This window comes from Quercus robur, chromosome 7, assembly GCF_932294415.1.
Source record: "Quercus robur chromosome 7, dhQueRobu3.1, whole genome shotgun sequence".
NCBI lineage: Eukaryota > Viridiplantae > Streptophyta > Magnoliopsida > Fagales > Fagaceae > Quercus > Quercus robur.
In genome coordinates this window covers 4,947,410-5,018,458 of record NC_065540.1, presented here as the reverse complement: position 1 = coordinate 5,018,458, position 71,049 = coordinate 4,947,410, and the positions used below count along the sequence as shown (strand labels likewise).

Genomic DNA, 71,049 nt, shown 5'->3' with positions numbered 1-71,049 from the left:
CTTCTTTTTTTCCTCTTTTCTGATAAAAAAAAGTTCCACGGTAGAACTGATTGGAATGATTTTGCATATCCTTAGTCTCTAAAATTTTTAAATCAGGTACTACAGACAATAGGGCCTTTCATTTTCCAATCATCATAAGAGAAGATTAGCATGTGATCTAAAAGGGAAGGGGGGGCGTTCATGATGTTTTTGCCCATTACCAACTACAACAGATCAGGCTAACAAGTCAACAAGACCGGCAGCCTTCACCCATAGAGCACTGCAGCTCTGGAATTTAATGCAGAGTGCATATGTTTCCTCAATTTAAAGAAATGTTGAAGCTCACCCACAAATGCTATATGATAACATAGACTAGAGTTACCATCTGAACAAATTCTAACTGAAGAGGTGCACCATTTCAATCATTTTCACACAGATTCTAGTGGTACTTGTACAAAGCCAGAGATTACATTATGAACTGTTGCTGAACATATAAACAAGAAGAAATATGGAAAACAGATAAAATATCTCACCTGATCATACAGAACTTCTATCTGTTGGGCTTGTTGCAGAACATGGGTGGACATGAGGTGATTCAATGCTGACATTTCCACCATCTTAGTTTCAGTTTCTTGAACTGCATCCAAAAGACTAGTCAACTCTACCTGCATAATGAGCACCCGAAAGAAGCTTTAACTGTAGAACAACCTCAAAAGCCTAGAAGAATAAGAAAAGAAACACAAGAATAGGAGTATTAAACAAAAGTCATCAGAGAGCCACTAATTTGGTTACCTGAAGGGCACGTGTTTCATCATCCAAAAGCTGCTGTTGGACTCTTAGACGATCAGGTTGAAATTCATCAGGCTCCTTGAGCTCTGATGTACTTGATTTAGAGGTATCTACAGAATTGGAATTGGTCTTGCGCTGAAGTTTTCTTCTAGGCATTGCTTTATTAATGGCATCTTGGAAGCGTATGGCTCTTAGCTGATCAAATTGTGTTGTGACCGAATGAAGTCTCTCACTTAAAATCAAAACCTGCAGTTCAAGAAAGCAGAATAAAAGTAAATTAATCTAATAATCATGTCGGGCAAAAAACATTACCAATCAGTATTCAAAAATTCCAGACAACTGTGGAAAAAAATCAGCCACCCAATAAATTCAGATGAGGCAAGGTTACCTCAGGAAATAATGAAAACAAGACAAGTGGTCCTATGATTACCACATCAGGCAGTTAGAAGTAGGGTTTCCATATCAGAGCAGATAAGCCAATTGAGATAGACAAAGGCATAAATCAAAACATGAAACAAGCCTCATAAAGTGGTTAAAATATACTAGCTGGCCATTTCCAGAGCAGGTGTGACCAGACTTTTTAAAAAGAAATATGCCGCCCAAACCCAGCGTATATCCAATAAAAGATAAATAGTTTTTGTAAAAATTAGAAAAGAATCATACCACGCCATGTTTGTGTGCTATAGTATCGGCATTAGTAGCATCTGCCTTTACACCAAGCCACCCCTTGGAGTTTGCTTCTTCATTGTTTATGCTGTTTTTTAAAATATCAATTTGTTCTTGGCATGCTTTAATGAAAGTACTAACCTGCAAAGAATTAATTAGAAAATGTAAGTGAAGTCTAATAATAACCATTCAGCTTCATCTTTCAAGAATGTAAAAGGGGATTTACCTAATAAAAAGAGAGATATAATATATATTGTCTAAAGTTACTCTGTTCTGGAGAATGGAAACAAGTAAAACTAGGCAATTAAGCACTTGCTCCAAAACTTAAAACAGGGCCAACCTGGAAGGAACTACAATATTTGTTACATATCCATATAACAGACTTACAAAGCCACATTGAATGCCTGACACATGTAATCTCTAATCATCCATGCAGGACAAAAACATGTTAAGATCCATCACAAAAACAAAAGCTTATGATTCTATTATTAAAGATACTTTAGGTAATAGAGTGATTTTCCATATCTTTATTATGTTGACGAAGATATTAAAATGTCTTAAACAAAGGCTTCTGAGAATAAGTTTGAGAACTTACTTCATGTTCAATGCTATCTCTCTCCTGTTCAGTGGTGCGATGAAGATCCACATAATCCTTTCGATGTTTCAACATAAACTGCTCCAAAGCTTCGATGCTTTCGAGCTTATAGATGAAAAGGAGAAGAGTTAACAAGAAACTATATGTAAATGTTCAAATGCACCCTTTCCATCAGAAAGAAAGAAAGAAGAAGAAAAACCCAGAATCCTTCCATCTGTATCAAATTTCTAGTGAACCAATTCCCATAATCAAAGTAAAGGTGAACAGAAAAGTTAAATACTCAGACAATAGCAAATGTACCGTCTTCAGTGCAGCTTTGGTGAAAGCTGACCTTTGCCGAGGTTTATGAATAATGAAAGATGCCAAAACAGCTGCCAATTTCGACTGCCAAAAGCAACAATACCTCATTCAGAAAAGGGAGGTAAAAAAAAAACATAGTTTATTAATTTATCAAGGTAACAATATTATGTATTATATGCAAAAGCAAAGTCACTTATCAAGATATATGATTTCACAATATATAAAGATACAAGTAGATTTTGACTGGTTTCTAGTTAATAAACATGAAAAATAGCAAAGCAACAAATTCTAGAGAATACAGAAAAAGCAAAAGAAAATTACAACTTGTAGATTTAAACAAACTTTATAACCAAACCCCTTTCCCCAGAACTCCATCATGCCAAATATTTCCATCGGAAGGAACACATCATAAACATAATTAGGGACAAAATGAATACTAATGATAAACTAACCTCATTATATCCTAAAGAAAGAGCAGTCTGTCGCACAGCATCCTTCAGATCCTCAGTCCTGTCTCTGATTCTCGACATTCTTCACCATCAACCAACTCAGAAAAAGACTCTAAAAGCTTGAGCAGCACCCAAAGCACACTGCACAATGACCAAAAACAGAAAGTACAGGGAAAAATTACATCAATCCCTCATAAAATTAACCAGTTTCAAATTAAACCCAGATTTCTAATAATTGCCCCTAAAACCCCATATGACCTACAAAGGTTAGCTATTGGATTTTAGAAGAAAAAGGGAGTTCCTCTAAAGTATATTAAGCCAATAAAGGATATGTATGACGACATGAATTTCTTTTTTTCATAACTTAAGTAACCTTCTAAATAAGAGCCCTTTGGACTCTCCTCTTGACCCCCTACCAGAACTAATTGCCGGGTAATCCAAGGGCATTCACCCCTAACAGGCTAAGCAATTACACACGTGAGTTTCTTGTCATGATAGATTTGCATAAAGGATCAACTTTTAAGTCCATATGTCTTTGCATTGGTTACAGATGAACTTGCTAGATCGATTCAAGATAAGTGAAAATGCAGTAATGTATTTAGCTAAGGCATCCTAACAATAGAGCACAGATCAAACAAATGCAAGGAAGGCATTAAATTTTCTTAAATGTAAATGCACAATACCCAAGTGGGATTTTATGATTTTTTGAATCCACAGCACAATCAGCCAACTAGTGTGAGAACAAGTGGAGGCATCACATGTGAATTTCTTATCAAAATGGGTTTGCAAAAAAGATTAAATTTTAAGTCCATATATCATTGCATTGGTTACAGATGAACTTACTAGACCAATTCAAGATAATTGGAAATGCAGTGATGTATTTAGCTAAAGCATCCTATCAATAGTGCACAAATCAAACAAATGCAAGGAAGGATTCTATCTTAAATGTAGATGCCCAATACCCAAGTGGGGTTTTAAGATTTTTTTCGAATCCACAGCATAATCAGCCGGCCAAACCCTGTAACTAGTGTGAGAACAAGTGGAGACATCACATGTGAACTTCTTATCACAATGGGGTTTGCACAAAAGATTAACTTTTTTAAGTCCATGTCTCATTGCATGCAGTGATGTATGTAGCTAAAGCATCCTATCAATAGAGCACAAATCAAACAAATGCAAGGAAGAAATTGTATTCTTACATGTAAATGCTCAATACCCAAGTATGATTTTGGAATCCACAGCAAAATCAAGCCGACCCTTTCATTTTTAAAGTACAATTCGTCACCAAAATATAGCATTACATATATACATAGAAAGAAATTTATATATATATATATATATATATATAGAGAGAGAGAGAGAGATGTGAAATTGAATTACCTTTAATTTTGAAAAGCTAAGGCTTGCAGTGGAGAGGGGAGCTCTGATCTCTGATCTCTTTCACGCTCTTTTCCTCAGTTCAATTAGGACTGCTCCCTTTGTGAAGAGGTTGGATGTAACGGAGTCGTTTTTCTTTAAAACTCAGAGGCACAGAGACCAATCCTTTTTCTCTAAAAAAAACCTCAGTCAGAGAAAGGATTTTAGCCTTCTTTTTAATTTGGAGAATTATGAAAATGGGTTTTGGTGGGTTTGGGTTTTGAAGGGAGAGAGGAGAGTTGAAAGCCGAAAGGAAAGTTGGGTTTTGGTGGGTTTGGGTTTCGCTCTTAAAACTGAAACCCAGTTCTCTAACTCTCTCTCCTCAATCAGCTATTAATTGGTTTTTGATTTCCTTTCACATTCTAGGTATCGGGCAGAACTAATCACAGGGTTGGTTGGTTTAGTGGTTTCTAATCGTGGTTTTAAAAACCAAAAACTAGACACAAATTCGGTTTGGTTCTTGTTAAAACCAAAAATTGTATAAAAAGTAAGTTTAACCGGAACTGGCCAATTAAACTAGGCGAATCGAGAACTGGTATGGTTGAACCGGTTATGAGCGGTTCTAAAGGAAATTTAAAACAATGGGGTTTTGGGGAAAAAAATGGTAAAAAGTAAAAACTAGGGGGCCGTTTGGATTGAGTTTTTTGATAACTCAATTCTCTGTTTCCATAACTCATAACTCAAAAATGGTGGGACCCATAGTAAAAAGGTTGTTTGGCCAAACGATAACTCTGTTTCCATAACTCTGTTTCCATCACTCAATTCTCTGATTTTTGAGTTATGAGTTATGGAAACTGAAAACAACAAAAGGCTGTTTTCAGTTTCCATAACTCATAACTCAATGGCATTTCCGTAAATAAACACACATGAGGGACCCACAGCCGCAACTTTTGACCACCTTTTGACTTTTTTTTTTTTTTTCTTTTTCTTTTTCTTTTTCTTTTCCTGGGTTGGCCGTTCAGGTTTTTTTTTTTTTTTTTTTTTTTTTTTTTTTTTCTTCTTCTGGGTTTGCGGGTTTGCGTTGTTCTTTTTTTTTTCTTTTCTTTTTCTTTTCCTTTTTTTTTTTTTTCTTTTCTGGGTTGGCGACTTGGCGTTGTTCTTTTTTTTTTTTTTTTTTCTTTTTCTTTTTCTTTTCCTGGGTTGGCTGTTCGGTTTTTTTTTTTTTTTTTTTTTTTTTTTTAAGCTTCGGTGAGTTGGGTATTAAAAAAAAAAAAAAAAAAAAAAAAAAAAACTACTGTACTGGCTGACAGGTGTGGGACCCATGAATAGTGTGAAAAAATTGAGTGATGAAAATAAAAGTGATGTTGCCAAATGAGTGTGAAAAAATGAGTGATGAGTGATGAGTGATGAGTTATGAGTTATGAGTGATGAGTGATGAGTGATGAGTGATGGAAATTGAGTGACGGAAATTGAGTGATGAAAACTTGTTACCCAAACAGGCCCGTTCTCTTCTCTCTACTTTGATTTCGACTTTAACAATACCAAAACCCCAAACAAATCTTTCACTTCTTTCTTTAATTCTCAACCAGACCCGACCAAATTTGTGATTGTGATTGAGGGGTGAAGCTACGTGAGCATTGGTGGCAATTGTTGTGGCTTGTGGTTAGGGGAGGCATGCTAGCTGTAAGTGGCAGCAAAAGCGCCACTTATGCCTGGCAATCTCCATAGATTATTAGATTTACTAGGTGTAGCAAAATTGGGCATGACCTACGAACTCGACATGAAATTAACAGGTTATGGGTTGAGGCTTAATAGGTTCTTGCCATATTGTGATTTGTTATTTGTGATATTAGGATATGCTTTAGTTTTGAATGATTATTTGTGATGCAATTACTCGTTAGTTTTGAATTTTATATTAAAAATATTTATTTGTTTGTTTTTTCATAATTTTTTTTTTCATTTTGATAAATCTGATAAACAAGTCGACACAACTAACCCATTTAATAAATGAGTCGTGTTAAGGTTGAGGAATTTTGACTCGTTTAATAAAAATGTCGGGTTAGTGTTAACCTATATAGTCGAATACTCATTAATTGACACAATACAAACTCAATACGTGAACTCGAATTTCCACCCCTAAGATTTACAAGTAGGGATGGCAATTTTGCCCCTTCCCGCTTAACCTGCCCCTTCCTGCTTAACCCGCCCCTCCCCGCTTTGCCCCGCGTGGGTTTTCCGTGCCCCGCAAAGGTGGTGGGGCGGGGATGGGGCAAGATTTTAGCCTCGCACCATGAGGCGGGGATGAGTTTAGACTTTTTAGACCCACCCCACCTCGTGTTGCTAAGGGGTTATAATTGTAAATTTTTCATACTCTAAAACCGTACTATTTAAACAAATATATCAATATTAACTTATTTTATTCTACCTAATGTGGTTCTTGCCTTTATTTCGTTGTGTTTTACTATGAGTTTTTTTTTTCTTTTTCTTTTTTTCTTTTTTTTTTTGTTTGTGATTGTCTTGTTAATTGTTAAACACTTGGATATATTATTCAAAAAAATTTTTTTCTAAAAATTGAATTGATTTGATGAGATAAATTTAGTTGTAATTTCAAGTATATTTTTATTAATGAAATAGGTTTTGATTAAAAAAATTGTACTAGTTGTAAGGCAAATTAACCAAAAAAAAAGTTTTATGGGATAGGGCGGGGTTTCGCGGGGCCCTAAGGGGTGGGGATGGGGTGAGAAAGTTTTCCCTATCATGCAGGCGGGGACGAATACCCCATCCTTCGGTCCCGCCCTGCCCCATTGTCATCCCTATTTACAAGAGATAGAGATAGAAACTCTTAAACTGGGTAAAGAGTAAAGAGTAGTTTTTGTTTTTGACGTTTAGTTTTTCTTTAATTAAAGGGTAAATTACAACTTATTCACCTATGGTTTGGCCGAAATTTAAGTTGTCTACCTGTGGTTTGAAATTTGACACTTTACCTACCTATAAGGTTAACTCAGTTAGAGTTCTATAACTCACTTCTGTTAAAAATATGGTTAAATATGTCATTTTGCTCCACTTTTATGTCTCCCTCCTCCATAAACACAAAAAACATAAAAAAATAAAAAAATACAAGATCAAATAAGATAAAAAACAATCAAACAAAACACTTGCATCATGGGATTTCAAATCACAGGTAGGCAACTTAAATTTCAGTCAAAACTCAGGTGGGTAAAGTATTAAATTTCTAACCACAGTTTGGTAACTTAAATTTCAGCAAAATCACATATAAATAAGTTGTGATTTGCCCTTAATTAAAAAATTCCTTCCCAAATGCTGATGCTTGCCAGTTGGGTAACTTTCAAATTTGGGTAACAACTCATCTCAAGACATGATTTGAGGGATTTGGACTTAATGTATTATCTGCATGATGTATTTATCACTCTATGGACTATTTGGAACTATCGGAACAAAGTGGTGCATCAAGGAATTATCCCTAACCCAATGGACGTTATCCTAACTGCTCAAAATTTCTCTCGCAAGTATAAGGACTCCCTCTCAAGCAATCAGACCCCGAGAAGAAGAGAAGGCAGATGCTCCAGCACAAGGTAGTAGCCTGCATCAAGGGACTGGCACTTAATCATCAAAATTGCAGTAGCTAGAAACATGAGACATTGTAGATATGGTATTGTATATGAAGCTCTAACTTTGCAGGGAGATAAGGTGTTTTTTGGAGTTGCAAGAACCACTGTTAGAACTTCCATTGGAGCACTTTTGGAGGCTGTGATTGAAGCTGGATTGGTATTCAAAGAGTAAGGTTTTCAGAATATTTTGTTTATCAGTAATAGCAAAGGGCTTACGTAGACCATCAAGAAGGAATGTGCCACGGATTGGATGGACAACACTGGGCTTACAGACTACTGCTTCCTAAACTAGAATGGCTTGCATTGTGATGTTTTTTGGGTTCCTCATGTAATAGTAAAAGATGTTTGGTCTGTAGCTAAAGTGGCAACACACTTGCCACTTCACTCTTGCTATCGTTTTCCAGTTGGTTTAATTTTGAACCTTTGTAACTACGTATTATATTTCTCCCTTCAATGGTATAGGTTGCCAACAAGTTTTTTTTCCCCCATATTTTGAACTTATCCTATAATATATATGTATTTAGAGCTGTGTTACCACCCAACAAATAAAGTGTTAGTTCTTTATAGGTAAAAAAAATTAAATTATATAATAAAATGTTAGAATAGGATATACTAAGCATAATGATTTATCATATATTTATTTTATAATATTTTAAAATTATTTATTATGTCATCAGTTTGACCACTAATTCGACTCCGGTCAAACCATAAAACTGGTAACTAGTCCATTTTTTGGTTCTTTAACCGTTTTGGTTTTTAAAACCGACCATGAAATCATACATATGATAAAAAAAATTAAATATTCTAAGAGATCTAAACTTATCTAAAATTTTGTCCTAAATAAAAGTTAAGGAGTCTAACAATCACTACTTGTTCAAGGTGTCAAAGTATTTTCTACTCATAATTTATAAAGTTTAAAATATAATTTTTCTTTTTGTGGGATTAGACTAGTAGAAGAATTATTAAGTAGAACACATCACACCGGCATAGTTATCTGATCATACCAAGTACTATGGCTAATCTATTGGTTCAAACCTGGGATCTTTTTATTTATTTATTTATTGGACTGGGATCATTCATTGAATTGCTAGATTAATAATGAATTTATCTTAAATATATATATATATATAAAGTAATTAATATATAAAATATGAAAATAGACTAAGACTTATCTAAGAACCCAACTTCCATTTTTTATAGTTCTCTCCTCGTGTAGGAGTTCTCTCTCTCGACTAGGTGCGAGTCTTCTCTTTCCCTGGGACTTTCTCAGGGTTTGACTTTTCTTTTGTTTTAGTCCGATCATCTAAACCATGGCTGATGATGTCATTAACGAGTTAGAGAAGATGAAGTTGACGACGGAGGAAGAGGAAGTGATAACAATACTGGATGAAGACCAGAGGGACGAGATTGAAAGTTGCCCACTGAGTCTGCTAGGCAAGTTTCTCACATGTAAACTGTTTAACAAACGGGCTGCTCAGACTACGTTGAGGCGAGCATGGGGTTTAGAGGAGTCGGTGTAGTTTGTGGAAGTAGGCTCCAACCTCTTCCAGTTTAAGTTTGATAAGGAATTTGATATGGACCGAGTCTTCAAAGAAGGACCATGGTCCTTTGATAACCAAGCACTCATGTTACGACGGTGGACGCCCGGTATGACTGCGGCAAATGTCAAATTTGATTCGGTTGCTCTCTGGGTTCAAATTTGGGGGGCGCCGTTCGACATGTTCTCTCCTAAGGTTGCAGCTGAAATTGGGAGTCGTTTGGGGGAGGTGGTGGAGGTTGAGAAGCGACAAAAACTAGAAGCACAGAATTTTTTCATGAGAGTTAAGGTTTCAATCCCAACGTCCAAACCTATTCGACGGGGCGGATTTATTGGTGGTTCGGATGGGAAAAGGTATTGGGTTACATTTAAATATGAACGTCTTCCATTGTTCTGTCATTTTTGCGGATTCTTGGGCCATGATCTAAAGCACTGTGCTGAGTATTTTGCACAAAGTAAGAATGGCGGAGGGGTAGGGTGTCAATATGGGGAGTGGTTGAAATCTGCAGGTGGCCGGCCACGTTCACCCTCTAGGACAGGATTGGCCAAGAACCAGAATCCCAACAGTGAAGGTAAGGCTGAGGTGCAGAATGTGAATGGTAGCAGTCCAGTGAGGCAGGCGGCGGAACTAGTGCACCATGAAGTAAACCCTACAGAGGGTGACCGGCATGCAAAAGGAAAGGACGTGAAAACAGGGGCATCTCCGGATTGCACGGATCATGTTTCCGTAACGGATGTGTCAACTAAGGAACGGCTGATGCCACATTTATTGGCTAAAAAATCGGAGATTCCATCTTCAAATAATGAGAGCATATCTCATATTTCTAGTGAGTCTCACGTGGAAGTTAAGCAGCCAGAACCACTTAAGGGTCACGTGGATAGCAAGGGGCAGGATGGGCCTCAGGTTTCTAAACAAAAGCCCACTTGGACCAGGCTTAATAAGATGGAGTGTGGGCCGAAGTTAAGGGAAACAGAAGGAAGTTCAAAACCATTGGGAAAAAGAAGAATCCAGGATGCAGAAATTGAAGAAGAGACAGACATAGGCAGCAAGGTGGGGAAACGTGGTAGACTATCTGAAGATGTTCAAATGGATGAAGCAGCGGGGGTGCATGAACACCCTTGTTGAGCACAATGAGGTTATTAAGTTGGAACTGCCAAGGGCTTGGGAACTCTTGGACAGTTCGTAGCCTTCACAAGTTGGTGAGGGATCAAGCTCCCACAGCATGTTTCTTAATGGAGACACGCTTAGACAAAGAGGGTTTTAATAAACATTGTAACGAACTTCCTTTCCCAAATAAGTTTATTGTCAAAAAACCTTATGGGGGAGGAGGGCTAGCTCTTATTTGGAAATCTGAGGTCAAGATGGAGGCTATAAATTTTACGGACAACCATATATTAGCAAGGGTGGAGGAAGAAGATGGCTTTGCTTGGATGGTAACGTGTTTTTATGGATGGCCTGAAGCTTGTCAAAAACCAAAATCATGGGCTCTTCTAAATCACTTACGCTCTTTTGTTGATGGCCCATGGTGTTGTGTGGGTGACTTCAATGTAATTCTGCAATCTTCAGAGAAACAAAGTAAGTATCCTCCTCCGTTCAAACAGATGGATGATTTTCGTAATTTGCTAGATGATTGTAGACTGGCTGATTTGGGCTTTACTGGATATCCCTACACATGGAACAATAAGAGGCCAGGACTGGAAAACACACAGGAAAGGTTGGATAGGGCTGTGGCCAACACGGGTTGGAAGGAAAAATTTCATGCAAGCTCGGTGACCCATCTTTTTTCTCATGCATCTGACCATCGGCCTTTGCTACTACATGCCAAATCTTATCTAAGGCACCGTGGTAAAAGTACCAGGAGCTTTAGGTTTGAAGAGGCATGGCTTCTGAGGGCTGATTGTGAAGAGGTCATAACTGAAGAATGGAGTTTTGTGAGTAGTTTGGATTCAGGATTGAGGTGTATGAAGGAGAAGATAAGCAGATGTGGGTTAGCCCTTCAGGCTTGGGGTGCTTCTGATACTAATCCGAATGCAGAAGAAATAAAAAGAGTACAAAAGAAGGTGGAGGAGTTAAGTGAGGCTGAACCGACAGTGGCAAACAAGTCTGAGTTTTTGTCTGCTAGTAAGTTATTGGATGATTTACTCCTCAAACAGGAAATCTATTGGGGGAGGAGGAATTTTATACAAGGGGTGAGGGATAATCATAATATGTGGGTGGAAGAACCAGAGGAGGTGGCGGGTGTGGCAATTGAGTACTTTGAGAGTATTTTTCATTCAGAATCATGTCAAAGAATGGAGGAATGTCTTGATGCAGTGCAACAGAAGGTGACCCCAGCAATGCGGGATATTTTGTCCAGTGACTTTAGTGCGGAGGAAATTAAAGCAGCGTTGTTCCAAATGGGACTAACAAAGGCTCCTGGACCTGATGGTATGAATGCTCTTTTTTATCAAAAATATTGGCATATTGTTGGGGATGATGTGATTGCTGCTGTTCTTGATTTTCTAAATTCGGGTTATATGACCTCTGAAATTAATTATACTCACATTGTTCTTATTCCTAAAGTTAAGTCTCCTGAAAAAATTTCTGATTATAGACCCATTAGCCTTTGTAATGTCATTTATAAAATTATTTCAAAGGTGTTGGCTAACAGATTGAAACAGATTCTTCCCCAGCTGATAGCCCCTACTTAGAGTGCTTTTGTTCCAGGCAGACTTATAACTGACAATGTGTTAGTGGCATATGAAACACTGCATGCTATGCACTGCAGGAAATCAGGGAAGAAGGGGTCACTAGCTCTAAAGCTGGATGTTAGTAAGGCCTATGATCGGGTTGAATGGGAATTTTTGAAAGGTATAATGGTCAGGTTGGGTTTTCCTATGACATGGATTGAGAGGGTGATGAGCTGTGTTTCGACTGCCTCATTTTCAGTCTGCATTAATGGAAAAGCATATGGGAACATTATTCCTTCAAGAGGACTCAGACAAGGAGACCCACTGTCCCCTTATTTATTCTTGCTTTGTGCTGAGGGGTTTACAGCGTTGCTGGCAAAGTCAGAAAATGAAGGGAGGCTTAATGGGGTGGCGGTTTGTAGGAGTGCACCTCGTATCTCACACTTACTTTTTGCAGATGATTCATTACTTTTTTGCCAGGCATCCCAGGAGGAAGTGAAGTGTATTACAGATATCCTTTAGTTATATGCAGACTCATCGGGCCAGTGTATCAACTTTGAAAAATCATCCATGTTCTTCAGCAGCAATACATCTGGGGGGCAAAGAGAACTTATAAAAAATATGTTGGGAGTTAAGGAGGTGGAAAAATTTGAATCCTACTTAGGATTGCCTACGCTCTTAGGGCGATCAAAATACCAAGCTTTTTCCTTTTTAAAAGATAGAGTCTAGAAAAAGTTGCAAGGGTGGAAAGGGAAGTTGCTTTCACGAGCAGGCAAAGAAGTTTTGATTAAAGCTGTAGCCCAATCAATCCCCACATATACAATGGGTGTATTCCTAATTCCTGCAAAGCTTTGCCATGAACTTAATGCCATGTGTGCTAATTTTTGGTGGGGTCAAACGGGAGATAAAAGGAAGATTCACTGGAAAAATTGGGGGGCATTATGTTTACCTAAATGTGAAGGTGGAATGGGTTTCCGGGACTTGCAGGATTTCAATTTAGCTATGCTTGCTAAGCAGGGGTGGAGATTGATTCAAGAAAAAGACTCACTGCTCTACAGGTGCTTCAAGGCACGGTATTTCCCACGGTTTAATTTTTTGGATGCTTCGGATGTCCCTAACAGCTCCTATGTGTGGAAGAGTTTAATGGCAGCACAAACTATTTTGAAAAAGGGGAGTTGTTGGAGGGTGGGTGATGGGTCTGAGATTAGGGTCTCTTCTGATAAGTGGATACCAAATCAAGTCACAAATCGTGTACTATACCCACCAGTGGAGGAAGAATGGGAGTGGCATGTTTCAGACCTCATTGACTGCAGGACTAACTCTTGGGACCGTGAGGAGGTAATGTCTAAATTCCAGAGGTCAGATGCAGAGGCAATCCTTCAGATTCCCTTAAGTCGTAGACAGGTTCCTGATGCAATTTTCTGGCTTCATACAAAGAGTGGTGAATATACGGTGAAATCTGAATACCACACCGCAAGGTTAATCTCCAAGCAGAAAGCTGATAAGGGAGAGAGTTCAGGGGGGGTGATTGGAGGTTCGGTTTGGGTGAAGTTATGGAAACTCAAGATCCCAACTAAAATAAAAGTGTTTGGATGGAGAGCCTGCCTTGATATTCTCCCTACACGTGAGAATCTGGCTTGGAGAAGGATTATTGAGGATGCTGGGTGTGGGGTCTGTTTTTTGGCCACGGAAACAGGGTACCATGCACTGTGGGGTTGCGGATTGGCCCAGGACATTTGGGCTGGTTGCACGAGCTGCTTGCAAAAGGGCACGGTTGGTCATGCTAATATGTTACAGCTAGTTGAAGACTTGCATGGCAGATTAACCAATGAGGAGCTTGAACTGTTTTGGGTTCAATGTTGGTTAATTTGGAACCAACGGAACTCCATCCTGCATGGGGGTGCTATCCAAGATCCGGGCAGACTGAACCAAAGGGCAAAAGACTATCTGGAGGAGGTCAGGGCGGCTCAAGTACAGCTGGGGACTACTGTGAATACAGCTCCTGTGCAGTCGTGGAGACCTCCAGTGGGGATGCTCTACAAACTGAACTTCGACGCTGCACTCTTCACCAATTCGAACTCAACAGGCTTTGGGGCGATTATCCGTAACAACATGGGGGAGGTTATGGCAGCGCTATCTGCGAAAGGACCGACGGTTGTGGACAGTGAAGAGGCGGAGGTGCTCACGTGTCGGAGGGCGCTGGAGTTTGCAGTTGATGCTGGCTTTACAGAGTTAGAGGTTGAGGGTGACAATGCTACGGTTATTAAGGCTCTGGCTTCATGGCGCTCCATCAAGTCCAGACTAGGTAATGTATATGGGGATGTTTGGGTATTAGCAACAGGTTGCAGGAGTATTTCTTTTAGTTGCGTTAAACGTAGTGCTAATAGTGTCGCCCACTCTTTAGCCCGGTATGCTAGCTTGATTTCTGATGATATTTGTTGGATGGAGGGGTCTCCCCCTCCAACTGTTGAGGCATTGTACATGGACTCTATTTCTCTAAACTTTTAATAATATGACGGCCTAATTTCAAAAAAAAAAAATGAAAATAGACTATAAAAATGAATTGTTATTCAATTTGTTTTATAAAATATATATTAAATAGGAAATATCATATGTTAAGGGTTAAAATAAGGTAAATATAGTGAATAAAAAAATGCGTACCATAGAATTTTACTTAATTTAAACATAAATATGAAATTATACCTGATATGGAAATTAATAAATATTATTTTTCATAAAATTTATTCAAATATAGAATCTAAAAGGTCGAAGAATAGTGGCAAAGTCAGAAAATTTTTTCAAGGGGCCAAAATTTATAAATTAAATCCAAAGAATAAACTGTAGACACACAAAATATGTTTGTAACATGATTTCATGCTATTTTCTTACGTATAAATAATAGAGTATATATATAACTGTAGGGACACGTTTTGCAGCCCAAGCACAAGATGTATGAGATCTTGGACCAGTGAACCCAGTACAATAAATTTGTAAAGAGTGGGTCAAAGAGCTAGGTTTTAGTGCATGAATAACAACTAATATGGTGTTCATGATAATCAAGCAGGGATGAGCTGAATTTATTAAAGAAGGTTGATCCTTGGCACAATTCGATGAGCTTTTTCTAGTACGTCTTGAGTGGTGGTGGTCACCCGGTCCCCTTTCAGATTGCCCCCCGCCCCCCATTTTATACTAGCTTCCTTCCTCTCCCCAACGTCCACATGTAGATTTAGATTCATAGTGCTGATACTTGTCCCATCAGCTCCTCTCCAAAGTCGTTGGGAGTGGTTGTAAAGGCTGAAAATCATGGTCCTATTAGGTACAGAGCACTTAATGCAATAATGGTAGCTTTCCCTTAGATATTTCCATTCCTTCCGTTGTCTTTTTCTGTCTTAGTACTTATCCCATTCCATGGAATGATCCTGAGTGTCACTCTCAGTGGTAGGCCATTCCCTTCGTCCTCGGCAATACCTGGCCGAGGAGGGATTCTTCCCATGGCCGAGGAGGGTTCTTCCTTGGACTGGGCCCTTAGCCCAACGTATATATTGGTATGGGCTCTCTAGTCTATTCCCTCCACAATAGCCCCTCAGGATTCTTCTTTTCTTCCTCGTGGGAGAAAAGGAGGATCTCAATGTGATGATAGTTCTTTCGAGCCCATTTTACACTATTTCTGATTGTAAGATATTCTTTTAGTTTATCCAAATCGCATTCCTATTGTTTCGGTACATGAGGTGCGCTTTCATTAAGGTCTTTTACGAAGTGACGCAAATCCAACGGTTGAATACTGCTTTGGAAATTGAGCAAGATTTATCTCGCTTGTAATTCTTTCTTTGAGATTCAGGCGAATTAATTGCCACTAGGTTTGCCTCCTATATAAGACACATAGGGGGGTCGTTCTTCCTCATTTACAGATCCTTGAGTTCTGCGGGAGTTTCAAGCTCTTTAACTCTTTAGACGTTCCTAAAGGCCCCACCAAGGTGGTGATTGAGGTCTAGGGAATGAAGTGGCCAAGGATAAGGGTGAGGGTGAGGGAACCAAGCCCTCTTTAGAAGCCAAGGGCATCGCCAAGATTCAGGATGACACAGTTAAGGCAAGGGAAGCAGAGGCCAAAGACATTTCTTCCTTTCAACCGAGTAAGAAAGAAGTCTCTTTTCCTTCAACCAAAACCCGAAGCAGGTGTAGATCGCATCAGATTTTTGGTATGACAAAATTTGGGTTTCATCCGGCGCCATGTGTCACGTGTGTGCAGATGTGGAGACCTCGTAATTAGGAGAAGAGGGGTCCATCAAACGCTCCCGCCTCTTCTTCTTTCTCATCACCGGTACCATCCATACTGGCTCGATTGCTGCTAGAACAAGATTGTGGATCTGGCGTCTCCACTTCTTCTTCTTTCTCATCGCCAATATCATCCATACTGGCTCGATTGCTGCTAGAACAAGATTGTGGATTTACCGTTCCTATGGACTGCTTTTTATAGTTAGCTTTTGAAACAGGCTTGCCTAAGCCCTTTTGTATATGATGTATTTTCGCTTTATTTAATAAAAAGATAACTGCATTTTACTTTACGAACCTTTCCTTTTCTGCAATAATTGTTTCATGAATGGGTGTGTTGGTATTTTTCTTTCAAATAGTACTTAGAACTGATGCTGTTGATGGTAATGAAAAGTTGTCACCCTGAGTTTATCAAAACTGACGGGCACCCGACCGCTAACTTTAAATAAGTTAACTAAGTAGGACTAATCAGGAAAATAACCGTGTGCTCTATACTGCGAACAATGCAACCATCAAAGAACGTGTAATTTAAAGTAAGCGGTCCGAGGGGACCACCGGGTACTAAGGTTCTTTTCAATATTTACAATGATGTTATAGCATTAACTTCCCTTAAGCGTCTGGTCCGAGGACTCAAGCATGCACTAGGTTCTGTTTAAGCACTTTCTAGAGATTTCCTGGTGTTGATTTCCCCGAAACATCTGGTCCGAGGACTTAGGCATGCATTAGATTCTCTTTAAGCACTTTAAAAGTTGTCATGGAGTGTTAACCTTCTCACATCATCTGGTCCGAGGAACGAGGCATGATTGAGTTCAACTTAAGCACTTAGAAAGTTGCCAGTGTGTGTTAATTTCCCCAAAACAGGAGGTCTGAGGACTCAGCATAGCTAAGGTTCTGTTTAACCATTTCATAAGATTCTGGTGCGTGTTAATTTCCCCAAAGCAGGAGGTCCGAGGACCCGGCATAGTTAAGGTTCTGTTTAACCGCTTCATTAGATTCTAGTGCGTGTTAATTTCCCCAAAGCAGGAGGTCCGAGGACCCGGCATAGCTAAGGTTCTGTTTAACTGCTTCATAAGATGTCGGTGCGTGTTAATTTCCCCAATGCAGGAGGTCCGAGGACCCCGCATAACTAAGGTTCTGTTTAACAGTTTCAAAAGATTTCAATGCGTGTTAATTTCCCCAAACTAGGAGGTCCGAGGACCCGGCATAGCTAAGGTTTTGTTTAATAGCTTCAAAAGATTCTAGTGCGTGTTAATTTCCCCAAAGTAAGAGATCCGAAGACCCGGCATAGCTAAGGTTCTGTTTAACCGCTTCATAAGATGCCAGTGCATGTTAATTTCCCCAAAGCAGGAGGTCCGAGGACTCGGCATAGCTAAGGTTCTGCTTAACCGCTTCATAAGATGTCGATGTGTGTTAATTTCCCCAAAGCAGGAGGTCCGAGGACCCGTCATAGCTAAGGTTCTGTTTAACAGTTTCAAAAGATTCCAATTCATGTTAATTTCCCCAAAGCAAGAGGTCCGAGGACTCAGCATAACTAAGGCTCTATTTAATCACTTCATAAGATGTCGGTGCATGTTAATTTCCCCAAAGCAGGAGGTCCGAGGACCCGGCATAGCTAAGGTTCTGTTTAACAGCTTCAAAAGATTCTAGTGCATGTTAATTTCCCCAAAGCAGGAGATCCGAGGACCTGACATAGCTAAAGTTCTGTTTAATCGTTTCAAAAGATGCCAGTGCGTGTTAATTTCCCCAAAGCAGGAGGTCCGAGGACCCGGCATAGCTAAGCTTCTGTTTAACCGCTTCATAAGATGTCGGTGCGTGTTAATTTCCTCAAAGCATGAGGTTCGAGGACCTGGCATAGCTAAGGTTTTGTCTAACAACTTCAAAAGATTCCAGTGCGTGTTAATTTCCCCAAAACAAGAGGTCCGAGGACCTGACATAGTTAAGGTTCTGTTTAATTGCTTTATAAGATGCCAGTGCGTGTTAATTTCCCCAAAGCAGGAGGTCCGAGGACCCAGCATAGCTAAGGTTCTATTGAACCGCTTCATAAGATGTCGGTGCGTGTTAATTTCTCCAAAGCAAGAGGTCCGAGGACCCGACATAGCTAAGGTTCTGTTTAACAGCTTCAAAATATTCCAGTGCATATTAATTTCCCCAAAGCAGGAGGTCCGAGGACCCGGCATAGTTAAGGTTCTGTTTAACTGCTTCATAAGATGTCAGTGCGTGTTAATTTCCCCAAAGCAGGAGGTCTGAGGACCCGACATAGCTAAAGTTCTGTTTAACAGCTTCAAAAGATTTCAATGCGTGTTAATTTCCCCAAAGCAGGAGGTCCGAGGACCCGGCATAGCTAAGGTTCTGTTTAACTGCTTCATAAGATGCCAGTGCTGGTTAATTTCCCTAAAGCAGGAGGTCTGAGGACCCGGCATAACTAAGGTTCTGTTTAATTGCTTCATAAGATGTCAGTGCATGTTAATTTCCCCAAAACAGGAGGTCCGAGGACCCAGTATAGCTAAGGTTCTGTTTAACAGTTTCAAAAGATTTTAGTGCGTGTTAATTTCCCCAAAGCATGAGGTCCAAGGACCCGGCATAACTAAGGTTTTGTTTAACTGCTTCATAAGATGCCAGTGCATGTTAATTTCCCCAAAGCAGGAGGTCCCGAGGACTCGGCATAGCTAAGGTTCTGTTTAACTGCTTCAAAAGATTCCAGTGCATATTAATTTCCCCAAAGCAGGAGGTCCGAGGACCCGGCATAACTAAGGTTCTATTTAACCGCTTCATAAGATGCCAGTGCGTGTTAATTTCCCTAAAACAGGAAGTCCAAGGACCCGGCATAGCTAAGATTCTGTTTAACCACTTCATAAGATGTCGGTGCGTGTTAATTTCCCCAAAGCAGGAGGTCCGAGGACTCGGCATAGCTAAGGTTCTGTTTAACAGCTTCAAAAGATTCCAGTGCGTGTTAATTTCCCTAAAGCAGGAGGTCCGAGGACCCGGCATAGCTAAGGTTCTGTTTAACTGCTTCATAAGATGCCAGTGCAGGTTAATTTCCCCAAAGCAGGAGGTCCGAGGACCCGGCATAGTTAAGGTTCTGTTTAATCGCTTCCTAAGATGTCAGTGTGTGTTAATTTCCCCAAAGTAGGAGGTCCGAGGACCTGGCATAGCTAAGGTTCTGTTTAACAGTTTCAAAAGATTCTAGTGCGTGTTAATTTCCCCAAAGCATGAGGTCCGAGGACCCGGCATAACTAAGATTTTGTTTAACCGCTTCATAAAATGCCAGTGCGTGTTAATTTCCCCAAAGCAGAAGGTCCCGAGGACCCGGCATAGCTAAGGTTCTGTTTAACCGCTTCATAAGATGTCGGTACGTGTTAATTTTCCCAAAACAGGAGGTCCAAGGACCCGTCATAGCTAAGGTTCTGTTTAACAATTTAAAAAGATTCCAGTGCGCGTTAATTTTCCCAAAGCAGGAGGTCCGTGGACTCAGCATAGCTAAGGTTCTGTTTAACCGCTTCATAAGATGTCGGTGCATGTTAATTTCCCCAAAGCAGGAGGTCCGAGGACCCAGCTTAGCTAAGGTTCTGTTTAACCACTTCATAAGATGTCGGTGCGTGTTAATTTCCCCAAAGTAGGAGGTCCGAGGACCCGGCATAGCTAAGGTTCTGTTTAATAGCTTCAAAAGATTCCAGTGCGTGTTAATTTCCCTAAAGCAGGAGGTCCGAGGACCCGGCATAGCTAAGGTTCTGTTTAACCGCTTCATAAGATGTCAGTGTGTGTTAATTTTCCCAAAGCAAGAGGTCTGAGGACCCGACATGGCTAAGATTCTGTTTAACCGCTTCATAAGATGTCGATGCGTGTTAATTTTCCCAAAGCAGGAGGTCCGAGGACCTGGCATAGCTAAGGTTCTGTTTAACCGCTTCAAAAGATTAGAAGATACCAATATATTCCTTCCAAAATAGAACTTTTTGCAGGGAAATTGTGCCAATCGATTTTCCATCCATGCTTTGATTCTCGGCTTCTTTCTCCAATGGGGATTCAGCGAACCGAGCTACTAGGCCCGCGAGAACTAGCCCCTTGACAAGTGTACGGGGCATATACTTGATGTCAGTAGCCCCTAGAACTGTGCCCCATTTAGCAACCCTCCCCGCGTAATCATTACTTCGAAGTGTAGACCTGAGCGAAAGCTGAGTTATGACAGCAACTGTGCGTTCTTGGAAATAATGGGGAGGCTTTCTTGCAGCATGCACCACTGCCAAAATGGTCTTCTCGAGGGACTCCTGCTGATAGGAGTTAGATCCTACCATGATAAACCATTGCACTCACTAACACAAAAACTCTTCCCAAAGACGACGCCAATTGTAGGGACACATTTTGCAGCCCAAGCCCAAGATGTATGAGATCTTGGACCAGTGAACCCAATACAATAAATTTGTAGAGAATGGGTCAAAGAGTTAGGTTTTAGTGCATGGATAACAGTTAATATGGTGTTCATGATAATCAAGCAGGGATGAGCTGAATTTATTAAAAAAGGTTGATCCTCGGCACAATCCGAGGAGCTTTTTCTAGTACGTCTTGAGTGGTGGTGGTCACCCAGTCCCCCTTCAGATTGCCTCCTGCACCCCATTTTATACTAGCTTCCTTCCTCTCCCCAACGTCCACATGTAGATTTAGATTTATAATGCTGATACTTGTCCCATCAGCCCCTCCCCAAAGTCGTTGGGAGTGGTTGTAAAGGCTGAAAAGCATGGCTCTGTTAGGTACAGAGCACTCAATGCAATAATGGCAGCTTTCCCTTAGATATTTCCATTCCTTCCGTTGTCCTCTTCTATCTTGGTACTTATCCCATTCCATGGAATAACCCGAAATGTCACTCTCAGTGGTAGGCCGTTCCCTTCGTCCTCGGCAATACCTGGCTGAGGAGGGGTTCTTCCCATGGCCGAGGGGGGGTTCTTCCTTAGACTGGGCCCTTGGCCCAACGTATATATTAGTATGGGCTCCCTAGTCTATTCCCCCCACAATAGCATTCTAAAAACTAAAAGATTTTTAACTCCTAACTAAGAGATAGGGATGAGTTTATGTCAACACTTTTTTTTTTTTTTGTTGAGAGATGATAGGGGGAATGTGATTGCTATCTTATTTGAGAAAATCCCCTACTTGGGTTCAGTGGATGTGCTGGAGGCCTTAGCTGCAAGAGGAGCTGCAAAATTTGTCGTGGAGTTAGGCTTATCTTATTCTGAACTAGAAGGTGATTCCAAGGTGGTATGTAGGGCTTTGAGGGTTGCGGATTGGGGTCACTCCTTCATTGGTCAGATTGTCAAAGACACTTTGTCTATTGTAGGTTCGCTTAGAACCTTTTCTTTCTCTCATACTAGGCAGTAGGGCAATTGTGTAACCCATGCTTTGGCCAAGAGAACAATTGTTTCTTTTCCTTTACTAGTCTGGATAGAGCATGTTCCACCAAACATCTGTCATTTTGTTATTTCTGATTTCCAACAACTTAATAATATTACTTAGTTTTGATTCTCAAAAAAGAAAAAAAAGAAAAAAAAAAAAGACAAAGAAATTCTATTACTCATAACCTTGCTAGACATGTTAGTAGTTTCTCGGTGTAGATGGAGGATATTCCTCCACACCTTAGTGTTGTATTTGTAGCCGATCTACCTAGCTTTTCTTAATAAAATTTATAGCATTCCTCTATAAAAAAAATAATTATAATTATAAAATTAAAAAAAAATTAACCCTAATCATGATATCAACATTTATGCTTGTTTCTAAAAAAAAAAAAAAAAAATTATTGTTAATTCTAAAGGAAAAAAATGTCCATATCTCTAATTTTATTTAAATAAAAATTTAATGTTTTTATTAAAAAGATGTACTATTATATATCTAGGATATGCTATTATGGTATAAGAGTAATCAGTAATTAGATGAAAGAAACAATGCATTAATAATATATAAATTATAACTTTCCTATTTTCATAAAATACATTAAATATAATTTGAATTAATGAGTTATTTAAGGGGCATTATTTAAATTTATATCTTAAATTTTTTTTTTACCAAAAATATAGGGGAGGACAGGTTTGCCCCCCTAGCCACAACACACCCCCCCCCCCCCCTGCACACCTGTGCACGCGCGTGATGAAGAGTTCACTCATTGTGTGCGACTTTCCATTTTCTCGCATGAATAATGGCATCACATAAGGTAGTGATTAGAAACCTTGGGTTGATTTCATTTTAAAAATTTTGATAAAATGTTGTGCTGCAATATTGTAATCGTTATAGAGTGTTGTTAACATGTACTCTTAGGACATTTATTAATTAACAAATTTAAGAAAGTTTTGATACTACTTTCATAGGAAATATAAGAAGTTCTCATGAAAGTAAGTTTTTTTCTTTTTCCATAAATAGTTTTTAAAAATATTTTCTAAACTAATGTCTTTAAAACATCCGTTAATTTTTCCCATTGTTATATCCATATTACTTAAATCCTTTAAAATAATAATTAAAAATAATTAAAAATCCTAAAGCATGGATGATGTAAGTGATAGAAAATGGTATTCACACTGGATGCCATCCGGACTTGTGCTTGAGAAATCTGATATTACACAACAGTTGCCACGAGAACCATTGGCCACATAGAAAAAAGGGTAGTGGAGTATACATTGGCCTTGGCAAATGAGAAATTCAGTTAATTGAAATCCAGAATTGCTTGCCTAGGATCCACCTGCACCAAGCTGGATCAAACAGAATGTAGAGACTGCAGTGTCTGAAAACCTTACTGCTTTGGCTGCAGTGACTAGAAATGATCAATAAAAGTGAGGTTCTCCAGTTCTGGGATAGAATCCATGATCTATATTTGCTCCCCTTTGCAAGCAGAAGCTGCTGCCAGTCTGCCACTCTTTGGGCTATTCAGCTGGCTAATAGCAAAGTGCATGTGGCGGCAGCTTAATTTATCATTGAATTGGAGACGCGAAACCCTGTTTTGATCCTCTAATCAGAAATCTTGGATGAATCCCATGCTGATTGGTCTATTTCCTAGACTAATTAGTAACATTCAGGCTTTTTAAAATTGTTAGCAATTGTAATAATATTGCTGCTTGTGTCTGCAAAGCATGTCGTTAGGCTTAGTAGGTCTTTTTGTTTCCAATAAGTGCAATCCTCCTTGTGTCATAGCTGATGCTTGTAAGGTAGATTATTCTCTAGTTTCTTGTTGGATGAAATTGCCGTTTTATCACCAAAAAAGAAGAAGAAGAAGAGAGACAGTGGTTTTCTGCATTGCTAGACATGCATCCACTCATGGGGTGCATAGATATATATAGCCACTCTAGATTACTTCAAAACTTTACTCTATGGAACTTTAACTGACCAACTCCAATTGAAGAGCAAGAGGAAGATTTGCACCAGCCCCTTCTGCAATCTGCATCATTCGATCCAAAAGCTGCAAGTTTCTCCATGCATTGATATATAATTCCAAAAGAGGAAGCCATGTTCCTGCTAAGGAGGTGCTGCTATTCAAACTGGGTGGGCGAATGTATTTGAGAAATCAAAAATAAGAGAACGTGGATTATGAATTAGGTCAAATGAGATTTCTTTTTTATAATTATGTTGAATGAGATTGTGCTTCGTCTATTTCAATGGAAAACATCGTGTAAAAATAGTTTTCATATTTTTTTTTGTGTTTTGTAACATATAAAAAAAAAAAAAAAAAAATGAGTCAAATAAAAACTATTTTTGGTTAACTAAAAAAATATGGCTTATTTTTAGAAATTATTTTCTACTATTTTTTTGGAAAACAACTCTATCTCATAACAAGATAAATAAGAAAAGTTAAGGGATTTTTTTTTTTTTTTAACTCATTTAAGGTTGCTATCAACCATAGGAAAATAAGATAGTTTTATAAAAAATACATTTTGAAAAACAACTTATTTTCTAAAAAAAATTGTCACTGAAACAAACAGAACAAATTGCTTAAATAAAATGCAGCCACATTAATATTGCTAGAATTTGGAACAAACAAAATATAAATATATATATATATATATATATATGTAAGGACTCAATTTGTAACGACCCCAAAATGATGTTGGGTTCGAACGTTAAGAGCCCAAATAATATAATTTGTAGAGCGTGGGCTTGAAAGGCTAGGCCTTCGTCACCGTAAGGTGGGTGGTCATGGTACTTGTAAGGAGGTGAACCATGTTTGCTCAAGAAGTCTTTCTCCTCGGCATGGCCTGGGAGGCTCTTATTCTTGGCCTTTTTTCCCAGCCCCCTCTTTTGGATTGCTTACCTCTATTTTTATATTAGCCTTCACTCTTCCTCCAACGTCCACGTGTAGGTTCAGCTTTCCAGGGCTGATACTTGTCCCATCAGCCCATACCCAAAGTGGTTGGGGGTGGTTGTAAAAGCTGAAAAACATTGCTCTTTCTGGCGCAAAGTATTTAATTGCAGAAATGACAGCCTTTCCTTTGTTCTTTGTCGCCAAGTTGTCCAGGAGTCCTTTCTCCATCAACGTGGATGTGTTCGATTTTTCCCTAAACTGTTCCTATACCGTTCTTGCCCTTTCTTTTAGGAGTGCTTTGGGATGCTGAGGACAGAATCATCCTCGGCTATGTCTCAAGGCAATTTGGACTTTCATTATATGTCCTTGGCAATGCCTCTCCTCGGCTCGGGCCTTGGGCCCTAATGTAAAGTGGGTCAGGGTCACAAATTCTCTGGCCCCACAATATATATATTAATAAAATTGAAAGTGAAGAAGTTAATGATTAAAATTATTAGTAAAATTAAAACTATTATTATTTTACCAAAATACTTTCAAAATTGAAATGCATAAAACCCTATATATATATATGTGTGTGTGTGTGTGTTGGGGGTGTTTAAATCACGTTTTTGAATCATGAGTTTGTGTGTGTGTCTTTTACTTTTTTTTTTTTTTTTTTTAAGGCAATTTAGCAAAAGCTCAAAATGAACTCAATTCACTTTTCGCGAGCAACTATTATTTTAATTTGAATGGAAGATATATATAATATGATGTGTCTGACATATATAATCACCCACTCGTACAGGGGTGGGCTCACAAGTATCATGACCTGTTAGCTAGTTAAGGTCCATAAAAAAAGTAGTGATAATAATAAAATATGAATCATCATTTTTTATTTTAATTTTTGTGCTTAATAAAATTAGAATCATCATGAACTTGTTACTTTCAGATTTTACATGCAAAAATGAGATTGGTCATACTCCAGCAGTACATGCTTCACTTCACGCACATATATACTGATTTAGACACCTTCTAACTTTGCACATCGATCCATCCCAAATTCACAACAATAAGACAGAAAATGAAAATCCTGTTCCCATTAGTAAAACGTAATTAGAGTGATGAACCAAAATCATGTCATTCATTACCATTCTTCCTTCCAGCACTAGTTTTATGTATATATATTTACCTAAACAAAGCCTTAACTGATTAAAACTCTAAAATGAACTAGAAAAAAAGAAAAAAAAAAAAGAAAAGAAACTATTTGCGACAATATTGTCCTGCAATTTTTTTTTTCTGGTTTGTCATCATTACCATGGTGCGCTTCAGAATCACGGGAGGTGAGCTGAAACCTGAGATTGAAATGTCATCTTCTGGAACTATTCTTGAACTAAAAGAGCGGATTTATGAGCTTTGGAATGTGGAAGTTGCAAGGCAAACCCTTTTTTTTGATGCCACAGAGCTGGAAAATGATCGCACCATTGAATCTTATGAGTTTCAGCCATTTGAAACGCTGGGTTTAGTTGTCACACCACTTTCTGGAGATCCAAAATTTGACATTTTAGTGAAATCCTCTACCGCTGAAGATTGCATTAGGGTGAGAGAAACACAAAAGGTGGCTGATTTGAGGAGGAAAATTGAAAGGCGTTGGGGCATTCTAGCTCAAAAAATCACTCTTCTCAGCCATTCCATTGAAATGAATGATGATCATCTGCTATCTGCATATTATGTTAATCGGGATTCTATAGTTGAAGTTAAGGTCTCCATTGAATCTCGCTGATATTTGATGGAAAAGCATTGCAACTGTTAGTAGTAAGAAATAAGCTTGATATTATGTTAGTAAGAATAAGTCAAATTATGACAATTACCTTTAAGACGATAGAATAATTGTTCATTCATGGACAACGTAATTATATAATCGTTTTCTAAATTCAGCTAGTAATTATATAATAAAATAAATTTATTCAGAAATAAAATCAGTCCTTGTATTGTCCAATTTGAAACTAACGATAATAATACAAAATTCACATTATGTGCTAGAATTCCTTGCATAAAACATCAATAACAACCCTGAACAAAGCAACTCTGCAGCCAAAAGTATTTTGCTATCTGACTTCATTAGAAGGAAATCAGAAGAATATGAACGTCAAAATATAATACACAAAGCATGTGGTGCGAAAGTTGGATGGTCCAGCATTGTGCTGAGTTCCTTCGATGTGCGAACAATGGTGGAACCCATAGATGGCGAGATTAAGCATTATGTGCATGCTTTTATATATATATATATATATATATATATATATATATATGAATTGGATTCAAGTTACACCTAATATAATTCTAAAAAACGTTACACCACGTATAACTTATTACTAAATTCATATTTTAAAAATCCAACCGTTAAATTATATGTTTTATATATTCTTAATATATATGTCAATTTTCATATATATATATATATATATATTAAATGTCAAAATTTATCATTTATCCTAATTTGAGATTTATGCGTTTTTCCAATTATCCTTATATATTTGCCCATCACTAAAATAGCAAAGAGTGGGATGAGACCTGGCCAAAAAAATGAACACAACCACACACACGAAATATATACCACTGGATGTTTGGTTATAGAGATAATATATAGTATTTTGCTGAATTGGCATCTCAAAGCATTGTGTAAAAACAAGTTGAATGTCAAGAAAGAGTTAAACAATTGAAATGACAAAAGCTTTCACCTTCATAGTTATTATTAAACTTCAAGTTGCGTATATAGTTGGTCTTTACTATTGGGTCTGGTAAATAGGTACTCTTATAGCATTTTTTAATGGACTGTTTTGGTAAAGTTTTAATACCACTTTTATGTGAAATATAAAATACTGTCAAAGATTTCTAAAAATATATCCTAAACTAATGCCCTTAAAACATTCATTAACTTTCCCTTTACTATATATAGTGTTTTGCACTTGTTTATTAAGTCCAAATGTCATGATTCCATATATTATTTGGGAATTTTAACTAACTTAGAGAGAGGGATTCTATTTTTCTGTTTAGTTAGTTAGTTTTGTTTCCCTGTTTTCATATATATTGTACATAGTACAGTGTAATTGATTCAATTAAATACAATTGAGGTACTTTTTCTTCTCAAATTTGATAAATTTGAACGTTGCTTCTCTATATTAAGAGGTTTCAATTAAAGTATAAAGCTTTTGGCAAATTAGAATTTTCTTTAAATGCGTGACACTAATGTAAGAGTAATTCTAAAACTACAAGCTATTCTACAACTTTTTGCCACAAGCATTCACATTCTATTGGGCAAAGAAGTGGTGTAATAGTTTGTGATATTAGATTTGTTTTTCTTAACATAGCCAAAAGATATACATTAATTAATTTAGGAATTCTAAATTCTGGGCAACACGCATTAATTTAAGAATTGTACGTTCCAAGATTAGTTACCAGACAATGTTATCTACCATTAAAAACTTACGGATAATGTTTGAAGTTGCTAGCTACCACCATATATATCACGTATTGAAGACAGAAAAAAGCCACGATTTACAAATCGTCCCATTTGTCTTCTTTTTATCTTTTTCTTTTTTCGTCTGAAGTCCTTATCATCATAAAAAGACTTGAGAGTTGAGACAGCACAAAGAGGTCCCTTTCTCCATGGAACAATATATAGTATCTATCAGAAAATTTCGATTGACAGGTGCATGTTAGATGCTTTCAATAACTGTTTCATTTTAGAGTATCTTACAAACAATACGTACATACCATGCAAGTTAGCCACTCTTTTGCTTGGGTTTCACTGTCATCTTTTTGCGATAATCGAAGGGTACTAAATGACTAGTTATGATAATTTTGTTCAAATTGATCATTTACTAATTAAACATAAATCGGGTAAAAGTATAAAACAATTCACTCTTTGCTTGCCATATGGGCTTCATGCAAAGTATACAAATATTTAAACAAAAAGCGTTTTTTTTTTTTTTATAATGTTGAAAAACAAAATTTTATGATGAATATATAAATATATATATATATATATATATATATATATATATTAATGCGGTTCTAGTAATGTATATTTGCATATATAAACAGGTGTTTAAAAAATGTGATAAAAGTTAAGAAAAAAAAAACAGAAAGCAAAAGGGACGTGACACTGAAACAGAGTTAAGGAAAAACAATATACAAAAGAGATGTGCCAACACAGGACTTTGATACAAAGAAAAACAAAAGGCAGAAAGGGATTTGTTGAATGATAAATACTGAATAAATTATTGATAAACAAAAGAGCCTATAAATAGGCTTAACATCACAACACTTTATCTAGCATTAACCACAACTACTATAAAATAGGAAAGCACTATCTATAACTCCTACAAACTAGGATAGCAACATGAAACACTTCACAGCCATGAAATCTGGCTGAAATCAAATAACCAAATATCCTATAGACTCGGTCAAACTACCAAATATCCAAAAATACTTCCAATTAAATATTATAAAATAAAACATTAAATCTTAACAAAATGATGGCACCTTTTTGGATTGCGTCAATTCTGTTGGCTATTGCAACCATTAATCACAACAACAATGGCATTGTTCAAGCCGATATTTTATATGCAGGTATTGTCTATGGAACGCCCGGAAATAACACACCTGACACAACTGTAGCATTGGCTGTTTGCCGTAAATATGGTATTCGGAGAATAAGGATTATGGAAACCGATGACCTTGCAATCCAATCTCTAAGGAGTATGGGAATTGAAGCAACTCTTGGCGTAAAAGATGAATATTTGCCTGGCCTAGCATCAAGCTATGAAACTGCAAAGTCATTGTTTGAAATCTATTTGCAGCCCTACGTTCCTTCTGAATTTGTCGTTAACTATATTGTTGTTGGCAACAAAGTTATCCCTGGACCCAATGGCAAGTATGTTTTGCCGGTAGTGAAAAATCTTCAAAGGGTACTCGCCGATAAGAACTTAACTCAAATAAAAGTGGCAACTGCGGTGTCCACTGACGTATTGAGAACGATTTTTCCACCTTCACATGCTGCATTCTCAGAAAAGGCACAAGGGGATTTGATACCACTTTTACAACATTTACAAGAAACAAATTCACCCTTATTCATCGATGTGTATCCTTACCATTATTTTGCAGCCGGACAAATCCGTCAGGATTTTGCAACATTTTCTACACATAAAGCTCAGTATTGGGACAAGACGTTAGGTTATTGGAACATGTTTGATGTCTTGGTGGATGCTTTCCTTTGGGCAATGGAGAAACGTGATTTGGATGTGAAAATGGTTATTGGTGAAACAGGCTGGCCTGCCGATGGGAATGGTGGATTGACTACTCCAGAACTTGCAAGGACATATAATCAGAATTTTCTAAGACATATCACTGCAGGACATGGTACGCCAAAAAGACCATACACTTACCGGGAAGGGTTTATTTATTCCATGTTCTATGAAAATGATAAACCAACAGGAATTGACCAAAGGTTTGGAGTATTCTATACGAACAAAGAACCAGTTTATCATTTATATTTTCCTTATCCTAAGAAACATGGACGAAAGGGAAAGTCAGAGAAATTATTCAATACAACAGGATGACAGCCACTTGCGCTCTCATGGAACAACAAAATTAAACTATTCTAAATTTCAATGATGTATATATTTTAAAATTAATAATTGCTAAGAATACTTGTATTGAATAGTTGGCTATTATCATGTAGTATTTGTGATTTTCTTTGCATATGTAAAATGCATAATACAAGGGAATATATTTGGGGCTCTAAATATTTATCGTGTGGCCTTGCTGGATAGAATTGGCCTATCATATGATATAACATATCATTGTACTGATGTTGAGGAGTTTCTTTTGTACATCAATTTTAATGCACTCTCTGTCCCATAACAAAGTGGTTCTCACCCAAAGAGTCTATGACTGCAACCTTTACCATTTCCCACAACTATTTGAATCTATATGGCTTACTTTGAGCAATAGAAAATAAGGATTTCAAATCTTCTATCCCACTTTTCCTACTCCACTCTATATTCCACTAATAAAAGCTTGCCACGTATTCATCTAATTAATTAAATACTACCATTAATTAATAATGATAATATTAATAAGTCAATAATGATAGTATTTAATTAATTATGTTAACACGTGGCAAGCTTTTATTGGTGGAGTATAAAATGGAGCAGGAGAGTAGGAAAGAAAATTTAGATTCGAAAATAAGTGGTACGTTTATGTGTAAATGATTGGCGGCCATATATAGTCCACCATATAGGATGGTAGTGAAAAAAAATATGATAAAGAATTAAAGATTGTGGTCTTAGAAATATTGGATTCCCACTAGCTGTGAGACACTAATTGCATGCAACTGATGTATAAAATAACTCTAAGATATTGCTAAGAGTGTTTCAGTTTTGAATTTGGATCACACTATCTCATAAGTTGCCAGTGCATAATTTTGGGCAGACTTGAAATTGTGTGAATGGTTTGACCCAAGTAAGGGGGGCAAATTATGACCCAATTATCAACCCTGTTGAACCGACCCAATGTGTAGGTTCAATTGTTTTGTCAGCTTATAAAAAATTTCGTGTGTATTGGTCTAGTTGGGGGGTTTTCTCAAATTAAATCTTGTTGGATTGAGAAATTCTCAACCCAAACCAACCCAACCCATCATACGTGTAGAAGCCAACCCAACCCACATGGATTGGGTTAGTAGATTATACTTACATGTTTTGTATAAGTTGTTTAAGAAATTTTTTCAATAAATCATTACAATTCACATAATATGCCTAAATTGTATTTCAAATTTTCAAATTCATTAAAAATAATTCACAGAATACCAATTTAAATAAAAATAAGAGTAATAGAATAAAATTATAGATATGGGGATTAGATTAAATGGATTGAAAAAAACCTATCAACTCCAACCTGCCAACCTTAAGGGTCTGTTTGGTTTGAAGAGTGGAAAAGTGAGAGAATAGAAAATTATGAGAGGATAGAAAAGTGTGAAGATAGAAAAAATTTTAATTTCCCAATTTTTTTTCTTTTTTTCGTTGGGAGTGGAAAAGTGGAGGGATAGAAAAAGTGAGTTTATATAAATTTACTCATATACTCTTTTAAAAAATGATGCCCAATTAAAACCAAAAAAATGACAAACAACCAAAAAAATAAGCAATCACCCAAATTTATTAAAAAATAAAAATCATGCCCAAGAAAAAAAAATCACATCTAAACCAAAAAAAAAAACAAAAAAAAAAAAAAAAAGGTGTAGGGTCATGTGTTTTGGTATTGTCAACCATGCCAAATTATGTGTTTTTTTTAAAAAAAAAAAAATTATTGAGTTGTGATGTGTCTTAAAATTCTAATTGAAGAGCAAGTTGAAGACACAAAATATGCTCAAGAAAAGCTCAAAAAAACACATTTTCAGCATGTATCTTGATACCTTTCGATAGAAGTTAGAAACTTACTGCCTCCTCGACACAAGCTCGATCTATCAAGATTTTGTTCTCAACACAAGCTCAATAGCAGCTTGATTTATTGAGTTTCGCAAATCAGCAACACGAAAAAGCTCATAACTTATTCCTTTAAAGCTTGAATTGAGATCCATTTGAATCGGTATTTAAAGGACATCATAAGCCATCTATTATAAGGCTTTTTAAAGAGAGAAACACTCTGTTTTATGCAGCTAAGGTTTTGTAACCAAGTTTTCTCTATTTCACAAAATTAAAGAGTTTCAAAGTAGATTTGAAGATTTCAGTGGTGAAGAAGCTGAAGTCATAGCAACCACCACAGACTTGCTACTGTGAAGAAAACCTTCAAGAGGTTCTTGAAATCAGTTGGAGGTTCCAATTGTGACTGTGGATGGAGCATTCATATAATGCAGAGTTCAAATATTCTAAAGCGGTAAAAGGTTTCTGTTGTAAGTTCATCTACTGGAATTGTAAAGTTTAGGGACATATGTTTTGCACTAGATCTGAAACTTCTCTTTATTATAGTAGATTGTTTTTTGGGAAGGTTTCCCCCTAAATTTTTTTTACTGTGAAACTAGTTTTTTTTTCATTTGTTTTCCTAGGTCATCATATCTTGTCTTATTTACTATTCTGCTATGCATGATATTGATGTTTGTTTGTTTGAACAAGGATTATTCATAATAGATCTAATTAACAACTTGAGTTTAAAACTTGTTAATTTTATCAACCAGGGTTTAAATTTCCCAACAAAAAAAAAAAAAATAGCAAAGTACTGGACAAAGCCCATGTGCACTTTCATATAGGCATTTTTGTCATTTAATAATCAAACTTTCCCCACCCAGTTTTCTCCCCATTTTGGGGAGAAAATTTTTTGATGGGCTCGGGGAGAAAACACCAAGGCCCCACTATCATTTTCCCCTCTTCCCCTCCCAACCAAACACCCTCCAAAAAGTTCTCCTTCCTCATTTTCTCTCTCTCTCTCTCTCTCTTTTCCAATCTCCCTAAAATCCACTCTACCAAACACACCCTAAGCGTCGGGTTGATTTCATCAAGGTGGTGGATTAGGTGCATACACCTAGCTATAAGCAAGGACCCCAAGAGAGTATTAGATTTTTCTATTTTAGATAAGTAGATAGTGAGAGAGGGGGAATTGTGGATTATGCATTATTGATGTCTAATTGTATAGTGGCCAAACAAGTTTTTTTTTGGGCTTCCTTTGTTGAAATGGTTGAAAAGGAGCTATAAGTCCCAAGCTACATACAAGCATCCTTATATTCCTTGGAAGATTTGGTTTCCACCAAGCTATCTGGCTTATTTGGCTTCACATAAATTATTTTTGATTCCAAACTGGAAGGGTTGAGAACAATATACCCACTCCCACTATATAAAGAAAGGAGTAGGATTTTATATAATTGTAGCAAATAACACTAACAAACCCCCCAAGAACACAAATGCAAGTGAAATGAAACAAACCCCTATCGGGATGGGTGAAGCTCAACATAGATATCTATATATATATATATATATATATATATATATTTTTAAAAAAAAAAGTCATTAAGAGCTCCAAATTGGTTGGTGGAAGTGGTGTCCTTCGTAATAACACTAGGGATTGAAACTTGAGCTTTTCAAGGAATTTAGGGACCACTTCTAGTATCATGGTTGAGCTCTGGCCCTTAAAGATGACCTTGCTATAGTTCTGTAGCTGGAATTTGACAACATTAATGTAGAAATGGATGCTTATAAAGTTATTGTATATATGTTTATGTCTTTAATAATCCCTCATATGTTAACCTTACGTTGGGACCTCTATTATCTGATTCTAGGAATTTGATGGGGACCTTCACTAACTCCATATTGACACATATCTTCAAAGAAGCTAAAAGATGTTCAAACAATTTAGCTAAATTGGGTGTTGTACAATGAATTTTGAATGACTCACTACCAAAAAAGATAGCAAAAAAGTGAGGGGAAAGTGAGGTTTGAACTACAAGCAAATGATACCACAAAAGATGTCATTACCCATCAACTAGTGGCAGAGTCAAGATCTGATTTTTAAAGGGGCAAATTTTACATACAAATATTCATATGTACTTGAATATATGTTACTTGAGACTAATATGAAATATAAAAAACCCATTCATGAGTGATGTATTAGTGTAAAAAAATAAATAATAATCATCATATTTTGTTTATTTATAGAGGTTTTTTTTTTTTTTACATGATAACCTATTTTTAGATTTTTGTAAATAAAAATTTCACTTGTAAATGAAAGGATATTTAATAGGTAGATAGACACTAGTTACAACTTACGTAAATTTATATTATATGTTATTGGTCACACAATTTTATAACTAGAATAGATTATTATATAAATAATTTGAGGTTTCATTAGTTTTAATTCTTTTTAATAATCTATTAGTTTTAATTTATATAATTTTTTTAATGAGAGAGAGAGAGAGAGAGAGAGAGAGAGAGAGCATTGGTTCATGAGGAATCAGCTATTGCACAATGCTGGTCACACTGACATTATGGAGGCCTCCCAACTTATAAAGAAGAAAACATTGGAATATGCTAAGACCTTATCAAAGGAAAAAACCATATCCAAGGACAAGAGCGTAGATGGTTGGGAAGCTTAAGAGGATGGATGGATTAAACTCAATGTGGATGCTGCTGTGTCTGAAAATGCCACAGCTTTGGCGGTGGTGGCAAGAAATAAAAATGGAGAGGTGCTTAAAGTTTGGGCTAAAAGGCATGAATGGTGCTCTCCAATGCAAGCTGAAGTTGCAGGTGTATATTGGGCAATCCAGCTAGCGCAAAAAGAAAAATGGCAGCATATCATCATCGAAGGAGATGCCAAATCCTGTTTTGATCCCCTAACCACATCTGCATTGTAGCCTGATTGGTCCATTGCTACTATTATTAGTAATATACTTGATACTTGTAAACTCTTTTTGAATTGTAATTTTTGTTGGGTTAGGAGATGTTGCAATACTGCTGCCCATGTGGCTGCAAAGTATACAATTAAATTTTGTAGAATTTGTTATTTCAATATGTATAGTCTCCCTGTAGTAATTGTTGATGCTTGTAAGGCTAACACCCATTGTTTTGTTTGTTGAATGATAAAGTTGTTGTTTAGTGCGCGCACATAAACACACACACACACACACACAAAAAATAAAATAAAAAACCACAAAAACACAAAAAATAGTATTAACAAATAGGTGGTGTGCCTTAAATTTTATATCACTTTTAAAAGGTAACAATAACGTTCTTTTTTTCCCCCTTCTCCCCAACTTCTTTATTTTATTTTATTTTATCTGTTTTCATTTTCTTTTTATAGATTTTGAGCATTAAAATACAAATAAAATAGAATTTTTTTTTCTATTTTTATATAAATTTAAACACAAAAAAGATAATAGTGTCGTTAATTATAAGTATGATATAAAAGAAATATAGCACACATACATAAAGAAATTCATCAAAAGAGAAAATAAAATAAAAGATCAAATTATATAAGGTGGGTGAGAAGGGGGAAAATTTGAAAATCCAACCTATTAAATGTTGAACCCAGAGATAATAAAGAGTTGAATTTGATTGCACTCAAGAAGCATAAATCAATGGGAAATACATTTTCCAAGGTTTCTTTGTCATTAAGAAAGTTGGGTTTTTTTCCCTCTTCTCTTAGGCAGTAGAAGTTTTTGTCCCTTCTCTGAAGGAGAGTTTGTTTTTTATTTGTTAATTTGTTCCTATGTCCTCTGGAGTCACCAACTGTGCCTCTTGAGTTTGTTGTTTTGTTTTGTTTGAGGTTTTGGGAAACACTTTTACTCCTTCCGTTTCTCTTCTATGCAGTGTTACTTCTCTTTCTATTCTTCACTACTTACCATGGAAGACCTCACTAAAAATTTGTCTGAATTATTCTCTATTTGATAGAGAACATGCTAGTTTTGTCCTTTCAAAAATTCACAAATCAGGGGAACACATTATAGCAGCAAAGTTTTTAAATTCATGCTATCTCATTGTGGAGGCAGTGGTTCGTACGTTTCAGCAGCGATGGAGGTCAATGAATGGTTACAAAATTCGAAATTTGGGAGATTATAGGGTGCTTTTTGTTTTCAACAACAGTTCAGATGTGGAAAGGATTCAAAAATCAGCCATGGAGTTTTGACAAGCACCTTGTGGTCTTGCAAACATTTGAAGAGTTTTCAAAACTCAAAGATCTAGTTTTTGATAAAGTATTGTTTCGGGTTCAGGTTCATGATATTGCAGAAAGCATTTGGGAAACCATTGGAGAGGTCTGAAGGTCACCTGAATCCACATATGATGATGGAGGTAACTTCATTCGGGAACGTTTCATAGTGGATATTACTCTTCCTTTATACCGAGGTAGGGTGTTCAAGCTTGAGAATGGGGAGAAATCATGGGTTTGTTTTCAGTATGAGAGGTATGGTCGTTTGAAACACTATGACAAACAATGCGAGCTATGGATTCGTAGCAAGAGCTCTCCAACCACTAATAAACAACAGTTCGATTCCTATCTCAGAGCGGCACCATATCAGACAGGTGGAAGAAGGGAAATTCTGGTGCCTGAGTACTATGGTCAGGTGGCAACGACTGAGAAAGTTTAATCGGAGGAGGGTAGTCCATCGGTAGCTGCAGTGGTAGGGAAATCTGATACAGTAACTGAGGACGATAAGGAGAGAATTAATGCTGTAATTTAATTCAAAAGGTTTGGTAACGGCAGAAACGAGTACGGAGCAAGCAATGAAAGAAATTTATTCTCATAATATCAAAATTCCGGATTTTTCTCTCCCTAATAAAACGGAATTGATATTAATTGAGAATGAGGCTCTGTCAATGTTAACTGAAAGTAATGAGGGCATTAATTCTAGCCTCATTCTAGCGCCTGATTTGGAAAAGATGGTTGAACCAAAGAAAATGGTTGAAATGGCAAGGTCACTTGAAAAGGAAACTCCTTATTATCATAAAAGCTCACTTTGGGATTCTACTCTTACTAAAATTCCAGGATTGAGTTTCAAGGTTAATAAATTTCCTTCAAATCCAGCTGGTTCGGTAACGTGCTTGAGAGGAGATAATAAAGGGAGAAGGTACGGGTCTGATACCAATTATCCCACTTACTCTGATCACATGCAGGGCGTGAAGGGTTTTATGGGTGATCAAGTGTAGGGTCCAACGTGTTTACTGGGTGAAGATGTGGAAGTGTTTCCTAACAATTTTGTAAAATTGTTGTATTCTCACGTTAAAAGAAACGACAATAGGATTGCTCATAGTCTGGCTAATAATGCACTATGCATATCAGATGTTCAAATATGGATGGAAGATGTCCCATCACATATTGGTTCGATTTTACTATTGGATGTAGTTGAATTGCATTAATAAAATCCATCAGTTTTCTTCTCAAAAAAAAAAAAAAAAAAAAAGAAGCATAAATCAGAATTTCCTTTGGGCTTCTTCTCAACAACCCAAAAAAAAAAAAAAAAAAAAAAAAAAGAAGAAGAAGTAGAATTTCCTTTGGGCTTAGAATGGGTATCACGTTGTGCAGCCTGGGAATTCAATAAGCGCAGTACTAAACATAACATAATCATGTGAGCCAGACTAGCCCATAAAAACTCTTTCTGTTATTGTTGAAACTTATTTGGCCCAAAGGGAATAACTGTTCTTCGGCCCCAATTTCTTCTGATAGTAGGAGGGCTTTTAACAACACCAAGCTCGACTGTCAAAGCTGATGTAGATCACAAAAGCCCAAAAAATAGAGCTAGACTCAACACCCTAATGTCTTACACATTGGTCATTAAAAATCAAAAATTAAATTTCAGATTGTTGTGAGCCCCAGAAGTTAGGTATTAGATAAATTGAGAGATGTCAAATTTTTGTGAATTTTTGTTGTGAACAGCTCTAGAAATGCCTAAAACAAAGAACTTAAAAAATATGAAGAAAAAGAAAGTTTGGCAGTAGAAGTATTTATCCAATTATTATATTCATGGTTATCCAAAGTATATATAGCTTTAGGGGAAAAATAAAATGTTTTAAACCAATGTAGTGTTATTAGATTTTATGGACACCCAGAGAGAGAGAGAGAGAGAGAGAGAGAGAGAGAGAAGAAGATGAAGAAGAAGAAGAAGAAGAAGAAGTAGAAGGAGGAGGAGGAGGAAAGAATCATAGCTCTTTTTTAACATCTAAGCTCATTAGACTCAACCCCATGGTTGTTCTTCCTAGGGGACTCAAAAAAAAAAAAAAAATCACATAAATCACATACTATGCATCTCATAGACAATATGATAATGTCCAAATATTCATGTTACCATTATTTTAGATAATAATAAAATAACTTTATTAATCACAACATAATGTCACATATAATGTCATACATAGGATTTAAAAGGCACATATCCTAACATAGTGAACCTTGATTGTTCACATCAGTAGCTTAGAAGGAGACCCTTTTATATTGCCATCCATTCCAAACTGCCTCGAAATGCTCACAGTTTCTCAACAGCAAACAAGTAATTGGTCTTAAAAAGAAGGTAGTGCATGTGACAAATAGGATCTTATCTGGAAAATAAAATTATGTAACCCGTTTCAAAGATGTTATAATACTTGCTAAGGAGCTGTAGAGAAATAGATACACACTCACTTGAAGAACACAATTTTACCTTACAACGTTACATACATATTAACATTTTGAAGAACTTGAGTTCTATTCTAGGCTAGCTTGAATTCTTGAACAGCTAGCTTTAAGGTCAAGTTGGGAGTTGGGACACCCTCCAGATTTGAAGCCACAACTAGAGGTAAATCCATCTTCAAGAGCCAAAAGCTGTAACAATATTTTATCATTACAATATTTTAAGAACTTTGAAAAATATCTGTTGTGTTCAATGGTTTTGGTGGGTACTAAGTCAACGTGACCAAATGATCTCAATCCGTTAAGAATTCTATGTAAAAGTCAAGCTAACCAAGGAAACTTCCCAATAGCTTCCTTCTATTACTTGTAGGACTTTGAAACTCAGCCTGAGACCTGAAGCTTCTCCCAAATCTTAATCGATCACCATTACTAATATAACTGTAAGTTTTCCCATAAACACAACAAATCTCTCTCTCTCTCTCTCTCTCTATCAGATCAATGGCATCGACAGCACAATCCAATGATCCACTCCTTGTATTTTTCTTCCCATTCATGTCACCAGGCCACCTAATTCCCATGATCGACATAGCTCGACTCTTTGCCTCACATGGCGCAAAAGCCACGATCCTCGCCACCCCTCAAAACATCACTCGCTTCCAAACCATCCTCAACCGCGACCAACACGCCAACAACGACAACAACAACATCATCGACCTACTCGTCCTCGACTTCCCTTACTCCGAAGCAAACTTACCAGAAAACTGTGAAAACCTCGACACTCTCCCATCACGAAACTTGTCCTATAATTTCACAAAGGCCATCATGATGCTCCAACCTCAAGCTCAACAACTTGTTCAACAACACCAACCTGATGCAATCATTTCCGACCTTAACTTTCCATGGACGGCCGAGATTGCTCGAAACTGTGGCATCCCACGGCTTGTTTTTCATGGAACATGTTGCTTTTCACTATGTCTCAGTGGTTGTGCTTCTCAATATAAGCCTCACGCTACTGTGAGCTCTGATACAGAGCTATTCCTGGTGCCCGGTTTACCTCACCCAGTTTATATTACCATGTCTCAGATGCCAGACCGGTTTTTTGGCAACTTGGGTTTGCATGAATTCTTTGAGAAATTCATAGAGGCTGAGCGTGACACGTACGGTGTCGTGTCCAATACGTTCTATGAGATTGAACCAGAATACGTCAAACACTACGAAAAACTTGTTGGCAAAAAGGTATGGCCGGTTGGACCTGTTTCGCTTTTCAACACTAAAGCTTTGGACATAGCGGAGAGAGGGAATAGAGCTTCCATTGACAAAGATCAAGTGCTCACATGGCTGGACTCGAAGAAACCAAACTCGGTGCTCTATGTTTGTTTTGGCAGTCTCTGTAATTTTTCAAAGTCACAGCTTTTGGAGATTGGGTTAGGCCTTGAATCTTCAAAGGCTTCATTCATTTGGGTAATCAGAGATAGCTACGGAGATGGATTTTTGCCAGAAGGTTTTGAAGAGAGAGTTAGAGACAGAGCGCTTGTCATAAAGGGTTGGGCTCCACAGGTTCTTATTCTTAATCACTCGGCAGTTGGTGGGTTCATGACTCACTGTGGGTGGAACTCGGTGTTGGAATCGGTTACTGCTGGTGTGCCTTTGATAACTTGGCCACTCTTTGCTGAACAGTTTTATAATGAGAATTTTGTGCTGAATCGGTTGGGAGTCGGAGCTGGAATCGGTGTCAAAACCGGGTTGGCATGGGGAGAGGAGGAGAACATTGGTGTTTTGGTAACTAGGGACCGTGTTGAGGAGGTGGTGACTTGGTTAATGGGTGAGAGTGAAGCAGTGCAAGGAATGAGGAATCGGGTGAGTGAACTCAGCAAGTTGGCAATGGCTGCTATAAGCAAAGGTGGTTCATCTTATGTTAATATGGGACTTCTGATAGAGGATCTCCTGAATCTGAGAAGGGACAGGTTGTCAAAGAGCGAATAGAAAAAAGATGAAGCACTTTATTTATTTTTTTTAGTAATTGTACTTGGACAACGAATTTGTGTGCAATTTGTGAAAGATTTAGCATTTTTCAATTATTTATGCTTTTATAATCTTGTGTATTGCTAGATTGACAACTTAAACATATTTCCTAGTTTGTCATTGATAGGTGGGATGAGATCTTGAGAATATAACACTAGTTTTGTTTACCAAAGCAAAATTGAAGGTGCCATTGACAATTGTGAGCCTGTTGTGATCTCACTGAAGTAGCTGTGAATACCTGTAGCAGCAGCAAGGTATTGGTACAAATACATGCATTACAACTAATAATTATCTTTTAACTTGTGACATTAGGGTAGCAAGATCCTTCAAATAAAGGTAAGTTATTGAAGTAGACACCCATAGAACATTTTGGAACATTAAAGAACGAGTTATTGACAAACAATTTGAGATGAAAGGAAAATTACACATCTTAATGACTCTTCACTCTATGTTATGCCCCTTTACCTTAGAGCATTTCCATTGGGACTGCCAAATGGGAAATATTGAGATTATTTAGCATTAAAGCCCAAAAATCACCAACACCTGGTCTTGCAAATGCTGAGTATTGCAAAAAAATTTGCAATTGTACTACATTGCGACTCTAAAGGTAGAATCGTACTATAGCTCAATTGTAAAACCAAAAATTATTATTTTATGCAACTCTGTGATGTGTGCTATGATGGGTTTGCTCCGATGGTGATGGTGATGGGTTTGATGATGGCTCCGATGGTGATGGGTTTGCTCCGATCGTGCTGTGATGGGTTTGCTTCGATGTGTGCTTTGCTATGCTCTATGTGTGTGTGTGTGTGTGTGTGTGTGATGGGTTTGCTCTGTTGTGGCCGATGCTAGAGGTTGAGGGAGAAAGAGAGGGAAAGGAAGTGAAAAAGAGAAATAGTAAAAAAAGAATAAAAAAGAATATTTAAATAAAATGGGAAAAAAATAAAGTTTTGGGATGGATGTATTGTAAAATAGTATGGCATAATTAATAAAGTAGTTTTTGAAATGGTAAAATAAGATGAGATAAAATTTTGGGATGCGAATGCTCACTAGCTAGGAGATGCCAAAACTAGAGAATTTGACAATAAATCCTTTGCATAGTGAACCTTGATTGTTCACCTCAGTAGATTAGGGGGAGACCATTTTATAGCCTTGATCACTATCCATTCCAAACTGCCTTGTAATGCTCGCAGTCTCTCAGCAGAATACAAGTGATAGGTCTTAGACAGGAAGTAGTGAATCAATGTGACAAATAGGTTCTTACCTAAAAAAAAAGAAAACTGTAATACCATTTCAGGGATGTTGGCAAAGTGAGTTATATTACTTGACATGTAGCTGTAGGAGAAATAGATACATATTCACTTGAAGAATACAATTTTACCTCACAACATATTAACATTTGAAGAACTTGAGTTCTATCCTAGGCTAGCTTGACCTCTTGAACAGCTAGCCTAAGGTCAATTTGGGACACCCTCCAGATTTGAAGCCACGGCTGGAGGTAAATCCACCTTCAAGAGCCAAAAGTTGTTAACAGCAGATTTACATTGGTCTTTTAAAATACCAGAAACCTAACCATATGGCAAGAACACCACATCCATGGTAGCTGTGTCATTCAACAACTAAACAAGCAAATCTGCATATGCCCCAAGTCCTTCACTACCAAGACACTGCTTGAGCCTATACAATGCTCGGCTCTCCAGCTGCCGTACCCTCTCCTTAGACAACCCAAACATGTTCCCAATTTCTGCCAATGATTTTTGTTCACCATTTTCAATACCAAACCTCAACCTGATTATCTTCCTCTCTCTTGGGCTGAGATTGCTTAGAAGGTTGCGCACATGCTGCCTCATCAGCTGCTTTGCCACACTCACATCTGGAATCTCAATCCCAGTATCCGCAGTTACCTCCTGCAAGTTTGACAGGGATAATGAATATATTTCCAATTGAGCATTTGCAAAAAAATTACTTTTGCTGACAGTAGAAAGCAGCAGATAATCGTTGCAGGATACATGCCCGACAAAGTGTATCCCATCTGAAAAGTAAACTCAAGTCTACAGCTATAAGAACTTATTATCTGGTTGGCCATTAGTTTTGTACTGACAAAATTTTATCAACAGCAACACATGATTGAAATCTAGAATGGTGACCAAATGAGCTCATGTAATGTGAGTCTGAAAACTAGTTGAAATCTAAGAGTTGCAAAAGAACACACCAAGAGAGAGAGAATGATACATTAAATTGAATAATCAAATCTCAACAGCAACCTAAAACCAGGCTTTGAATCCATTTGCTCGCAATTTCTACAATATGTTATTATATTATTATTATTACATGTAAAATTGACAGATTTCTCTCACTAATCCTTTTTGACCTGTTTCAAATATTCCCTTTATGCTTGTGAAAATTAGCGATAACCATTAGCTTCATACGGTCACTGCTTTGTTGCATAAGTCACAGACCATACAATAAATACAGGACACTTACAGATTGAGGAAAGGGAACATTGAAATTAACTTCTTTTTTCTGGTCAAAAAGTTCAAGTTCTGATATATTTTCATTGCATATATGTACTCAAAGAGCTAGATCTAATAAAGGAATCTGGGTCAACAAAAAAGCATTACTTGAAAAGTTGTTTTTTGGTCTGCCCAGACAGGCTGTTGCATTGAAAGAGGCATTCTTGTGTTATATAGCAATTTCTCCAACTTGTCAAGTGTAATCCCGACATGTCGTGCTAAATCTTCCTTGGTTGGATGATGATTTCCTTCCTGAATGAGTACTCTCTTTGACTCCATTATCTTGCCCAGGAGGGTATGTACATTCTCCTGCAATTAGAATTTTTGTTCTGTGTCAAGCTCAGAAAATTATAGGCTCTGCTTGCCTTTATGCTTGTGAAAGGCACATCAGGAGTAAGTTCTGCTTGCCTTAGACACATCAGGAAATTATAAATTTTCAAGAACTTAAACATACATGGTCCACCCAATACCAATGCCAAGGTAAGATCACGAGCAAGCTAAAATAATCAAGTTATTAATTTAAACTGCAAGGTTAGTTTTATCAGTAATCAACATTGAAAAACTTGCAGTTTTATTAGTAATCAACATTGAAAAATTCAAAAACTTCCACTCTTTCCAGAATCCCATTAAAACATCAGAAAATTAGTACATGCATAGGCTGAAAATTAAAAAAATAGATAGATGCCTCCAATTAAAACATGAAAGCTTGATGAAAAATAGAACTTAACAAAACAGTGTGATTTACATTACCGGCAAACGAATTGTCCTGGAATGTTGAAATATGGCCTTCCTAATTGTTTGCCTTATCCACCAGTAGGCATAAGTTCCAAACCTACAACCAGCTTGGGGTTTAAACTTCACAACACTCTTCATAAGACCCATACTGCCCTCCTAAAACAATATCAGAGATTCAGAAATGAAACAGAAAAGATATCAGTTGAGATTACATTTTACTGTAACCCCTACCAAGCCACACTTTTGTAAATAACACTACAGTTCACTGCATTAAGTAGATTGAAAAGAATATTAACTCTAGCAATTGTTACAACTTCGATCAAACAGTAATACAAAATTAAACTACTTTTTTTTTTTTTAATGTTTTTGTGTCTTATCAGCACTCCAATAGAATGTGTAGTTTCCTTCTGGGGCAGAAAAGGGGATGAGAGTAAAAGTAGGAGTAAATGCAGTGGAAATGTTAATTGTGTTAGACCTGTAATAAGTCTTGAAAGCTGAGACCACGCCCTAGATACTGTTTAGCAATGTGAACCACCATCCGTAAGTTCGCATAAATCAGTTTTTGCCGACTGCTGTTACAAGAGTGAAGTTTTGACTGCAGGACCCGATAACTAAGCCCCGCTCCTTCAGCCCATTCAACCAATGTTGGTTCACGGCCAAAATGAGATTGGAGCCTGCTCTTCACTTCCTCTAATTTCAATAAATCCTGTTACACAGGTCCATGTCAGGCCCTTAAGACCATTTAAAAATCAAACATCCCCCCCACTGTAAAGAATGGACAGGAGTTAGAAATACACCTGTACTTGGGCAATCAATTTAGACTCTTCATCAGCAGTCAAAAGTTGTTTTGTTTCAGGACCCCACAAGAACAACCGAAGGGGATCATTTGGATCAAACCCTTCACGAATCTTTCTCTTTACATCAACATTTCTAGTACTGAAAGTCTCATGAATCATAACTTCCGACTTTGGCACCCTTCTCTTCTTAGATCGCCTCTCCAGAAGCCGTGTTGACCTTACCGTGTTTTCCTCCTCAAGTGGTAAATTCACCAAACTTCTAGACCCAGAACTGGAAAAACAAATAGTGTTAGTCCACAAATAAATCAACTTTAACATAAGGAGTACCTAATAGGGAAATAAGATAATTGAAAAAAAAAAAAAAAAAAAACTAACTCCGAAGAAGGTGAATCATCAAAATCAGCACCAATTAATATGGAGTCCTCTGCTAGTAAGGCTGCTTCTTTAGATGCTGACAAAGCTTTCTTAGCAATGGCAACTACATTACACAGTTCAACATCTATAGGCTTCTCCAGATCAGTAGTAACAGGCTGCAGTGACAAGGAAGAGTGTGCATTTTTTCCTGTTTGCAAGGATGGGAACCTGCATAAGAGAATAGCCACATAAACTTTGTAAGGCTGCTATTTGGGAATAAAATTGCAACAAAAAGAATTGAGGCAAGTAGCAGAACTGATTCAACTTGAGAGTTTGACTCAACTTACAAATGCCATAAACCAGGCCAGTGAAGCAACTGGCGCTCAAAGTCTTGCACCAACTGGTCAGAGTTGCCAGAGTTTTTCTCTTCATGGACTGAGGCCCCAGTCCCCATCTGCCTTTTATCTAACATTGCCTTTAATGGAACAGAAAGAAGAAGACAATTGTTAATATATAAATTCGGAGTTGCCAGAGAGCCATATTGCACAAAAGTATTCATCACAGTAATTCAAATATGTACAGAAAAAGAGCACATGTTTGAAGCATGAAAAACATTGCTCAGAATTTCCCAAAAACAAGAGAGGGCATTTGATAAGCAGGAGTCCAAAGAGGGGAGGGGGGAATGAAGTTTTGTATAAACTATTTATTCAGTACAAAGATAAAATAGAACCAGTTGCTCAGTCAACAAGACAGAAGCAGATAAAATTGTCAATTCATAAAATTAAAAATCAATTGACAATCATAAATTGACGATGCACCCAATTTATTTGCAGTATATATAAATAACAAGAGCCCACCCGCGGTGCTGTATCTTCCTTAAACATGTGCAACAGAAGCCCATTTTCATCATGCTGTTCTTGTAATAGAACTGAGGTAGGAGATCGTCGAGCTATCAAAGTGCTTGGCATAGAGGTAACAGCAGGAGCTGCTTGCTCATGAAGCATCAAAACTGCAAAATAAAGAGCATACAGCTGCATGAAGCATGAAAACACAAACCACATAGAAAACAGGTGATTATTAAATTCTGAAAAATATAAAAGATTTTCTATTTTATTTGATTGTGGGTTCAAAAACTGAAAGTTAAACAAGCTTAAACATCTAGTAGTTCGTTACAAATCAACACACAATACTATTGAAGACTAAGAATTGAATCCTGAAAGGAACTTGAAAACTTACTAATAAAAACAAGTCCATATAGCCAGAAATATTATAAATTAGACAAATTAATAAGTATTATTACACAATTCAACAAGCACATCACGCCCATAACAAATTCATTGAAACGCACAAAACATCAAACATTAAAGGCACGTCTAGACTCCCTACAACTGAATCTAAATTCACCACAATGTTCCATTTTATCTGTCATGTCTCGAATGTGCCCAAGTAACAGTGTCTTGTGCTATAAAATTCACATTACTAAAAATCTTATCCTTTTGAATTCTTTGTATTTTGTACTAAAAATCTTATCTTTACCACACATAATACAACCCACTAGTCAAATGTGTAGAAGAATCCCATTTCAACAACAAAAAAAGAAGTACCTTAATAATTGAAAGACAAAGTCATATAAGCTTTACCTGAAGCAGAAGAAGGAGAGGCAAGACAACTTTTAAGGTGGGTTCTGAGAGGAAAAGACTGCGTTGAAGAGAGCAAATTCCTTCCAGCTTCCATGGATTATTATTAACTACAGTAGTGTCTGTTGACAGTTAGTATATTCTCACTGTGTGTTTCTCTCTCTCTATATGAGCTGCTTATACTTAAAAGTCATACATTGTACTGTAAAACAAAATATTGCTGGGGTTTAGCTTTGTTGTAGAAGATAAAGAAGCAAGCAGAGAAAGGCTTTGGCTCAACACCGCTAAGCAAACTATTTCACACCTCAAATTTTAGTAAACCCCTTTTGCTGGAACTGGATGAGGTTGTTGTTGTTGCTGTCGTACATTTTTATGGTCGGCTCGGCTTAACTGCTTATTGTTTTATTCTCTTCTATTTATTATCACCATCAAGAATGGGCCTGGAAACCACATCTTTAGCGATTAAGATGGGCTATGAGATGAATATAAGTCTTCAACTTGTCTTTTATATGGCCCAATTTCAGAATTTGGAAAATCTAGAGTAGCCCATAATTAGATTCACAAGAAGTTGCTAAATATGCATAGGATGGAAAGCCCAAACCTGAGTCCAAGGAACAATATATGAATGATATATTCCATGGTTCTTGGAGATGGTTTACCATGCTTTTTTTATTTGGCTTGTGCACAACTTTTGGATGTTTTTTTTTGGTGAATACAGTTGTACTTTTATCGAGTTTTTTTTTTTTTTTTTTTTTAAATCTCAATAAACCATTAAAATAAGCTCTCTCAAATGAGAAGAATGGTACTACTCTACTACTTAAGTAAAATGCCTCATTAGTAATGAAAGAAAAATCATAATGGATACTGAATAAGATGGTTTAAGAGTTAAGACTATGAAGAGGTCCCCCAAGATAGAACTACAATATAGAACTCTCTCTCTCTAAAATGATACAAATTACTCCCCTCATGACCACTTCAGCATCTGCTATGTTGGACTGCTTACATGATTTATTTTGTTGCACCAAGAGAGAGAGAGAGAGAGAGAAATATTTTTAAAATGTTTTTTTTTTGTCACAATTAAAATAAAAAGTAATAATATAGTATGGATTAAGAAAGAGAAGAGAAGAGAAGGATTTGAAAGAAGAAAAGAGAAGTCCCGAGAAATACTTTACTTAGCCAAATGGTGCAAACCTTATACTTTCAATAACATCTTCTAAATGTCTTCATCTTTTAGCATTGATTGGCTACCATAGTTGCAAAATGTTGGTACTCCCATTGTCCTAATTCCTTGTAGTATAGTGATATATACTCATTTATCTCACATAATATTAGGTTACACTAATTACATTTATAGTGTGATTTAACATTCATGTGAGATGAAAAGGCATTATATCATTATATTATGAGAATGCTAAATAATTTTCCATATCCTAAGTTGGGAGTGACATTTGAAATGACATAATAATAATAATAATAATGTTTTCTAAAATATCAGTGAAAATGACTTTTAATAAAAAGCTTGTTAGTTTATTTTTAATTTTAAGATAAGAGTAATATGATAGGAAAATAATTATACTTTAGAAAAATACATTTATTTAGAGTCCAACAATGAAAGTATATCATATATTACGGAAGGGTGAGACTTGAGATTACATTCTTTTTTTAATAGTGTAGCTTATACCTTGTAGCATTAGTAATGAGTTCAACAAATCTCTTTTTTTCTAAAATCACCAATCTCTCAACAAAACATTGCAAAAGCCTTCAGTGTTTTAGCAATTGTGTCGAGGTACTATAACTTTGCTAAATAATTTCTCTTCCATTTATTAATTTCCTCCACCAACAACTCTTTTTTTCTTTCCCTTTCTTGTTTCTTGAGTACCAAAAAGAATAGAAAAAAAATTAAATAAAATAGAGGAAAAAACAAAGCATAAAATTTGTTGGGATGTATATCTAAAAAGTAACTAAATTAGAAAAAGACTTCTTAACAAAAAGGGAAATGCTAACGAGTGCTGGTTAAGAATCCAATTAAAGAAAGTTTTGATGGAAAAAGGAAAAAAAAAAACAATTAATGTTTTAATAGCTTTTTTCATTTCCCATAAAAAATAATGTCAAAACTTTCTTTAAGTAGGTTTTTAACCAGTGCCCTAAAGGCACTCGTTAGCATGATCCTAACAAAAAAATGTCTTAAGAATTTGTTGAGTTCATTCAATGCTCTTATTAAATGCTTGGAACTCACTATTGCTAATTGCTAGTCAGTATGTCATGAGGTAATTAAATATTAAATATCACACAAAAGACTTCAATTTCCATTAGATTCATAAATCATTATTAGATAATAATTCGAAACATATTTTTTATGGAAAATGTCAATAAGCACCGTAAGGTAACCAGTAAGGATGATTTATTGTGGGGTTGACCTAATAAAAAATTGATATAAATTGTTGTGGGGACCGGTTAATCAATAATTATTAAAATCGTGTTAACTGGGTCTGAGGTCCATTCAATGACGTAAAACTATTCGAGAACGTAAAATTGTCCAAGAAGGCCCATATCAGGTTATAAGGGTAATTAAATGAAAAGAAGAGTAGATATCACGTGAGGTGAGTTCAGTATTTGTTCGAGGTCAAAATCCTTCTCGACAATATGTGTCCGAGGACGACCTGAGCGCCATATTGTTATAAACACACTTCAGAACTACATTACCACTAAATGCAGGACATGGGACCAAGGGTAAGAAAGAAAAGGTAAACAAATATCTTTAACAACAACTGCCTCTGCATTAATTGCCTCTCAACCAACTCTCTGACCGCATTAATGTAGAGGTGATGTCTGAACAGTGATGAAGCAGCCTTACAGCTGCTGGTTGGAGGTTCCAAAAGGTGTTGGATGGGACAGAAAGGGATCTCCCGAACCCAACCTACACGTGTGTAGTGAAGATGACATCAAGAGGGCAGTATATAACATGAAAGAATGCATTGAGAAAAAAAGATCGGGACTTCTAAACAAGTAGTACTTAGAAGAAAACCTTATGAAATAAAGAACTGAACTGGTTTCAAAGAGAAATTGATCGTTATATTAGTGTTAATCTATCTATAAACGTTAAGTTTAATCATTTTTCTTTCGGAGTTAATCTAGTTCTTTGACATCCACGCTCTACAAATTTATTGTTTGGGCCTTTAACGTTTGAACCCAATACGAATTTAGGATCGTTACAATTTGAGTCCTTACAATTGTTGAACAGACTAAAAATATTACTGAAGTAATAAGTAAAACTCAAAAAAAAAAAAAAAGTTTTATTGGCTCTATACTCTATAAAATTGGTCAAAAATATAACATAAAACAAAATAATTTGGCATAAAACTATTTCTTAACAGGTGTAAGGGCCTTTTTTGTATATGGTATATTGGGCTGCCTCCTGCGGTGGGCTGGGCTGCCTCTTACGGTGATGGGCCCGAATATTTATGAGTAAGGGAGTTGGGGCCGGTCCAATTGTAACTCAACTTGGACCGGTTTGTACACAAACTTATGCCTTGTCTGCCAGGAGTAAACTTATGGCAAACAGAACTATTGTAGACGAGTTACGGCAAACAGATATAATAATAACCAAAACAGAGTACTCTGACTATTTAAATAAATGACTATGTAATTTCTACTTACGAAGCACGATTACAATTATGATAATGTCATTGCACAGAGAAAAGTAAAGGAGAAAGAAAATAATATAAACTAATCCAAAATGGGCATATATCAAGTTTTAAGTCTAGACTGCCGGAACAAAGCCCAAAAGGGGAAAATGCCTATTCTCAATGCAAATAATCCCCCAGGAAAAAGATCCTGCCGTGGGGATTAATGGTTTTGAGGGAGTCGAACCTGAATGGTTATTTCCCAAAAAAGAAAGAGTCCTTGTTTACATTTTGGAAGAAAGCAAGATTTGAAGGGGGAGAGAGGGAAAACGATCTACCGGTGCATGCCTATTGTATTACCTCTCATTCTTCCTTAATTTTCTCTCTTTTCTTCTCTGTTTTCTTTCTTATCTTTTTTCTCTTCTTTTTACTCTGTTTTTCTTTCTACAACGTAAAAATGCTCTGTTTTTCGATCCTTTTTTCAGGGCACAGTAAGGGCCCTTTTATAGTGCCTGCCATGACCAGCGTTTTACCATTTTGCCCCTTAACCGCCTTGTCTGGTCTGGGCGCACTTACTGACCACCAGGTCTATGCGACATCCACCCTTGCCAGATAGAGGCAGGTTTGTTTCGTTTCTTTGTATACCGTAACACTTCTTTCTACCACAGTATTAATGCTTTCTCTCTCTACTCTCAAGGCATGCACCCAACGGTTCCCCCTCAAACTTACCTCTTTTGGGTGGTCTATCATCCCAGCAAGACGTACCTCGTAAAAGGGTTTAGGCAGGAGCCGCAAAATAGATCTATTCCCCTCTCCCCACCACCAAACCATACCCTCTTTACCTTTTACCTCTAGCCCATGACCCCATCATGTCCTATATTGGCTGGGTACAGGCTGGTGGTGCCTGTGCCTTACGCGTGCTTTCCTTTCAAATATGTCCAAGAGTCTGTCTGCTGCTCATGCGTTTGCCGTGATTTGGAGACTCTCCGTCTGCGTTTCCTGACCCTTCATGTGGGCTTTTCTTTGATTTCCCGCTCCATTCAGGAGCTGGGTTTCGTATGATGATGGGCCTTACATTTCTTTAGCTCACTTTTGATTTTCTTTATTGCCTGCAACGTTGAACTGTTATTCCTGCCGTAATAACTTAATCCTGCTGGACCTCTTTTTGAGTCAGCCGTTTATCCCTTTTCTCAGTGGCCTGTCATGGGCACTGTTTTGCTTTTACTCATGGGCTCTTATGTCCCTTTGGGCATCCATGACCCGATTGCTTTCTTTGGGCTTCCTCGGCTCGTTTGCTAATTCCACACTCCCATGGGCTTTTTACTAACTTCATTGGGTTTCCCCGGCCCAATAACCTTATTCTTATCTTTGGGGTTCATGGGCATACCATAAACCCTTACTCTCTTAGTTTACATTGCCTTGGGCCTGCGATGACCCTTTCTCACTTTTCTACCTCATACACTGCCCATGGGATGCTATTTCTTTATTTCTTGACTTCTTTGAACCCGCTTGCCTCTTCAAGACCCATTTATTTATTTGTTGGGTCTGTGATCCGTTATTCCTGCCGCTTGGGCTTAATGGGTTTCTTGCTATCTATTTTGTCAATTCTTTGTAACCCTCATTATTGGGCTTTTCTGTCTGGCTGGGACTCTACAAATAGCCCTCAACAACGGGCACACTACTCTTTTTTTTATTTGGGTCCGGTTACATTAATCATTAATTTTATAAAAAAAATTTATGAAAAATTAAAAAAAATTGTCAAAAAAGTTATTCATTGTTTTTTTTTTTTCAATCTTAAAATAATTTAATAATATATGCCCATACATTAGTAGTACTCTTTATCAAAATGTACCAACAAAGACCAAAAAAAAGGGAAGGAAAATTGAAAATATGATATCTCGACAACATAATCATTTTTCCACAGCCTTGGAGAGTCAAGCAACCATTATTGCTCATTGCTCCAATGAGCTGAGCAAAGAAAAATCAAATTTCAAAAGGTTGGACAACAACCACGAAATTGTACAAAATACTAAGCGCTGAGTTTGGTACTGTTATTTAAACAATAGTTTTTAATGTTTAAACATCACAACATATATTTCTACAATACCTTTTAATCCAAATGTATTTCTATAATACTTAAACAATATTACTAAAAACCTCTTATCAAATAGGTCCTAAATTTTCACAACTCTTTTTTATGGTTTATTAAAATTATTTAATAATTTTTTCGATAGAATTAAAATGATTTATTATTATGGTACTGTGATCACTTTTATAGTATTAACAGTCTAACATAGAGTCACATCTTTTCTATAAATATACATACATATATATATATATATATATAATCACGTCAATAATCATAAGAAAAAAAAAAAGTTATAAAATTTTTTATTTATCATATTTAAATAATGTTACTAGAAATCTCTTACCAAACAGGTCTTAAATTTTCACAATTTTTTTTTTATGATTTATTAAAATTATTTAATAATTTTTTTATATGAATTAAAATGATTTATTATTATTGCTCAAAAAAAAAGATTTATTATTATGGTACTGTGATTACTTTGATAGTACTAACAGTCTAACATATAGTCACATCTTTTCTTTAAAATATAAAATATATATATATATATATAGTCACATCAATAATCATGAGAAAAAATAAAAGTTATAAAATTTTTTGTTCACCATACTTAAACAACGTCTGCAAACCGGTCTTAAATTTTCACAACTTTTTTTTTTTATGGTTTATTAAAATTATTTAATAATTTTTTTATATAAATTAAAATGATTTATTATTTTATTATTAGATTAAAAAAAAGGATTTATTATTATTGCTAAGAAAAAAGATTTATTACTATGGCACTGCGATCACTTTTATAGTACTAACAGTCTAACATATAGTCACATCTTTTCTTAAAAAAAAAAAAAAACATATAATCACATCAATAATCATGAGATAAAATAAAAGTTATGAAATTTTTTATTCACCATATTTAAACAGAAATATTGCCAACTGGAGTAGTTGGATTGTCGTCCTCAATAGTCAATACGGTGATGTGACCGGTATCTATAGGAACACAGCGGTAATTATTGAATTTCAGGCCTACACTGTTCTTTTACCGACACATTTATGATTTACCGCACTTTAATTTCTATGAAGACAACTTTTTGGACAGCAAGAAAATATTATTAAACTTGTAAATTCAAATGGATTGGGAGTATTTTTTTTTTTTTAATTTGGAATCTGTTTAGATACAGTTAATTTATTAAAAATTAAAAATTTATTATTAAAAATATTGTAATAAAATAATTTTTAAAAGTCTAAATAATGTTGTAGGACCCAAAAATGTATGATTATACGTGTTTTTGCATATTTCGTTGGGTTATATAAACAGTGCCATGAAAACCAACCAAAAACACAAACATTAAATAATTTGCATGTAAATGCATGCTTGATGTAAATTTTGAAAATTTAAAGATTAGATTACATACTTTTATTATATTTTTTATATTTACAAACTTTCAAGATCAAAAATCAATAAATATGTCATAAAAATGTTTAAATTTCAAAATTTCGTTATATAAAAATAATTTTATTAATTAAATAGTAAATAAAACTTAATTTGAATGAAATTTGACATTTTTATTAAAAATATAAAAAAATACAATTTTATAGTTAGATTTTTTAAATATATATTCAATAAAAAAAAATATATATATATATAATTAGAAATTGAAAAGTATTTCTTTAAATTACTTTGTCTATTAAAATTCGAGTTATTTTATTACTGCAAATAAATTCATAATTTTTAGCACAAAATAACATGACTGACAAGTTTTTCTGATTTTTATTTTTACCAACCATGTGAAGAGTTGGTGAAATTTTTGGAGGTCCTAGAATTTTTGTTAGAACCCCACATGTATGCCTCACAGAAAAACTTGGGGCAGAAACAGCGAAAGGGTAGTATCGGACATTTGACTCACAATTTCCAACAATGGTCAAAGTTTCAGTCTGTCAGATGACTTGTAAAAATTGAGAGAGAAAACTGAGTTATTACTTATTACACATAAAAGTAAGTAACATCCTCTCTCTCCAAACCACGTGGCTTCGACAGAAAGGGCCAGTTCAGAACGCAGAGCATGACTCATTTTCTTTTTTTTATTGAGTCAAACTCTCAATTGAGTTTGAACTTGAGCTGGGTGTGAGACAAGTCAAAAAGTACAAAAGATTTGTGTTACTTGAGTGTATAGTTTTGTTTTTTTTTGTTTTTTTTGTCTTTTTTTGTCTTTTTTTTTTTTTTTTGGCTGAATCTGTTTGTATAGTATTTACATTTGTAAAATTTACTCTTTCGGACTATAATAAGGTGGAGTGTGTAGTCCTGTATATATACACTGATATAATTAAATAAAATTATAATTATACAATTTAAACTATACTTTTTTAAGAAAATGTGCAAATTAAACATGATATTAGCTTACATTTTAAAATTTAATTGGTTTAGACTCTTTGATTTTTACATCCAATAATTCACTTGTTACAAAAATTAAAAATTTAGATAAACAAGTGACAAAAAATTGGACTTCTATTAAAATCTAATATAGAATCTAATTGGATTTAGACTCTTCGATTTTTACACTAAATAATTCATTTTGCACAAAATTAAATAAGACACGTAATGCAAAATTGAAAATCTAAATAAAATCTAAATGAATTTTATCTGATATTTTTTTGAGAGAATTTCGATTAGACCAAGACACCAATCAATTTTTGGTGTAGACGGAGATTGAACCCCAGATCTTTTATACAATCATTAGAAATTTTACCAATTGAATTTTATCTGATCTTTGACTATTAATATATATATATTATATTGCTTGATGTGAGTAATATACTGCTATTTGTAACTTCAAATTTATTATCCTTTCACCATAGAAGGATAAAAACTCACCTACCAAACGATTTATTAAAAGAAAAAACTCACCTACCAAACGTGTACCCATCAAGCCATGACTACAAAATTTGCGGTTTCCTATTAAATCAATTGGGTATGTTGATGTTAACATCATAAAAAGGGTTTTGTTAGGTGCATGTGTGCATTAGATAGTATACAATGCGGATAAGTGTTGTGATGATTGTCTAAAATAACTTCAAATCCATGAGATGATACATTCAAAATCCACTAGAAAACATAGAGAAAATTCTCACTTTTATTAATCTGAATTTGAATTGTCTTAGATGCTACAAAGTATTTAAATTCTGAAAATAAATCCTAGGGCTACTATAAAATTGCCCAACAAACCTTAATTTGTACTAATCATGAGTTTAGGTGGTAAAAGAATAGTAAATTTTGCCCAAAATGAAAATTTTAAGACAATTGCAGAATTAAAAACTATTATCTCTAAGAGACGTCTCATAACAAAAAAAATTTATTTTGATTTTTAAATTAAAAATTATTAAAGAAACAAAAATTACTAAAAACAATGAATATGTGGCCTAAACAAAGGAATTTTCCCAAAAAGTAATATTACTCAACACCGAGAGTACTGGCTTATGTTCCCTAAGCTATTTCTATTCGCTTCGTCAAATTTCATGAAATTTTGTCTCTACCACCACTGACCCCTACTTTATGCATTCATTGCAAGTCGACTTTTAGCGCTCAATCTAATTTAGGAAGGCATAAGCTGTTTATTTTACATCAATATCTTGTCAACTAGCGTCAAGATGTTGCATTTTGATCTTTCTCTTAGCACAAGTTTATCAGTTAGAAGCGAGGATGTGCGATCAATTGCATCAACATAAATACATCAACATTGTAAATTATTTTTTAGAAAGTAATTCTAATTTTGTTGCATTTATTAATGTGATTTGTTATAATTCATAATAAAAGTGTAATAAATGTTAGACTCATGTAAAATTAATATTTCCATAATAATTTACCACTTTAATAAAAATAAAAAATTCTCTCTCTACTCCTTAATAAATGCACTCACAACAAAAAGTTATTGTCAAATATACTTGTAATCATAGTTCTCAGTATCGTACGATACGTATCATATCGTGTACATAAAAAATTCTCTCTACTTTATGCATTCATTGCAAGTCGACTTTTAGCGCTCAATCTGATTTAGGAAGGCATAAGTTGTTTATTTTACATCAATCTCTTGTCAACTAGCGTCAAGATGTTGCATTTGATCTTTCTCTTAGCACAAGTTTATTAGTTAGAAGCAAGGATGTGTGATCAATTGCATCAACATAAATACATCAATATTGTAAATTATTTTTTTAGAAAGTAATACTAATTTTGTTGCGTTTATTAATGTGATTGGCTATAATTCATAATAAAAGTGTAATAAATGTTAGACTTAATATTTCCATAATAATTTACCACTTTAATAAAAAATAAAAAATCTCTCTCTACTCCTTAATAAATGCACTCACAACAAAAAGTTATTGTCAAATATACTTGTAACCATAGTTCTCAGTATCGTATCATGTACAAAAAGTTCCGTATTGTAAATACTTGTGAATCGTTTAATACATAGGTGCATATCATATGAATCGTACGTATCGTACGATACATAGACATGTGGGTTTAAAATGAGTTTTTTTTATTAAAATTTGTGGTTTTATTTGATTTAAATTAGTTGTTGGACTTTTTTAACACAAAATTATTGGAAAACTTAATTGAGTCTAATAAAATAACAAGTCCATGAGTATTTTTTCCTCACTTCTCTTTATCCTACAAAATTTAGACTATACTCATAACACTTACTTTCATATTGACAAATTTATTTTCTATGCTATTAATAATGTATTAAATGAAAATATGATTATTTTATTTTTATTTTTATTTTGAGTCTAAAAAGCTAGAATGCCAAGAAAAAATACAAAGAAAAAATTATTAGAATAAATAAAAAAAAGTAAATGTTGATAGTAATGAAAAAAAATGTTTATGAAAAAATAATTTTGTAAGATGCTGAATACAATGATAACATTGACTTAGATGGAGTTGATTAACCAAGATGATGAAAAATATTATTATTTTGGTTCATATATCATGTATTATCACTTCTGAGTTTAATCAATTTTAACGTGCATGTTATACACATAAGTTAATTTGATTTATTTAGATAGCTTTATTAAATTTTATTGCATAAGTAATGATTATATTGGTCATTAGTTGAATATATTTCAAAATTATAATGAATATACCTTTTATATATGTATATCTACAATTATTTTATAATTTTATTAGATGTTTGTGTATCTTATGATACACGATATAATTTACGATTTGAGAACTATGCTTGCAACCAATATATTTATTAATAAATGCATTTTTTTTTTTAGGTATGCATTACAAAAATTGGATTATTAGGGCACTCATTAATAGGATCTTTACGATATCAACTTAAATCTCAACAAGGCTAAAGTTGCGGCCCTTACAGACAATTCAATTTTATCTCAAAAGTTAGCACTATGTTATTCTATATAAGGAGGAATCTTATTGGGGTTTCAAGTGGTAACTTATTGGTAATGATATTATTTTTGGTGTTTAATATATGTAGCTTGACCTCCCTTCCTTTCCCCCATTATCTTAAAAAAAAAAAAAAAAAAAAAAAAGACTCTCATTAACTCAAGGTACAAATGAACAAATATTAGCCCATTGAATGATTAATTTACCTTGCTAACTTAAGTATCGAAAATGACAAAAAAGTCTCATCAACCATTAAAAATGCACCATTTAATGGTGTGTTTGGATTATGGGAGGGGGAGGGGAAGTAGAGTAGATTTACTCACTTTTATAAATTATAAATCTAATAATGCAATACTAGTACAATTTTTTTACATTTATTTATTCATTGTATATATCAGATGGTATCAATGACAAACTCAATAACTCATGTAAAAAATTGATGTTGTTTCCATAATAATTTACCAAATTTTATAAACGGTTGAAAATTTTATCCTTACTCAAATAAAGGGAATTTATTATGACATCATTCGATTCTTGATGTCCAAAAGGTAATATATATTATTTCAAAAAAGAAAAGAAAAAAAGGCCGGCTATTTCAACAAGAAGTAACAAATCAAGTGGGAACCACCGACCTAGATGGGTGGGACCCCACATTACGCAAAGCTTATCAATAAATCCAATATAAAAGTAACAAGAAAAAAGGCTTCTCACCTTTTGTGGGGTCAATAGAATCCACAGACTCCCCACTTCTCTTCATTTCCCATCTCTCTCTCTCTCCAAAACTCCAAACCCTAAACTCTCTCTATTTCCTCTGCAACTCTTTCTAAAACCCCTAACCCTAAAAACTCCTAAACCCTCTTTTTATCCAAATGGGCTCAGACATGGTTCTCCACTTCTCCGAGCAAGACCCCACAAAGCAAGTTCCGCCCACACCCGCCACCACTACCGCCGCCGCCGCCACTGTTGCTGCCACGGCCAAAACCACCACACCCAAAACCCAAGTGTCTGCTCTCTCTCTCCCTCGCACCAGAGACCGTCACACCAAGGTGAACGGCCGCGGCCGCCGCGTCCGAATGCCGGCGCTCTGCGCAGCCCGCATATTCCAGCTGACCCGCGAACTGGGTCACCGTTCCGACGGCGAGACCATCGAGTGGCTGCTCCGACAAGCCGAGCCTTCCATCATCGCCGCCACGGGCTCCGGCACAGTCCCCGCCACCACCTCCTCCACTTCGTCCCCGACTCTTTCCTCCTCTGTCCACTCCGTCCCTTGCCGGATTCAGCCACTCTCGGCCGTGAGCGGCGGGCTTGGAATGTTCTCTATGGCTCAGCCGCAACCATCACAGCAGCCGAGTTGTCGACTCGACTTGTGTCAGCCTATGGGGTTGGATTATGCCGCGGCGGCGAATAATGGGTATCGGCACATGCCGTTCACGGCGCTGTTGTTGCAGCCGGCGGCGACGGAGGAGGCGGAGGAGAAACAGAGAGAAGAGGTTCTTAGAGACTAAATATATAATCAATAGTTTAATACAACTACTATATATGGATATGTTTATCCTTTGTAGCCCTATATTATTATGGTTCTGAGTGTTTTAGGTTTAATTATTATTAGTCTGCTTAGTATTTGAGTAGTGAAAGATGTAAATTAGTAGGGAAGTAAAGATGGGATATTGAATGAAATATATAATGGATCTCTTTGTTTTTTTGGTTTTTTTTTTTTTGGATTTAAGTAAATAAATGGAAGGTTCTTTGTTGTACTGTGGACCATGTTACAATGACTAAAGGTTACTTGGAATTTTTGGACCCACCACTTATGAATATGGGGTGGGGGAAAAGAAAGAAAAGAGAAACTAGTTTGGTTCTTTGGACCCACCAAGACCAAGTTTTAATTGAACTCAGATTCTTCAGCTGATAGAAATATACGGATGAGCAGGTTGCATTTTCTGTTTGGTACTTTGGGTAGTCTATGTTTGTATCTAATCTAAAAAAAAAAAAAAAAAAACTTGTAATCAAAATAGCTCAGCAAGCAGCATTTTCAATTTTGTTTTATTTTATGATCAAAATTAGTTTGAACCAATGTTTCCAAAGAAGATAATTAGGGTTCAAATCTTCTATTTCCCTTTCACATAAACGACAATAAAGTTGCCTAAATTTCCAAGATAATTGGAATTTACCGGCATTAGTCGCTTCATCGTAAAACATTCTATATAGGTTTAACAAATATTTAAAGAGCACAAGCAAAGCCGCTTCACTGTAAAACATTCTATGTAGGTTTAACAAATATTTAAAGAGTACAAGCAAAAATGCATGCCCCAGGATTATGACAAAATATTTAGTAAAAAAAATTTGAGAAAATTAGTAATACTCTCGATGATATGGTGCTCATTCCTCTCATATTTATGATGGTGAATTCTATCATAAATTTAGTTAGTAAGATTTATCATGAATGTGAAAGGATGGAACACCATGTCACAATTCACAATACTCTAGGAGTATTAGAGTATCTAATAATTACTTCTCAATTTGATAATGCCATTGTTCCCTTCTCAAATTAGCTTTCTTGACTAAGTTTTCCATGTATTTTCAACAAATCTTACCCCAAATCCAAATATTTTCTAACGACTCCTACCCCATATCCAAATCAGTAATCATGACTCAATCTCCATCTCACCATATCTGAGTCCGACATTTAAAGTTCATTTCCAGCATGCATTGTTTAAATTTCATTTTTCTGAATTACTATTTTCATTTTATTTTTATACTAAACATGAAACCATTTTAACCAGCAGCAATGATTTCTTCAAAAAGTTCAAAGGATACTTTTTATACGTCCAATATGATTGTCAAAACACACACTTTTGTTTCTCTCCCCCCTCCCAAAAAAAAAAAAAAAAAAAACAGTATTGTTGACAGAGAGAGACGGTTTATGTCTTACCATGCATCAGTATCATTTACAACAAATTTCCACACAATCATTTGTATGCAACTCTGTCACCAGTTTTCACATCTGTTAACAACAAATTCCCCAGTGACAAGAAGCGTGCTGGAAGTACAGAAAATTACAAATGACAAGAATCAATGAAGTCTAAGAAATTAGAGCTCAAGCAGTGTCCCATGGTTATAAACATCAATTCAAACAAAGATCGCAAAACAAGCATCTTAAGCTCCATTGTCGAACTTTCGAACGAGGTTGACTTTTCTTTATTTTTATAAACTCTAAAGTGGCCTAATTTATATTTGTTCACACTTTCACTTTGAGATCTGATCTATAAAAAATAAATATAAATTAAAAAAAAAAAAGAAAAGAAAAGAAAAGAAAAGCTATGAACTTCCAAATCGATTGGGTCACCCCAACAAGAAGCTAAATAAATAAGTAAAAATCAACAAACTGATCCTCAACAGAAAATTAAACCCAATCAACTCCATTCAATTTCAAAAAATAATTTGAAAAAAAGTAACACCTTTAAGTTGAATTCTTTCTATAAATGTCACGAGCACATGCAACTGTAGAAGTAGCAAGCGCAAACAAAACTATGATTGTGCGTATATTAAGTAACCATGATTGTGCGTACATTAAGTACAATGTAGAAGAAGTACCGTGTTATTAAAACGAATTGATCCAGCCCAGAATGGGTAATTATGAAAGTATTAGAATTTGGATCAATTCTTCTAACCATGGAAGCAACATGTACAAATTAAGCAGCAACAGTAACATGAACAGAAAGGAGGAATGCCACCAACAGCCTTGCTGCTCAACCGTGGCACCTCCTGGTGTTTCGAATAGAGACGTCTAGGGTTAAAATCCCCCATCTCCCATTGTAATTATCCGGGGAAAATAAAAAAGGAAGCAGCTGAAGCCAATCAAACATCTCCTAATTCTTATTCCCAAATATCCACCACTTTTTCCTCTTTCTAGACTCATTTGAGGGAAGACCTGAATTACAAATCAAAACAATAAGGCATCCATTACTTTTGGAAGCACAAAGTGAAAAATCTGACAGAAGGCTTTGTCAAACTCTAGGAATGACAAGCCCTGCAAAGAAGCAGAACTAAATTTCTTAAACATATAAAACTTAAGCTGGGCCTGATTTCAAAGAGTAGAGACAGATAAATTGTGCTTCCAATAGTCCATTAATGACTTCTTCACCCAAAAGGCCAAAATCGATCACTCCCTCACAGCAGGCTAGCTTGGAGCATCACTCAAATTGGTTGAGTTTAACCAAATCAGTCTGCTGTTAGGGGCATAATTTCAAACTTCTGTACCTTTTGCCCACAACAGACTAGCATAAAAGGAATGGTGATAATTACCTCCTCGAGGATTTATCGAGTTGTAATGCACCTCTGCCCAAAAACTCAGAAAAATAACTGCACAAAACAAGAAATGCATAAAACTTATGCAAATCAAACTCAACTAAGATTTAATCCCAATTAAATTGCATAAAGATTAATGGTGCAGCTAGTAAATTTGTTATAAGTGACAAGTTCTAAAAACCATAAAGCAACTTGTAAGCTACTATGGAAGTAAATTGTACATGAATATAAATTGAGGTTAGGGTCCTACAGTATTACTAGGAACAACATAATGTGAGGAAAAAGAAGCATGGGAAAAAGGAGAAAGATAATTAGTTAAAAGATATGGATAGAGATTTTTATATAGGACTCGCAAGGAGAATCAGCAGAAAAGTCTTCAGCAAGCTACCAGAAGCCATAATGATCAACACACAGTCTACACTACCAACAAAAATTAATGAGACTGGAAGTTCACCTCTTTTTGGCTTCTGGAAATTAGGAAGAATCTCTATGCAACAGGTATCCTTAAAAGATGTCACAACGAAAATTTTCACACCAAACTGCAACAATTATTCAAATATTAGCCACAAATGATATGCATATATACCTTTATTGATAACGCTCTAATAGTGATTTAAGAGAATGAGAGAAAAGAGAATTAGAGTAACAAAGAAGCTTCATCAGAGCAATCTCTCAAAAATTTGTCACATTCCCACTAAATTTCTTTAAATGTACAAAAACTTCTCAAATTGAAGACCAATTATTTAAATAACTGACAGAAACTTTTCAATTGACTATTTTGGTAATTACAAAATGTAACATGACAGATAATAATATTTAAAATAGGAAATATAAAAAATATGACATGAAGAACATGATGTTAGATATCAAAAGCCTTATCATCCAGTCCTAGATATGGATCGATGTTTTGAGAAGTCAAAATTTTTGGGGCAAATTACAATTTACCCACTTGTGGTTTAAGTTACCTACCTGTGATTTGAAATTTGACACTTTACCCACTTGAGCTTAGCTCGGTTAGATTTCTATAACCCACCTCCATTAAAAACGGAGCTAAATATGTAATTTTGCTCCACTTTTATGTATCTCTTCTCCAAAACCACAAAAAACATAAAAATACAAGATCAAAAACTATCCATTGGAACACTTGAATCATAGAATTTCAAACCACAGTTAAGCAACTTAAATTTTGGTCAAACCTCAGCTGGGTAAAGTGTCAAAATTTTTGGGGCAAACTACAATTTACCCACCTATGGTTTGGCCAAAATTTAAGTTACTTACCCGTGGTTTGAAATTTGACACTTTACCCTCCTGAGGTTAGCTCAATTAGATTTTTATAACCCACCTCTATTAAAAACGGAGCTAAATATATAATTTTGCTCCACTTTTATTTGTCTCTCCTCCAAAAACACAAAAAACATAAAAATACAGGATCAAAAACTATCCATCGAAACACTTGCATCATGGAATTTCAATCACAGTTAGGCAACTTAAATTTTGGTCAAATCTTAGCGGGGTAAAGTGTCAAATTTTAAATCGCAGATAAACAACTTAAATTTCAGTCAAACCACATGTGGATAAGTTGTAATTTGCCCAAATTTCTGAAACAAACAAAAAAAGTATGACTTGAACCGCCAAAAGCTGTAATATAACTTCACTTGTCACTACGTACATAATTACAATATGCTCAGGAGAGCGTATACATGCGCACACATATGTATGTATGAGCTTTGGCACAACTCAAACCAAAAATAGAAAACTTTCCATGTTCCAACATTCATATAAGCAAAAAAAAAAAAAAAAAAAAAAAAAAAAAAAAAAGATCGACAGAATTCAAGGAAAGGAAAGGAAAATGAAAAACAAAAACCATACCGAATCTGCAGCTGCTTGCAATGTAACATGATCACCCCACTCACCACTCCTGGTTTTATTCAAATGAAAGTCTAACATCAGGCATCCTTAGACTAAATATAAGCATTAAAAGAGCAAGAAAAGGAAAGGAGTTTGATAAGTACTCGGACATCCTCTCCAAATAGTCCTCATATTGCATGGGAACATAGCCCTCATAAACCTCTGGGTTAGACCTAAGCTGATGACAAAAAACCATTGAAGTAAATGTTAAATCAAGATCCATGTAAGCTCTGAGAATTCAAGTTGAAAAAAAACCAAGAGTAGATTATTTCAAGACCAACAAACCTGGCTCACAACTTGTTGTCTTACAAACTTGTGGTTGTCAGGTGTTTGATATAATTGATCTGATAAAGCACGAAACTGGGCAAAGAAATCATAAAATTAATAAATGCTATTCAACAGAAGCAACAGTTGAAGCACAGACTATAATTTACAGACTGACGGACCCTGATGAGAACTGCTATGATGCTTAAGGAGAAAGATACAAAAACAGAAGAAGAAAAACTTGCAGAACTAACCTGACAATTACCATCTCCTTGAATTGTGCGTTCTACGAAGTCATATGTCTGTAATCTAAATACACAGCATCAACTGTCAAAATCATATCTAAATTAAATTCACAGTACACAGCATGACCAAAATAAAAATGAGAAGCATTGATATACCTTTCCAGAAGCCTCTGATGATCTGAAGTCGCTTCATCACTTGAAGGAATTTCTCCATTAATTCTAGGAACATGCTGTAACACAAAACAAATTTAAGTGTGACATTTAACACGGTCATACATGCATAACAACATTAAGAACAATTGCAACACAACCATAAGTTAAAAGCTAATAAGCAATCAAATATGAATTATGACTTGTCCGACAAAAATAAAATTGGAAAAGAGACACAACTCCAATACTCTTGATGCAACTAAAGAAGCAATAAAGGATACAAATAAGGGTCAAAGCTCACAAGATAAGAAATGGAGAGGAGACTAGGGGAAGCTCTTGCATTCAAGCTTGCTTTTTAAAAAGACAAGGAAAAACAAAACATAGAAAATGTAGCCAGCCTCTAATTATCGAGTTTAACTTTTCAGGATCACATCAATAAGGAGCTGCCATACATTGTATTGCAAGGTTATCTGAATATTAACTTATTAAGTAATTTAAATATTTTATCAAAAAATTTGTTAACCTGTTTGTATATCAATTAATAAAAAAGGGAGATGTTAACTATCTCAATAGGCTCATACATGAAAAAGCATTCAGTTGCTCTAGAAACAAACATGCTTAATACGTCAAAGGAGCCGTGAAACAACCTCGTCGGGAACTTATTTAAAAAAAAAAAAGAGAGATAAATTCACAACAATTCTTGGTAGGGGAAAAATGAGATTTCCAGTGTATTTCATCAATAGCTATATCAAACAGGATCTTACAAGTTGTGATGATACTTTATGTAAGCTAAACTTACAGGAATGGGGATCATTTGATCAAGCAAATATTCCTCAGTTAGCTCCGGAGAATAAGGATACTCCTCTCTATCACCAGGGCTAGAACATGAAGTAGAAGGCTCTGCATCATCAGTTTCTTCCTGGCCATGATTATAGTCTGCATATTGTATAAAAAGTATCAATATAACTAAAATAGGTAAGCTGATGACTGTCACAGATATGCAAGCGGCAGCTTAACCAAATACCTGAACAATGGTAGTTCATTGTTGATGGACTACGCCAATCATGTTCAAGATTGGATGCTTGATAGTGATCTTCTACAACATGAGAGTAACCAGATGCTTCTGAGACTGTTAGTTGTGAAAAATCGTCTTGAAGGGTTCTCGCAATAATCTCATCATTCTCCAAATGATTACAATCTGTATGACTACAATCTGTGTCATAATGCTCTTGATAATGTTCATTATAAACATCATCAGCACTATGATGTACTATCTCATCATGATACCCAGAATTGATGGGATCACCATTAAAAAGTTGAAGGCCCCACTCAAAGAACCCTGAATGTTCATGCATAAGATCTCTCATTCCCAAAGGAAGCCACTTCCAGGATTACTTGACCAATTAGGGAAATCTGTCCAAATAGCTCTCAATCATCTAAGAGAAATGATATATATCTGCAATAAATCAAAATCCTAATAAAACATGACATGCAATTATTCTTGTCAAACCAGGTGTAGCACTTGAACTTGAAGACTGCAGAGCAAAAGGGTTGAATATGATTGAGTTCTTCCTAAGCTGAGAAGTAGAAACTACTTCAGAATCATTTAAACCATTCAATATTTGCAGTAACGATCCCCAGTTCAAGTAATTCAGCTTAAAGTTAATGCATGGTTGTGTATACTAAGCTTGTTCAGAGATTAGAAGATGCTCCACTTTAATGTGACAAAGTTAAAATAATAAGGATGGTATCTAGTCTATCATGAATTGACAGGGAGGCGACACTTAATATCCTTAAAAACATTATAAATATAATAGATAATCCAATTAGAGAAATTTCCCCAGCTGATGCATTCCCCAAGTTCAACTCCAATCATGTGTATTAAAATAAAATATTTTAAAGAAATATGCTTACCTAAATCAGCTACTACAATAAAAAAGTTCAACTGATGCGTCTATTTTAAATATATTCTACCGCAAAATACATAAGGGAAACAAAGAAAAGGAAGCGTAGATGATCTATTTAATTCAGATTTGTCAATTCCAAAGCATGCAAGATTTCTTGAAATAATTTTTTTTTTTTACTTGCTTACATTACATACCATACATGCAAAAAAGAAATTTAAAGCATACGACTTTGGTACCATTAACTATACTTTTTTTTAAAGAGGATCTTTAGTATATCATTATTAAAAAAAAATGGAACAATGCACCAGTTAACTTAGCAGATAGTCCCAAATTCAACTACCATTACTTTTTAACGCAAAGACTTAAAGTATGGTTTAGCTAAACAAGTTACTTCCTTGTCATATGACTCATATCAATCTAAGAACACATCCTCTTTTTTTTACTTTTTTTCCCCTTTCATTTTCATTTGTCAGAATATACTTGAATCAAGTATTCTATTTCATGGCTATTGCAACTTTATCACCATACTGTAGTCACTCATATCCTTTATTAAATCACAAGACAGCATGTCTTTGTTCACCATCATCCTTCGCTCCCTTTGCTTTAATAAAGTTGAAAACTTGAAAATCACTTGTTCACCAATCAACCCCCCCCCCCCCCCCCCCTCTCTCTCTCTCTCTCACACACACACACACACACACACACACACACAAACTACTAAAAAGACAAAAGGCAACAAAAAAAATTTCTGGTGAATATACACACGCATGAACAAAAGGCTCCCCCAACCCCCTTTATAAAATAATAATAATAATAAGAGTGAGACATACACATGCACGAACCATGCCACTAATCTCTATAGGAAATATAATAGAAATTAATCCAAAGATAAAACCTATTACAAACAATGACAAAACAAAAGGCGAATTAAACAAAGAAAAGCTCTTATTCAAAAAAAAAAAAAAATTACAACAACAATAAATTGGACCAATCCCATCTATATAAAAAAAAAAAAAATCTGCAACTTGGTAATTACAAACCATCTCCAATCAAACACAAACAAAAAAGGGAGTTGGTACAAACTCAAGCCACAAGCTTCAACAATCCAAAATCCTCAACCAAGAAGAAAATTCAATACAAACCCACCAACCAACCAATAAAAAACAAAAAAAGCACCAAACATCAAATAATTCACAATACAATAATTCAACATTGAAGCATACAGTAAACACGATGAACTACGAAGTATCAGATTAAGAACTCACCCCAATGAATCCATCAATCAATCACCTTCGATTTGCTACCAATTCAATCCAAAAAGCCTTAAGCTTTTTTAGTCCAAAAGAGATAATGGGTCACAAACTATAAAGGGTCTTTTTTTCTTCCACAGGTCACTGCTCTATAACTGGATGGTGTAAATGCGATATATAGATGATGACGATGAAGCACTCAGTCAGATAAGGAAAAACAAAAATTTGAGAGGAAAGAAAAAAAAAGAAAAAAAAGAAAAAAGAACACTCGCGCACTTCACACTTTTTTATACAGTGTTTCGAAGGTTAAACGTCGAACAACTTTCCATTCGAGGGACCTCGTACGGACCGTCGGAGGGTTTCAGATTGTTCCTAAATGGACAAACATGACGGTTATTTAAGCTTAGTTACTCGGACAGTTTTTTTTTGTTGGGCAATGTATCGACGGTTGAAGGTTGGATCTGAGAAATTAAGGAAATGGATGGCTGAGATTGGCTATTTTTTGAATTAGGTAGGAAGATCCTACGGTTAAAATTAATGGATTTTGGTACGAAATGGCTGCTTAATTAATAAATGGCCTTTATGACTTTATTTTTCCTTATAGATCGACGTAAAGATATTAGTTTAGAAAATTTTTTTATTTAAAAAAAAAAACTTTTTTTTTGACAATTTTTTTATATTTTTTATGTTAAAATATTTTAAAAATTGTAATTAATAAATATCTTAAATGCACTTATTCACATCAATTCAACCATTCATAATTTTTTTTTGAAATATATTCAATTATTCAATTGAGAGCCCAAAGGTCCAAGTCTGGGTGTCACTCATACTCATGGTCATGGGGTTGATAATTAATTAGGATTAATTAAAATATTATTACTATAAGATTATGTATTTAATAAAAAAAGCGGCATGTGTGATGTACTACTATACTAGTACTGATTTTAATGAGTTTTGACAATTTTAAATTTTAATACACTGAATTTGCCTGACTTTCATTTTCTATAGGGCCTAACACGTCGACAAAATTGACTCTAGGGTATGATGATTAATTGTTTTATACGAAAATTTCAACTTATGTTCTACGTTGATCTTACCACACTTTAATAGGAACGTCTGATATTCGTCGCGAATAGAGAGGTGATTATGATGACGATTAATCTAAGGATGTTGATTGAAAGCAAAATATTCGAAATGATATACACCAAACGTTTCAAATCTTCCCAACCCAATGTAAAAACGATACAAAAAATCTAGCACCACTAATTTGAATTAAATGTTGAAATTCAAAGTACTCCTGCTCATTTTCAAAACTTATTAAGGTCGGATCTTTTTGTAATGTTAGACGAAAAAAAATATCACAATCTTAGTAAATAGACGAAAAGATTGGTGCGCATCTTTAAAACTTATTAGAATCGTATCTTTTTATCATCATTAGACGAAGAAGAATATCACAATCTTATCGAATGGAAAAAGAGATTAGTGCTCGTTTTCAAAACTTATTAGAGTCGTATTTCTTTATCATCATTAAATGAAGAAGAATATCACAATCTTATCAAACAGATGAAGAGATTAGATAAGTATGCGAAAAACGTCACCAACCATTGTAAACAGTCAAAAGATACTTATATATTTATGTATCTATTTACCTATGCTACCTAATGTACAAACTTTTTGTTTCATTTCATTTTGTAAAATAAACACATGTATATAATACTTTGTATGTAATTCCTTCTAACTTGTTTTAGTTAGTCTTCTTTCATGATACTTTTACTATATATGGATGTAATATTTTGTATAGAAAGTCAAGAATGAGTCTTCTTCCACATATGTCTCCCTCAAATAGTCTCTCAAGTATTTTCTCTTAGAATTTTATGGTGCTCTATGTTTATGGTTTAGTTTAAATCCCACCTCCCAGAAAAACTTACTAGCCAATAATCATATATATCATTAATATCTCTCTCTCATGATTCATCAACTAGGAAATTAGGAATATTCAAGTTTTTCTTCTCTCCCCCACAAAATATTTCAAAAATTTTTAGTGCGTCACACGTGTTAATATTTTCAAATTCTATCTCATAACTCATCATGTTAGAATATATGAATATATCTCTCTCAAGTCTCATCTCATGACTCATCATTTAAATAAATAAAAACCCTTATTACAGCTTGTAAAATGTTACTATAGCCCTAGAGCCAAGAGGGCTTAAGATAAAGCAAGGACAAAAATTTCCCTGCATGTTTGGAACTGGGCCAACAGGCCAGCCTCCCCTCTTCCCCTCATCTCTACTCTTGAAAAGTAAATGGTAAAAGACACAGAGAATAGTATTTCCTTCTCCAAATGTTGGCTATACAATATTCAGATTTCGCATTCACAGAGAAAAGCTCTTTTGAGAATCCCATTAACTTTTTTTCTTAAACTTTTGAAGGCATATAGTACTATTTAGGGCGGCAAGGGCGACATGTCTTTCCCATCCATCTTGTTCTCTATTTAGGGGTAAACTTTTCTTGTGAACAATGATCAGTTGGTTGATCACTTTACTATTATATTATCTTCAACTTTTCGCTGTTGTTAGTGCAGGTCAATGTTTTTGTTTTCCAAAACACCCCACATGGGTTTTAATAACGTGACACAAGTACCTAGCTAACACCCCTACGCATTTGGGGAACGTCTCAACCTTACAAACAGTTTATAAAACTCTGCCTTTTTGCTTTAAATCTAAAAAATGTTTACCTTTTCTGTGCATATGTGAGTGCAGAGATGTTATTCTGAACGGATTAGGTTCAGTGTCCAACACTGGACCTATTGGAATTGTGGCATATGTCATTATCCGATCAGGTCTAATGTACTAAAAGCACTAGATCCAAACCTCCCCATTCTAAACTCGGCAAAGTTATCTCAACCTTTCAAGAACTTGACTTTCTGCATCAAAAGCCAGAAATTTCTTACCTTCGTCCACACGTTTTAAATATATATATATATATATATATATAAAAGTTTGTACAATTCATGAGATGGAGATGTGGAAAACCTGTAGGGCACATATCTTTTTCGCAGTGGGGTCCCGTTGACGGTGCATTTCCACTTCTGATTAAGCCTTTCAAGGCTTTAGCTATGTATGCATGCTACATTTACAAGCAAGGTTGCCTTATTCTTTAATTACTTAACTTTGTGGTGTTGTCTTGGGTTGATATTGATTGGAAAAAGTTTAAATATATATATATATTT

The 71,049-nt window shown here is 35.6% G+C and overlaps 7 protein-coding genes across 11 annotated transcripts in view; 4 read left to right on the top strand and 3 right to left on the bottom strand.

The window, feature by feature from the left end:
• The window catches only part of LOC126691868 (syntaxin-81), a 5,497-nt gene extending 824 nt beyond the window's left edge, over positions 1-4,673 (bottom strand). The window contains exons 1-8 of one of the 2 annotated variants that reach the window (XM_050387135.1): positions 4,159-4,673; positions 2,782-2,919; positions 2,330-2,413; positions 2,030-2,134; positions 1,432-1,575; positions 772-1,014; positions 513-644; positions 1-19 (exon numbers count right to left, since the gene is read on the bottom strand). The exon at positions 1-19 is cut by the window's left edge and continues 616 nt beyond it. In XM_050387135.1, coding sequence (XP_050243092.1) covers positions 1-19; positions 513-644; positions 772-1,014; positions 1,432-1,575; positions 2,030-2,134; positions 2,330-2,413; positions 2,782-2,859 — 805 coding nt within the window. In that variant the 5' untranslated portion in view covers positions 2,860-2,919; positions 4,159-4,673. The remainder of the gene's footprint in view (positions 20-512; positions 645-771; positions 1,015-1,431; positions 1,576-2,029; positions 2,135-2,329; positions 2,414-2,781; positions 2,920-4,158) is intronic. The other variant, XM_050387134.1, reaches the window with a different exon arrangement.
• A 4,664-nt stretch (positions 4,674-9,337) lies between these two features.
• LOC126690817 (uncharacterized) lies at positions 9,338-10,426 on the top strand. Its single transcript, XM_050385944.1, has one exon. The coding sequence runs from the start codon at positions 9,338-9,340 to the stop codon at positions 10,424-10,426; it is 1,089 nt and encodes a 362-aa protein (XP_050241901.1).
• An 18,596-nt stretch (positions 10,427-29,022) lies between these two features.
• On the top strand, positions 29,023-36,611 carry LOC126690816 (probable glucan endo-1,3-beta-glucosidase BG4). Its single transcript, XM_050385942.1, has 3 exons — positions 29,023-29,993; positions 36,237-36,315; positions 36,420-36,611. Exons 1-3 carry the CDS (start codon positions 29,023-29,025, stop codon positions 36,609-36,611), a joined length of 1,242 nt encoding a protein of 413 aa, XP_050241899.1.
• Positions 36,612-38,973: 2,362 nt separating this feature from the next.
• Positions 38,974-40,770, top strand: LOC126691865 (scopoletin glucosyltransferase-like). The gene has a single exon (XM_050387128.1). The coding sequence runs from the start codon at positions 39,125-39,127 to the stop codon at positions 40,607-40,609; it is 1,485 nt and encodes a 494-aa protein (XP_050243085.1). The 5' UTR covers positions 38,974-39,124; the 3' UTR covers positions 40,610-40,770.
• Positions 40,771-41,945: 1,175 nt separating this feature from the next.
• Positions 41,946-47,055, bottom strand: LOC126691864 (RNA polymerase sigma factor sigF, chloroplastic). Of its 2 annotated transcripts, none has more exons than XM_050387126.1 (9): positions 46,685-47,055; positions 45,902-46,053; positions 45,392-45,519; positions 45,066-45,272; positions 44,691-44,961; positions 44,369-44,599; positions 43,909-44,049; positions 43,267-43,467; positions 41,946-42,552 (listed from the first exon to the last, which is right to left on the bottom strand). In XM_050387126.1, exons 1-9 carry the CDS (start codon positions 46,776-46,778, stop codon positions 42,265-42,267), a joined length of 1,713 nt encoding a protein of 570 aa, XP_050243083.1. In that variant the 5' UTR covers positions 46,779-47,055; the 3' UTR covers positions 41,946-42,264. The 2 variants fall into 2 exon arrangements, with proteins under 2 accessions (XP_050243083.1, XP_050243084.1); XM_050387127.1 differs by having other exon boundaries at positions 45,902-46,075; positions 46,685-46,833.
• Positions 47,056-58,506: 11,451 nt separating this feature from the next.
• On the top strand, positions 58,507-59,491 carry LOC126691867 (transcription factor TCP11). The gene has a single exon (XM_050387132.1). The coding sequence runs from the start codon at positions 58,658-58,660 to the stop codon at positions 59,291-59,293; it is 636 nt and encodes a 211-aa protein (XP_050243089.1). The 5' UTR covers positions 58,507-58,657; the 3' UTR covers positions 59,294-59,491.
• Positions 59,492-61,303: 1,812 nt separating this feature from the next.
• LOC126691866 (OVARIAN TUMOR DOMAIN-containing deubiquitinating enzyme 12) lies at positions 61,304-68,202 on the bottom strand. 3 transcript variants are annotated; one of them, XM_050387131.1, is made up of 12 exons: positions 67,836-68,202; positions 66,174-66,240; positions 65,688-66,076; positions 65,463-65,599; positions 64,670-64,743; positions 64,523-64,577; positions 64,290-64,364; positions 64,109-64,182; positions 63,966-64,014; positions 62,551-62,635; positions 62,094-62,150; positions 61,304-61,719 (listed from the first exon to the last, which is right to left on the bottom strand). In XM_050387131.1, the coding sequence occupies exons 3-12, from the start codon at positions 66,028-66,030 to the stop codon at positions 61,658-61,660; spliced, it is 1,011 nt and encodes a 336-aa protein (XP_050243088.1). In that variant the 5' UTR covers positions 66,031-66,076; positions 66,174-66,240; positions 67,836-68,202; the 3' UTR covers positions 61,304-61,657. The 3 variants fall into 3 exon arrangements, with proteins under 3 accessions (XP_050243088.1, XP_050243087.1, XP_050243086.1); XM_050387130.1 differs by lacking the exon at positions 66,174-66,240 and having other exon boundaries at positions 65,688-66,119; XM_050387129.1 differs by lacking the exon at positions 66,174-66,240 and having other exon boundaries at positions 67,836-68,200.
• Positions 68,203-71,049: the final 2,847 nt, after the last annotated feature.

Coding starts and splice junctions, on each gene's coding strand:
- LOC126691865 (XM_050387128.1), top strand. CDS start 39,125: ATGGCATCGACAGCACAATCCAATGATCCACTCCTTGTATTTTTCTTC.
- LOC126691864 (XM_050387126.1), bottom strand. CDS start 46,778: ATGGAAGCTGGAAGGAATTTGCTCTCTTCAACGCAGTCTTTTCCTCTC. Junction 44,050..44,368: donor GCTTTCAAGACTTATTACAG/GTCTAACACAAT, acceptor ATATTGTTTTAG/GAGGGCAGTATGGGTCTTAT. Junction 43,468..43,908: donor CCAGGACAATTCGTTTGCCG/GTAATGTAAATC, acceptor TTCTAATTGCAG/GAGAATGTACATACCCTCCT.
- LOC126691866 (XM_050387131.1), bottom strand. CDS start 66,030: ATGAGAGATCTTATGCATGAACATTCAGGGTTCTTTGAGTGGGGCCTT. Junction 64,015..64,108: donor TATTTGGAGAGGATGTCCGA/GTACTTATCAAA, acceptor GAATAAAACCAG/GAGTGGTGAGTGGGGTGATC. Junction 62,151..62,550: donor TTTCCAGAAGCCAAAAAGAG/GTGAACTTCCAG, acceptor TGTTTTGTGCAG/TTATTTTTCTGAGTTTTTGG.
- LOC126690816 (XM_050385942.1), top strand. CDS start 29,023: ATGGCACCTTTTTGGATTGCGTCAATTCTGTTGGCTATTGCAACCATT. Junction 29,994..36,236: donor CCAACAGGAATTGACCAAAG/GTTTGGAGTATT, acceptor TTTCGGGTTCAG/GTTCATGATATTGCAGAAAG. Junction 36,316..36,419: donor ATCCACATATGATGATGGAG/GTAACTTCATTC, acceptor GTTTGTTTTCAG/TATGAGAGGTATGGTCGTTT.
- LOC126691867 (XM_050387132.1), top strand. CDS start 58,658: ATGGGCTCAGACATGGTTCTCCACTTCTCCGAGCAAGACCCCACAAAG.
- LOC126690817 (XM_050385944.1), top strand. CDS start 9,338: ATGGACCGAGTCTTCAAAGAAGGACCATGGTCCTTTGATAACCAAGCA.